At 37.2% G+C, this 72,089-nt stretch overlaps 2 protein-coding genes and 1 non-coding gene across 3 annotated transcripts; all 3 read left to right on the top strand.

The window, feature by feature from the left end:
* Positions 1-2,412: 2,412 nt before the first annotated feature.
* Positions 2,413-26,292, top strand: LOC121418460 (double zinc ribbon and ankyrin repeat-containing protein 1-like). The gene is made up of 18 exons (XM_041612349.1): positions 2,413-2,461; positions 4,381-4,546; positions 5,007-5,154; positions 6,027-6,156; positions 7,442-7,624; positions 8,201-8,304; positions 10,028-10,145; positions 10,896-11,009; positions 11,847-11,948; positions 12,397-12,519; positions 12,967-13,125; positions 13,870-14,083; positions 14,579-14,682; positions 15,259-15,424; positions 16,290-16,393; positions 17,234-17,314; positions 24,179-24,306; positions 24,745-26,292. The coding sequence occupies exons 2-18, from the start codon at positions 4,438-4,440 to the stop codon at positions 24,998-25,000; spliced, it is 2,343 nt and encodes a 780-aa protein (XP_041468283.1). The 5' UTR covers positions 2,413-2,461; positions 4,381-4,437; the 3' UTR covers positions 25,001-26,292.
* A 22,431-nt stretch (positions 26,293-48,723) lies between these two features.
* On the top strand, positions 48,724-58,298 carry LOC121418459 (isthmin-like). The gene is made up of 5 exons (XM_041612348.1): positions 48,724-49,141; positions 50,235-51,144; positions 54,300-54,449; positions 54,746-54,895; positions 57,759-58,298. The coding sequence occupies exons 1-5, from the start codon at positions 49,037-49,039 to the stop codon at positions 58,250-58,252; spliced, it is 1,809 nt and encodes a 602-aa protein (XP_041468282.1). The 5' UTR covers positions 48,724-49,036; the 3' UTR covers positions 58,253-58,298.
* Positions 58,299-64,139: 5,841 nt separating this feature from the next.
* TRNAT-UGU lies at positions 64,140-64,212 on the top strand. The gene has a single exon. It is a non-coding gene; the product is annotated as a tRNA-Thr (tRNA).
* The last annotated feature ends 7,877 nt before the right edge of the window (positions 64,213-72,089 follow it).

Below are 72,089 nucleotides of genomic sequence, written 5' to 3'. Positions count from 1 at the left end.
CACAAATAAATCTGGGGCTATGTTGGTGTAACACCATTTGATGCACATGCATCTATTTGGCATTGCAATGGGACTTTACATAAATTTCTATAAGGTGTAGTAGTAGTAGTCAAGATCATGAAATGGCATTGGTGCATTACAACTACAAGATATAAAATCTAATTTAGAAATACGCATGGTGATTAAGGAGACAAATCCAGCTTGTCTCCAAAAACAATGAAGGATACTGCTCAACAAGACTTGTCAAACAGACAAGTACACTTCACTGTCACTCCTGACTCCTTGACCTAATGCTTTTCACCATTTCATCCATCCATTTCTCAAGAGTTGTTCATCGAGCACCTGCAGAGATTTATTTGCACCTTCTGATTGTTCGTCAACATTTCTGTAAGATCCATCTTCATTAATCCTCGCAATCCTACATCGGTTGTCGATGATTATGACTTTCTTGACAATTTTTCAGTCAGTCACATGTGGTGTTAGAGATCCTGGCAATCGTTGTAGCACTGATCATCAATGATTCTGATTTTCTTGACGATCTCTCTCTTCGGTCAGCCGTTTTGTAAGAGCTATCTGTCTCTCCAGCTCTTCTCTATTCTGCCGTTTTCTCTCTTGCCTTTCCAGGTCTTTGTAGATACCTTCACGTAATTTCTGAAAAGGAAAAAAATGTGGTAAAACGTCAATAAAATCAATGCTACTGATGCTCGACATGGATGGGACAGTGACCCATTTTACACAGGTGCATGTGAACTGAATGAGCACTCAATCTCGGACATAACCAATGTCAATCTTTGTTTATCCTTAAAAATTCTTAGCCTATAGAATATCAGAAATGGTATGAAATAAGACAATGACAGAATAGGGTACCCATTAAAAAGACATGATTAAAGTCGCTTGATTGCCGTCATACCTCAGCACAGCTACAGCTGAGCGTACAATCATGCCAGCCAATCCATTGGCATGTCCTTTACGCTCAGCTGTAGCTGACAGCGATCAAAGAAGAACCTGTCTAATCCTGATCTGTTTGTCATCAAAATGCGCTATTCTCCAGCATATTTTTTAGAAAGGTGGTGAGCTGATTGTATTTGATATAAATTTATCTGTATTATTTCTTCCTTTTTCCCTGTCAAAGAACAAAATTTAGGAGTAATCAAGAAGGGTGCAAAGCGCATCTTTTCTCAATATATGCTGTAGTTAAGTGGCGGTTGTTTGCTCCACCTTTGTGGACTGTTCAACGGTCAATCGTGGGGTCAAACGTATTTACGGTATGCTTTTTTTTCCAAAAGGCATTTTTTTTAAAGATTAGCCAAACGTGTTCAGGGTATGTTTTTCCCCCGAGGTCATATTTTGGCGACAACTTGTTTAGGGGCCAAAATGTGTAGGACAAAAAAAATCAGAAAATGTTAAAAAAACTCCTCCGAAACAGCGGATTTATTAGTCTACTCTCCAGTACATCACTTATTCCATGAACAAGGTAACATGATATAACAATATATACACAGGAGATAATCTCTGATATTGGGGACTTGCTTTGCTAAGTAAGTTAAGTACCTAAAATGATAAATTTTGTTTTGTGTGTGGATGATCATGAATTCATAATAATATTTTGAAGTAGATTCTTGATTTCTTCTAGGGCCTAGATCTTATTTCTGTAAACTCTGTTCTTGACGGATGCTCAAAAATTTCAGTAAATAATTGATAAAATATTGAGTGGAACCTGGACATATTCAAACGTCATTAACGACTAAGTTAGATCTCAAGACGTTAATCTCAAACTCAAACTTGTGGAGTTAGATAACTTAGCATACATACACAAAATCTCATGTATGGGACTGAGATTTTTGTAAATTTGAAACTTAGTCTCTTAATCTACCTTAATAATACAATTAAACAAGGAAATATGACATACCATTTGATCAGACTTTTTCTTGTAATGAACGCCAGCTATAATTGCACCTGCAGTAACAATAGACAAACAAAGCGTAACTTTGGAAGCTGTTGACATGTTCAATGTTATTTGAGCTGCACTGTCGACTGTCAGCTGTCTCAGGCTAAATCCCATAGATTTCGACGGTATCACCACTCGTCCTCGCTCCTGCCCGAGCTCCGGGGGACAATGATCTCAAAAGACCTACCGCAAAACAAATTTCGCAGCGTCCTTTGCAACTGGGGAAACGGCTAATGTGGGACCGTTCATTATTTAAGATAGGGTACATGTGATTTATATTTTATAAATTTATATGTTATTACATTTAAGATATAAAAAATTGAAACTACAATGAATTATATATACTTACTATAACTTATTTAAATAGTTCAATTGTATTATTAACATACAATTCACAAATTCATAAAAGTGCTGTATTATTGGAACTAAATATCTACCTACAAAAAATGGAATTTACCAGATGCGAGATTTTTTCTCCCGAAGCGGACGAGTAAAGGAAAACATTTTGATTAAGTAAGAATTTTAGTCAAAATTGTTGATATTACATTTTGAAATTAAGCGAGATTTATATTCAGTGATTTTCCAATTTAGTCCTTGTTATTTTTAGTAGCATATGCTTGTTTATTTGGAGACAACATGACTATGTTTGTGTTGTGATTACCGAGGTGAATACGGGGGTGAATATGACTGAGAGTGAGACGGTACGGTACCGAGTGAGACAGAGTTTGGCCGTTAGCCGGCGGCGTAAAGTGGCAGAGATTTCCCAGAGTGTAATCTTGTTGTAAACAACAGTAGATGCAAAAGACAGCTGGTAGCTGTCTGTTTCGAGGAGTTTTTAAACATTTTTTAAAATTTCTCCTCGTACACAGACGGCTCGCTATCGTGCAGCCACCATTAGGGGACTTGCATGCAATGCAAATCCCCCTGTCGGGGCTCTTCAATTTTTGTCTTTAATGAATAAAAATTTTGAAAATTAACAAGACCAAAATGCAAATTAACATTCCCTCTTGACATTAATTGCCAAAAAAAGGAGAAAAAGCAAGTTAAAAGGAACAAAAACAGTGACTTACTTACAAATTCACTTCCCCGTTTTATCAGATTTTAAGTACATAAACATATGGCCATCGAGTCCCCTGTACATCGCGCAGTAGAACTTTGGTCTCTGTATTTGGTGAGTGAAGCCAACGGAGTTCAGCTGAGCTGCTGAACAACCAACATAATAGAAACCGAAGCTTTCGGTCTATAGATGCAAGAGCAATGCAAAGGCAATGACCAAAGTCACCAATGCTTCTCTAATTTACCCAGACCTAAATTTAAATTTCTACTTTACAATTTTAGGGCCAATTCGACTACTAGTTCTAATTACATGTATGCACCAGTACGTGATTTTACCTGTAAATTGTAATCCCGACAGCTACACCTTGTTCATTGAATGAGTGCAGCTGACTGCTGTTGTTGCCACCTATCGGAGGAAGAAGTTCAGTGGTGTGCATGTGAATGGTGAAAGATGCATTTGTCATGTTTGTGCAGTCATTCATCTTATTTTCAACTTTGACAATGTTTCACTTTGATGATTTACAGTACGCATTTTTGAACATTTTAGATTTCTAACCTTATTCAAATATATTTGAAATTTTAGATGATTGAATTTTTGTAATTTTTAGCATTCTTTCATTTTTCCAGCATTCTTTCTGTCTTTCTTCCCCTCCCCCTTTTCATTGTGTGCACCGGTCCCCTACAAAGCAGATGAAAATACATGTAGATATATGAATCATAGGCATGTTAAAGGAAATTAATCAAATAGTATTTACCATATTTTTAGTTTAAAATGCTGGAGAAGATAAAATCATTTGTGTTTTGCATTTTATAAATAACCAATAGGTACTGTTTCTACAATTTTATGGAAATAAATAATAAATTGAGCTCAAAAAGCACAAGAGAGTGATTTTATGGAGCTCAATTGAGCTCCTCGCAAAAATAAGGAATATGATTTGTAGAGCTCCATCAAAATCTAAGTTTGAAGGCATGTATGCTGTAAGATCGGTGTCATGAATAATCAATTCAAATTCAGGTTTTTTTTTATCAAGTACTCTATGATCAAAGGCATTTCATTGAGGATGAAGACTTGAGTCTTTCTGTGAAAAGATACTAGAAATGTTTTTTTTTAATGGAAATCAACTTCACTTTTATCAAATGTTCCTCTGTCTTTTTATATCCATAGTTGTATTTGAATTTGATTCAGTTTACATTTGTTCTGTAAGTGAATATAAACTGAAAACTGTGAATTCATCTATGTGAGGATTTTAAGTAGGTTGAGCAGTGTAGATTTAAGATGAGAAGATACTTCTATTTTGATGTTTAGAATAAAATAACCTCATCATTATTTTTTCTCATCTTTCTTCATTAATTATACCCATTGTACTTTCAAATAGATATATCTAGTCCTCGGACTAGTTTTTCATTCAGCTGGGCCTCCAAGAAAGATCAAGATGGCTGCTGGAGCAGTAGTCGTTCCTTCCATTATCCCACTTAGGATTCCAGTCCAGGGCAAGAGCAAGACAGACATTGACACCAACACATACATCGAGCTCAAAAGTAGTAAGTTTTTTTTTTTTTTACTTGTGTATCCAAGTCTTCTTGAAGCACATAGAGACATTTTATCATAGTGTTTGTTTAGTGCAGAATCTATTTGCATGTTCTTCTGCACTGTTATTAAGAGCTCCTGAAGAAATGCTTGAAAAGAAGAAGAAGTAGTAGTAGTAGTAGTAGTAATAGTAATAGTAGCAGTAGTAGAAGTAGTAGTAGTAGTAGTAGTAGTAGTAGTAGTAGTAGTAATAGTAGTGGTAGTAGTAGTAGGAAGAAGAGGAGATTTAGAATTATGTTGTAATTTGTATCATGAATGATATGAAAAATAATATACAATAAGTTGATTATGACAACAATGGAATCTTTGTGTCATTCACAGCCACTGCAGATACTGACATCTTTTATACCATTAAAAGAGCAAAACAAGATCCATTCCAGATTTTGACTCTAGAATCTGTATTTTCATTCACAGCCACTCCAGATACTGACATCTTTTATACGATTGATGGAACCAAACCAGATCCATTCCAGACAATAGGACAGAGAACAACATTCATGTACCAGAGACCTTTCAGGCTTACAGAGGGAAAGAGAACTGTCAAGGCCCTTGCAATGGCTAGGTTTGTTTCACTTTATATCATATCAAGGAAAATATTTAGCTGGGGGCTGATTCGCCTTCGAAATACCATTAAGAACCCTGAATAACTGTTTTAAATATATTCTTTGTATGGCCAGCTTTGTTTCATTCTACATCATATCAAGAAAAATGAATATGGTGGCTCAGGATTAATATGCCCTTGAAATGCCCTTAAGCACTCTAGGGAAACTAAAACAAGGAGTCCCTGAAATTCCCATAGGGTCCAATCTAAGCTGTAATACAATGTAGCAAAGTTTGGACCAAAAGCGCACTTGACTGTTATATCAACGTACTGTGTGTTTCATATTTTCATAGAAAGGATCCAAATGTGTTCCTGATAAAACATTTTATTGATTGATAATGCACATGTCTCAAAAGATTTTTTCTTTTTCAATTAGATCAATTTAATGAACAAAAATGGATGATATATTAGCATGATAAGAAAAGCATGAAGAAATTAGGAGATTTTGTCCTCATCACAACCATTATTACTCCTAATTCCCAAAATGCTGTGGGACGACCTTAATTTCTGTAGAGTCTGCTCAAGATCTGCCACAAACTGTATTTTTCAAAATGTAGGAAATGAATGTTTTACATATCAGAATGATGATGTTTGCATAAAATTACAGCATAATTGGTCAGGTAGCCCTTGCAATTATAGAAATTGCCTTCAAAATCAGCATTCATTCCTTATGTTAAAAAAAAATAGCCCCTAAGAAATAAAAATTATTTCCTACCCTGGTATACTGACACTATTGATGTTAATGATATTCTGCAACAGGACCTGTTGCCTTTTTTGTTGCTCCTTTTCATGTGGTATTATCTATCAACCTGTTATTGTACTATCTTTAATAGGGATCAGACAAGAGAAAGTTTTGTAGTGAGCAAGACTTTCTTTGTGGAGTGGGTAAGAGAAGAACCTGATGACACTGATGAGGAGAGTTTGCTGGAGGCAGAAGCTAGGAACCAAAGCCCTGGACTCAAGGTCGGAAACATGACGTTGTAATATTTGGAACCCAATAAAACACATATGAACCAAAAATAAATGGAACATGTTAACAATTATTATATTGATAAGGAAATTACAAATTTGTCTTGCAAAAAAGCTTAACTATTATTGAATCATTTCTATCAGTTTTCATTGATGTGAAGTATTGAGATTTTAATAAAGTGCTCCATTATTGTGTAATCCGCAAAAAAAACAAAATATTTGGTAATTTGTGTAATAAAATACAAAAGAAATAGACATAGTGAGTAGGGGACATCAGAGGAGACATCTGACAAGATGTCAGATCTGACAATTTTCTGTGGTTTGGATTAAAGGAGAATGAAACCTTTGGAACAAGATAGCTTGTGTGAAAACAGAAAAAGAAAAGAAACAGATCAACGAAAGTTTGAGAAAAATCGGACAAATAATGAGAAAGCTATGAACATTTGAATATTGCGATCACTAATGCTATGGAGATCCTCACATTGGCAATGTAACAAAGATGTATGATGTCACCTGTGAACAACTCTCCCTGTTACTTTAGTATATATTTCACTTAAACTGTCTCTTTTATCACATCTATCAGTAGATCATGCGTTCTTTCTATAGGAGGGTATGTAATACAGATTTTTAAAGAATACATCATGGATAAAGAGTTTGTATCACCATAAGAAAAAACAAAAAGAGACATTTTGGGGGTATGTTATAGTCCATCAAAGGGACATCACACATCCTTGTCGCATTGCTAATGGAGGATCTCCATGGCATTAGTGATTGCGATATTCAAATGCTCATAACTTTCTCATTATTTTTCTGATTTTTCTCAAACTTTCTTTGTTCTTATTCTTTTATTTATCTTTTTTGACACAAGCCTACTTGTTCCAAATGTTTCATTCCCCTTTAAGGTAATAAGCACTGTTAATGTGGTAATGGTTGGTAAAAATAGGACTTTGTCAGACAAGTTCTTTGATGAATATCTCCCATTTAGATAATATCACACATACTGTGCCTTTTACTATGGCGTGAAAACAAAACTGGGACGTTTCAAATCATTCTTATTTTACATCTGACTTTGATGAAATTTTCAGCATTGTGCTTGTTTGATATTTCTCGAATCAACTCTTTGTTGGATGAACGCCCCTTTTATAGGGAGAAATAATGCATCTTTCATTTGCACTTGCCCCTACGGAAACAGATTGTACTGATGTCATATTTGGGTAAATATATCATTTTACTGTACATTTCATAACAGTGATTAATTCATATTCTGATATACCTACAGCTTACAGCCTCCAAGACAACCACTGCTCTCCTGAAGAAAGTAGTTGAGGCTGAGACCAGAAGACCCGACTCGGTGAAGGGGTCTAACTACAGGAAACCCACTGTAGGAACCCGCTTCATGGAAAATAGGATGGGCACGAAGAAACCCAGTGTCTCTAGAGGTCAAAAGGTTGGGCAAGGAAAGGTAATTCTATTCCTTTTAAAATTTGAATATTATATTTTGTTGATTGATACATCACTCTATTTAAAAATAATATTAAAGGAATCCATGAAATCCACACAGAACAGCACAAAAAATGTAATAGTTTAACTCAAGAATGTTTACAAGGCAAAAAACAGATTATCCATACATCCAAGACTTGTCCAGATTGATGACCTATACAGGGCGGATGATATGAAAAGTGAGAAAATTAATGGCCTGATTGAAAATAAACATTTTGGCCAGTATTCTCATAAGAGGTTCCAATTGTACCATGGTACAAACCCATGGTTTATGCAAATTTCACAAGTTATGGCACTTCAACTTCACACCCTTTGTAGAAAGCATGCATTTATGACACTTTACTTAGTATATGCGATGAAATAAGCCTAATTATGTACACAAATCTGCATAGTCCATGGTTTTATACTATTGTACAGCGCAATTGAAACCTCTTTCAAGAATATGTGCCTCTATCAGCATGAGTCATTGAAAAATTGTATGTTCTATTGGTTTCTGCAAATTATTGTATATTATGAGTAATATTTTAATTTCTTACAGAAAACCCCTGATCCTGCAAGTGAGGATGACAAAAAGAAGAGTAAGAAGATACCAGAGAACTTTACTCAAGCAAACAGACTACAGAGACAAACAGATTTCTTAAAGTAAGTATAGGGTGTGTTCAATGTCGATTTTCAAATGACATCAGCAACACGAATCGTGATTGAAAACTCAATTACAAAATACAGAACACAAACCAAAACACAGAACACAAACAACAACACAGAACACAAACAACAACACATTGTTTCGTGTTGAAAATATAAAGCTGATTATGTGTCTATCTTTTTTAAATTCTCGCTTTTGTTGGCACAGTGTGATTGCGCAGTTTGGCCCGTCACAATAAAGGTCAATTTGGGCACATGCTTGTGTAGGCATCCACTGTGAGAGCAAATTTCATGACATTTCTAATACAATTGTGTTCAATGTGGCATTTGTGATGCTCAAGGTCGTAAAATATGGAGCTGATCACATTTCCAAACATATTTTTTTTCCATGAATGAATTTTCCTCCCAATCATGATCTGAAAGACATGTACTTTTACGACCAGGAATGGGGGACATTGAACGCATTATTATTCATTATATCTCTGTTTTGTAATTGAGTTTTCAGTCATAATTCATGTTGCTGTTTGAATTTGAAAATTGATATTGAACACACCTATAGACTGTAAATCTAAAAAAAATAACGGTATTCAGTTCAACTGACTTGTACATTTAACCATGAAATGTAATTATTCAAGCTTGTTCACGTCTGAATCATTTACTGAAACAGATACCACTTTCTTAATGGACAAAATTTATGAGGGTACATGCTTTCCACAGCAAAAGGGTAAAACTATGTATCTTCACCAGGTGATGCCTTTGTAATCTCAGTTTATAGCAATGCTCTTTTAACCTCAGGTTTAGTGATTTGATAAAACAAGCGCCAAAAGAAGAACCAACTTTTTCATCCCATTTGATATATAATGATTATAATAAGTCAAATTACTTAGAGCAACTACTGTTTACTCTACTACTCTTAATACAGGGTATATATGTCATCAAATGAGAATACCATTGTTGTCGCTGCTTTGGCTGAGGTTGAAACAAACAAAATCCATCAAATACATGAATTTATACATAGCTTTATCATGAATTCATGAATAGTCCTATGATTAATTTCTTATTTCATTGTTTATTAGTTGCGTTTCAATTTTACATTTATTTTCAAATTTCACACTGATGTGTTTGCTATGATTGAACTTGGAATAAGAAAGAAAGTACAAGTACAATCGCCTTATTATCATAAGGATAGCTCTTTTAAAGATAAATGCCAGTTGTGGTAACGATTTCAAAATGAGTTCGTACAGAATCCAATGAAATGACCACCAAAGTGTCTGTTTGTATGAATAAAAAAATATGTGCCAAAGGATTCTGAAAGAAATTGTGTAATTGCTGAGAAATTAGCAAATAAGCACAGGATTCAGGTCAAGCGTCTGGCTGACATTCAAAGCAATAATAATACACTGTCCCATTTTGCGCTTATCTTTGTTGGTGATCTTCAGTGTGAACATTTTTCAGCGTAGATTTCAAGATTTCTTAAAGTTCAGTTTATGTAACTGTACCAGATATAGATCCTTGGTGATATAATGACAATTGAGCATGGTTTTACAGACCTCTCATGAAATCAGTGTTTACTGCAACTACTTTCATTTATCTTTAAGAGCTTGGAAATAACTCACAATAGAATACAAACCATCTTTTTCAGGACAATCACAAATTGATATATCATAAACCCTTTGCTACAATTTCCCTGTTTCATTATTTTTGTTGTTGCTTCTTCCAGATGCATCTTTTGTTTTGCCGACCGTCCAGCCGACCCCTTTGCTCGTTTTTGTATTTCTTGTGGATCACCTGTTCCTGCCCTCCCGAATGCCAGGCTGCCCCCTCCAGAGCCTGCTCAGGTAAGGCCTGTTATCAATCAGGGTTGATATTATTTTGGTCTACACAAGTCGAAAAACATTTGGTCTACTATCCACTTCCGATCAAAGCTCCACTGATCTACACTGTTAGAAATTTATCCTTGAAATAAAATAAGTTCCTGCAGCAGAGTCTCGAGAACACCTGTGATCTTACCAGATTGCGTAATCTTACAGAAAATTGTTATTTGGTTTATGTAAGTTTACAAATTTCCTTAAATAAAACACCCTTTTTAAACAGACCTGTTCTGTTAAATTGCAGAAAATTTCCTGTTTAATGAATTTACAGAATGATTCTGTTATTGCTTTCTGTAAAAAAAAAATTTTCTGTAAAGTCACATTTTTTTTTACAGTGTAGTCATATTAACTAATAGCATACTATGCATTGCATCCCAGACAAAACAAACCAAGAATTATTGATTAGTATAATATTTTTTTTCACAAATACAATAGACAAATGACCTATCGTTGTAAAGCTTCAAAACTCCTCTTTCGCCTGGTTTAACTCATATGACTCCTTATTCACACATGAGTGAGCAAAATCATTTGATTAAAGTAGTTGTAGATAAATTTGACTTGGACAAGACTAGGATTCAATGTCTGGCTTGGCGCTTTATTCCCAAGACAAGGTAGTTAATCTACATGACTCTTTTTATCATTCATCAAAGGTATGAAAATACAATAGGTGTTATTGGTTCATCATTTTTTCTTCTCATTTTTTCCTTTATATGACAGCTTGGTATGTGCGTTGGATGTCATTCTATGATACCTCTGAATGTCTCCAAGTGTTTGGTATGTGAGATGGACGTCCCACCACAACTCGTACCACAAGCATCAGTCAAATTGCAGGTAAGAATTCTGGATATGAGAATTATTATAAAGTGATCATTTCACTCTGATCCGTTTTTATTAAAAAAATCTCATTTTGGTTCTTGGAAATATGTAAAGCTTATAGTGTATCTACACAAACTATTTTAAAACTTTGGAGATGTAAACCAAAGTTTGAAAATGAATGAGGGTTGGTTTAAATGAACTTGTATATATAGGGAGCGAATCTGTACTAAAACACATAAACACTGAATGAACCCAGCATGACCTACATACAGTGAGTATAATGTACCCTGAATGTATAGTGTAGCCAATTATAATGCATACAAGTTACATGTACATGTACACGCAACATAATGCAGTCAAAACAGCCAACAGACTCTTTCGCCCGAATTCACAAAGGTGGTTTTGAAAACCCACGGTTGAGTCCGTGGTTTATATAGATTTCCAGTATAAATTACACTTATTTAACGCGTATCGGGCGCGTGTATAAAATATGTCCAATGCTGATGGGCGCTTTTGTCACAGTGCGCTAAATTGAAACCTGTTACCGTGGTAAGATACGCCATTTTATTCATGAGTCTACTGTTTGAAGAGTGGACTCATTATTCAAAACAGTGGACTCATGAATAAAATAGCGTGGATAACCATGGCAACAGGTGTCGATTTTCCACACTTTAAAAAAAGCGCGCATCAGCATTGGACATTTTTTGATATTCGAAGTAAATCAGCATAATTTATACAGAAAATCTGCATAAGCCACGGGCCTTTGAATTTGACAAGCTCATGCAATTCACTGTTCGTGTCTGCTATGTTCAATATGTTTTCTCAATCTTGTTTTGTGAATTCTCTTGGTAGGACAAGCTCGTATGCAATGAATGCGGTACAGGTAACCCTGCTAATATGCAATACTGTGTGACATGTGAGCACCCATTGACTGGAGCTAATAAACATCTAAAGGTATGTATGATTTAAACAAATTCTAATTGTGTTAATGACAGGGTAATGATCAAATGAGTTTGAACATAATCCAATAGAGCGATCATTCAAGTATTTGTATGTAAATATGAAAAATATTTGCTTAATGATTTTTGTAGAAAATGTGTAGTTGCTGAAACAAGCATGCAATCCCAGCCAGAGGATAGGTCTTTTTCCAAGAAATAATACTACACTGTCCAATCTGAGCGTATCTGTGTTGGCAAATTTCTGTGTCATTGGTTTTTGTTTGTATTTCATTAAAAGAGGTTTATGTAGTTGTACATATTGATAAATGATATTGCTTTATTCTAATAGTAAGGTTGCCTATTGAAAGTAAAATTCTACTTACCGTAACCATTTTATATAGAAAGAAGTCTATCCCAACCCCCCAAAAAGTAAAAGTATTCTTTTAAATTCTGAACTCTTTCAGCCAACATACAGTCAATTCGCTGCACCCCCTGAGCCAGGTAAAAAGGGACGTCTTCTGTGCTGCAGCAAATGTGGGCGTGTCAACAATAGTGATGCGAGATACTGTGATTGGTGTGGTGCAAAGGTTTGTTCAATATATGATATTACGAAGTGACTTATTTAATATATATGGATGTTTATTATACAGGGACCTCAATACCTATGGATATGTGGAATGAATCTGTAGAATGATAAGATTTCCATATTCTATTCCACACATACTGAAAATGAAAACATACTGGAGAACTTCACAAAAATATAGAAAAATCAGCTTTTCTACTTATCTTCTTAATTTGTGAAAGTGGCATGATAATTGTGACATGCTCATTCAACACATGTTCTCTGATATTCAGTCCCAATTTCTGATTTACACCATTGCTCAGTACAGAAAAAAGTTATATGATTTTCACTGACTACTTTGCTCTCAGCCAATCAGATGCAAGGATTTGTAGTAGCTTATAACAATGGTTGGTGAAAGTCACTGATTCTTTGTTTCATGATATATTTATCTGATATTATTTGTTTATCACAGCCTGCTCCCACCACATCATTGATGACATGTTCTAGATGTAAGGCAGCCAATCAAGCGTACTCATCATTCTGTCATTCATGTGGAGTTTTGATAGAACCACCGATCAGGAATGATCCAAGAAACAATGGAATCACAGTTGGAGGAAAACATACTTCACAGGTATTAACAGTCTTTGGAAATAAAAATAAAAATTAATGAGTTGATCTGGGTTATCACCCACTCCCTCCACTAAATTGATTAAAGGAGGCTTGATAACCCAGATGGTAGAGTGGTGATATTGCAATCTGGTGACCTGGGTGCAGATGCCACATAATGCTCTACTACCCTTTGGTATGACATTGATACACATTACCAGAGGGGCGTTTCATGAAAATCTTCAACACTGACTAAATTTTCAGCGCTGACAAATTCGGATAAATCCTTGGTTTTATGGGCTCAGAATGTTTTGCTATGGTAACTGTCAGAGAAAGACATTTTGTCAGTGCAGACAACTTTCATGAAACAATCCCCATGTCCCTCAGAGAGAATCTTATGCTTTATGTTAGCTGGTTGCTTGCTTATGAACACTCATTTAGCAATCAGGTAAGAAAAATTGCAACCAACCAAATCAATAAAACAAGATTAAAGTCATCACAAATTTATCACAAAGATACATTAGATGGAGCTGCAACTTTATCAGCAGCACTCAGATAATTCAAGGAATTAATCTTACAGGGTATGCATGTACATCACCTGAGTCTAGTGCAGCTTAGTGTGGACTAATTTCTTGCTGAAGGAAACTTCTGCCATGGCTGGGATTTTTACCCACAACCCTCTGTTTCAAAGTCCTGGGACTAATCCACCAGGCTACAATGCTCCATCAAGTGCTATGTAAATTTTGCATATTTTTATTTATTAACCTAGGTAGTGGACCAGAATGGTGAACCATCTTGGGTTCCCATGACAGTCCCCAAGAAGGAGCCTCCTAAGGTCTCGGTCTCCACCATGACAGCAGGAATCTTCTACCCATCCAACAAGGAGCTGATCAAGAAAGACCTGGAGCAGCAGGAGGCAAAGGCCAAGCAGGATGCCATGAGTGACCGCAAGGTGACCCTTACAGCGGTCAGTCCAGGCAAAGGTAAGCATCGGTCCAATGCTTGTCTAGTAATGATTGCAATCTCGTCAGAATGATTGCAATCTCATCTAGAATGATCTTGTAATCTTGTCCAATTATTGCAATCTCGTCTAGAATGATTGCAAACTCATTTGGGATGCTTACACTTTCAACTAGAATAATTGCAATCTTGTCCAGAATGCTCGCAGTATCGTCTAGAATTACTACAATGTCGTCTAGAATGATGCAATATCATCTAGAATTAGTGCAATCTATTTTGAATGATTGCAATCTCTGTCTGGAATATGTGATGAGGTTTGAGTTTTCTTCATAGTTGTGGGAAAAGATTGAACTAAAAAAAATTGTTGTTTATCTGATTATAAGGCTGGTGTTACTGAAAATGTTAATGTCTCTATGTATACTATCCTTAATATCACCATAATTAGTATACTTCTAACTTCATTGTAATTTTGATGTTTTAATCTTGTGAGATTCATCTTTTTTCCTATTTTTTTGTAGGTTACTGGAGGCAACAAATGGACCATATATGTGGTCATCTCAAAGCACATGCACAGAATAATACAGACTTCAGAAACCAGATTGGAGAACCAAGGATGGGAAAGGTACATAAGATGGAATGATAGTTCAGTTTGTAGAGAGCGAGGGCCTGCCCTCTGATAAGGCATTGATAGTGATGATACTTTGCTTTTAGGTAGTTCTGAAGACAATAAAGACAATGTATGACTGAAAGGGCACACAACATTAATATTATGGTTTAGATGCCATGTACCTTTGTTTGAACTGTCTGCTAACAAAGAAATTACTTCGGTTTAAGTTAGCAGCTATTACACTGATTGCCTGCAGTCCTCTATCAGGAACATTCTGATGAAAAAAAACAATGTCTTATCGAAGGTTTCAAATGCATCTACTTTTATTAAGAACCATTTTTGTTGCTCTCACCCCTCTTCCATTATGTAGTGCAAATAATACAACATGTATTCCATTTTATTTGTAACATTTGTTTTAACTGTCTGCTAGGAAAGAAATTACTTCGGTTTATGTAAGCAACTATTATCCTGATTGACTGCAGCTCTCTTTCATAAACTTTCAAAAATAAAATGTTTTGTTGAAGGTTTCAAATGCATCTACTTTATTAAGAACCATTTTTGTGGCCCTAACCCCTCTTCCATTATGTACAGCTAGTGACAGCTGCTGTGCATGAAGATGGCTATGAGCTTAGTCTGACTGTATGCTTTGCACTGAGAGGATCTAAGGATGCTATGACAGGCAAACCTCTGGGAATTACCAAGTCAACACTGCTGAGTGATGTAACAGAGGGAAGGAGAAACAGTATAAATAGTCCTGGTAAGACGAAGATCCATGATATTCCATTCAAATGAAACAGTGCATTTAAGTTACATAATAGCACTATAACTCTGTACATATATTTAGAATACTTAAAACATGGTTTAAAAAGTTTTTAAAAAACATCAACACAATAGTATTTACACTAATGCCTGTCTCCTCCCTTTGCATATTAAACTGTATTGCTGTGTAAGCCGAAAACATAATATGCAGGCTTATGCATCACACTACCCAGAAAAAGAATACTTGCTTGCAAACACACTTTTGCCTCAAGCTTGTTGGAACTCCTATAGAGTTGCCTGCAGTAAAGTAAGGTGATGTGAGCTGAAGCAAGCTGAAGCGAGACAAATCTTGGTAAATGGATTAGTCTTGCTGCACGTTGGCCTGTGTAACTGCTGGTTGTAACTTTTCCGCACACATTCTTGCTCGCATTCGCATAAGTCTTCGTATTAAACATGCATGAAGTTTCAGTGCATTATGTTGTTTTTGGCTGCAATTGTCTGCGTTTAGGCAATGGGCAGCTGAACACAAGCCCAAAATACAAATGTGAGAGCAAGGCTTTAAGCAAGTAAAAGAAACACGATAATCTAATTTTAGTTTCAATTTTTGACTTATCCATTGTTACAGGATTTGCTCTATATAATTTTCATTACTATAACTTCAACCCCCCCCTTCCCTCCCTAACAGTGAATATATGAAAGGAACTTATTTGCACCCTCCCCCCAAAAAAAACATTTATAAAAAGAATGATAATAGTAATATTTTTTTAATGCACATTGTGTAATCATAGTATGTAACATTGTGTTACGTTAGAGTACTTAAGATATTTGTGTTGACTTGTGTTTTACTCCCTTTTCTCTTACAGTAACTCAAGAAAAGTTTTCAAATAACACCAAGGAATCATCGTCTAAGAAAGATTCTCCAAAGAAGAAAACAATAAAGAAGAAACCTGTCAATGATAAGCTTACAGTAAGTAGCTCCTTTCACACGTGTAGAATATGTATGTGGTAGTAGTAATATGTGTGGAAAAGTAATTGGTTCAAATAAAGCCACTGTCATGGTCTTTTTTTTGTCACAGTCTGAAATTGACTTACATTGGTAGCAAATGGTCCCCTTTATTCAACATTTAGTGACATCTAATTCTTTTGCCTTTTAGGTACATGTAGCTAGATAGCTTATTTTGATACAATTCTAAACAAATATTTTTTTTGAAAGTCAACATTCATTATGTAGTTTTTGTCTCACCTGCATAGCATTGTGAGACTATAGGCGCCGCTTTTCTGACGGCAGCTGCTGCGGCTTCGTCTTAATTGTTGAAATCTTAAGTAAGATTAAATTTTGTTAAATGTCATAACTTGGAAAGCATATGGATCTATTTCTCTGAAAGTATATGGATATAGTTTGTGAAACTTGGACATAAGGGTAATCAAGTATTAATGAACATCTTGCATGCATGACTGTCATGAAACATGATTAAGTGAGTAAAACTACAATATATTGCATATTGATGATGAGTTTGAAGTTTTTTTATACAAGCTTTTTATATTTCTGTTAAACGATAGCCAAAACATTTATTTTTTTAATATTTAGCCTCTATAATGTTGATTTGCCTATTGACTTTGATAGGGAGTAATTTAATTTCTTAACTCCAACCATATGGCAGAGAGTTGATATCATTTTTATTCAATATATATTTTTTCATATCCTGCTCAGTGAGTCCAAAACAGCTCTTTTTATTATTTTGTGCTTCCATGCTGTTGTATTTCTGGTTCACTTTAATGTTGAGGAATTTCATTTTCTATACTCCAGCCTTATGACAAAGATTTATTGCGAGAAGTTGGTCCCAAGGGGGATGGAGATGAAGAAGAAGTTCAGAGGTTGCTTGATGAGGTAAGATCTCCTTAATCTTTATTGTTAGATCCTTATAGGATAAATCGATTACCCATGGGTAAAAGATATAGAAACTGGTATTGTAAGATTGCATGATTAAAAAATAAAATTGTAGGAAAAACTTTTGCATTTTCAGGTGTTGTACGGGACATTTCCAAGATAAAAATCAGGGATGCCCTTATTATGGATCTTGAAAATGTTGTAGATATTATTGGGAACCATCAATGATACATTATTCCATTGACCTGCAATATTTTCAATCTTATGTTTTTCCAATAATGGTTTCAGGCAGTGTTTGTACTTGACTATTTAATCAGCAAAATTATTGAAAATGGAAAATTCTTTTGTTCCCCCCCCAAAAAAAAACAAAAAAAAAAAATATATCTGACTTTATTTTTGGTTTAAACTCATAGTTTCCATAAAATTTAGGTATCATAGTAAAATATTGCACTACTTATTGAAATCATGTTGAAGATTGTGATTTTTTTGAAGTTCTAGTGTGGAATCGCCCAAATGGGCAGGCTTGAAATAAAATGTTGAAAAAGCTGTGTTATTTATCATATTTTTCCTTTTGATTGATTATAGTAGAGAGATGGCTTTAATTTGTTAAAGGCTTGTCAGAAAGATGCAAGAAAATTTGAATAGAGCAACATGGACCAAGTATTCATGTTCTGAATATATTTTATAAAGAAAAGAACTAAAAATGTGACATGAATGCAAATCTGTTAGGTGTGATATTCTATTTCATGAATTTAAGGGATATCCAACCCATGTGATCGATTGTTGAGAAATTAAAGAAAAATAACAGCATATAATATGCATGATAAAAAAAGCTATTAGTTATTTTGTTTAACTTGTGGGAATTTGACTTTGACCAATTGATAATTACCTGTTGATTGACCAATTGATATTTACCTGTTGAATCACACTATGTGTTGCTGCCTCATTGAACAGCATCATAGAGAAAAATGCAATTTAATAGTTTTGAATATTCCACGAACAGAAGAGTAATCGCTGCCATTCGGTGCTATCCACCTTCCAAAGAGATAGGTATAGTTTTGGGGACCTCATGTTTCATTTATCTAGTATGATTTTATTATATTTCGTCGAATGGCATTCATTATTTCTGTTTTTTATATTGACATGTTTTGATGTAAGCCATTTCATTGCCATGAATGGATAACCTTTTTTTTTTAATTTGAGTTATGTGTCTGGTGTATTTAATCCATGAAAAAGAATCCATTTAAAGTGTAAGCATTTTTATTAATTCTATTAATTGTAAATCAAAATAATTGTGTTTTTTGCTTTTGAATGCCAATTTTTTTAGTGTGTGAGGGTGTGTTTGTGTGTTCAAGTGCTCAACTTCATTCTTTTTTACTGTTGATGTTCCTGTCATAGATATTTCTTTAAAAAAAATTGACTACATACAAGCGTGTATGGATATTAAATGAAGTATTCATTTGATTATAATGTCAATATTGCCTTAAAGTCTTAGGCCCCTATTCTGAAGTCGGGTTTAACTTAGACTCGGGTTTAAAGTTGTAGTTTAAGTATGGCGAGCCAATTGTCACATAAATCACTAACAGTAGAGACATCATACTTCAGCTCATTTGGCTCTTAAATCATTCATAATTGTCTAGGACGTATAAAAAAAATTATAGGCTTCACCATCGATGAATCAGGAAAGAGCACAGTAAACATAAGAAACATACAACTTAATAACAAATTTGATACGTTTGGCTTCCCATACTTAAACCACAACTTTAAACCCGAGTCTAAGTTAAACCTGACTTCAGAATACGGGCCTTAATGTGTAGGAGGACTTTATATCTCTTCAGTTGTATAATACGAAAAGTTATAAATTTCTTAGAGTTTCCTTTTTGAGTTGATTACTTCTAATGGATCATGGGGGTGTTTCACAGGCATTTAAGTATGACTTAGAATCACACTTAAGAGCCAAGTTGCATTTGTTATAAAAGGCATGACTGCATTGTTCAAATCATGCTAGAGGACACTCACTACTGCATATCAATCAATAAGATTGCTTGTTACATAATCATATACACATAGGCATTTAAGTGTGACTCTACTCTAAGTCATACTCAAATCTTTGTGAAACACCCCCAGGTAAAAAAAATGTATTTCACAATAAGAGAGATTATTAAGTTGATAGATGAAAACTGCTGAGAGGGTATAATTTACAGTCTTTTCTGAATAAAGTTATTTTTACACATGGCAGGACAAAACTTTGCGCAAAAACCTCGGCAATTTTTTTGTCTTCAAACTCAATGAAATATTAAAGGGCTAAAAGACATGTTGCAGGGGGTAAGGATATAACTTTCATTTTGCTATTTAGCTTTCTCTTTTTAGATGATAGTGCAGAATAATCTGTCCATAACTGTGCATTGAAATATTTGGCATCATAATGAAATTGATATTATTTTATGAGAGCTGCTGCAAGATCTGCCACACAGTTTTAGTCCAAATTGAGACTAGAAGCTTTCAATGTGCATTTATTGGCATAAGTGGTGTGGTATTTTTCAGTGTATATGAGCAATATGAAAACTGTTGATGGACTTTGTTCAGATTGTCGCGTCATATTCGAATGAGGATTTAAAGTACTACAAGAATTGCCTAATTTGATTTGTGTTTTAAGTCTGCACACAAGTATTTGTGTGATTAAGAAGACACACAATGACCACAAACTTTACAACTGCAATACAGATATTTATTAAAAATCTGAGTCAAAATAGGGAAATGATATTGAATGATCATGCATTTCATATAAGAGCCTCAAAATGCAGCCTCTCTCATCCAGATCACGTGTAGCATAAATGAGTGCTCGGAAATGCGGCACCATTGTTTTTATATTCTAAAATTGACAGGCTGTAGTTTTTTTGTCAGAAATTCATAGATTTCGATCAAATTTTTGATGATATTTTTTGCACACTTGCTCTCAAGAACATACATAATATTATAAACTGTTCAATTTTATGTGCACAGACATGAGACTCCACTCATGCATGTAGCTGAGGCTTTTCGTAGTTTGCATTAGTTATCCCTTGAGAGTATAATTTTCATACATTGTGTATGCCATTGAACCTAGATAGTTGAACTCCATCTTCCTCGGCTATCCTGCCTGTGACTTTGATGCTCCAAACATTATATAGTGCCCTCTAGGGGGCAATAAAGGCACACTTCAATCACTTGCCTGTGTCAATCACACCTGCAAGCCATCAGGCGCAGGTCGGGTCACAGGTCAAAGGTCAAGTTGTATATTGAGCATGACTGGGGCCAGAGATGGGAGGGTTAGAATCAATGAAAAATTGCATGTTAAGGGATTAAAGGGGGACTCTTTATTATGCCATAAAATTCCATTGACCAAAAACTTTATAATGAGATCAAGGTGAAATACCAGTGTGTTTCATGAAGAGGTTTTTCAGTGTTTTTTAACTGACTAAATTTGCTCTCGGCCAATCAGATGCAAGGATTTGTAGTAGCTTATAACAATATTTGTTTCATGAAATGCTCCCCAGGAGCTGCCATGGATTGTCATACGATTTCATCTTGACATTGATTGTATGGGGATAGAACCAGATGGAATTAGATGTTTTGAAGAGTTTATTAAGCAAATTTTGAACAGATCAAAAATATAAGGCTCACATGAAAGTGACCCAAAAATGTACCCATTTGGTGATATAAATTTTTCTCCTTTTTTTCCCTTTTTAATAGAAGATGATTGTACTCTTAATTTATCATTACATTAGATATTAGAAGAAAATAATTGTTGACATTGATTATAGTAGAATGAAACTGAAGGGAATGAAGTGTTTGAATAGTTGATAGAACAGATTGAACATTCGACCCAAGCATGTCCCTCATTTGGTAATTTCTTCATTAAATTTATAGTTTTATTTGTAAGTGGAAAAAATATTTGTTTCTATAATTTCCCAACATTCTAATTATTCCAGTGGATGGACATATTTTATGTTTATGGCCATGCATCCAGGAGTTTCCCCTTTTGTGTAACATCACCCAAATCTAATCATAGTTCATAGTTCGGTATTAAAATTGTCATAACTTAAGAAATATTTAATTTTACAAAATTGTACTTTTTCTGAAAGGAAATTTCATGAGGATTGCAAAAATGGCATTGGGAATGAGGTAGGGTGAACTGCTCACATCTTGATATGATTTGAAATGCAAATTTATTTAAATTTTGAATATTCAAAACAAAGTCTTTTACTTTAAATTTCTGTCAAATCTTTATTAATGATTCTACATTCATGATCTTATAGAGGTGTATTGTTATATTTAGCTGTAAAATGACATCAAAAGCCCCTTATCAACCACACTTTAATGCATGTTTGATACTAGCAAGAAAATATATTATAATGTCACATAAAAAAAATGTTTACCATTTTCACCACCTTCAATTACCCTTTTTTTGTTTACTTAGGGAAAGTAAAAAAAATTGCATCAATTAGCACTTTATCCAAATTTAATGTTGTAATATAAAGAAACATACCTCACCCCAAATAACTCGTAATAACAATGATGAGAATAATTCTGCTATAGTTACATTTGATCTCTTTGCAAATATGCGATTGAATCAACTTCAGTTTCCTGCAAAACTCTTTAAATGCATGAAGCATACTCCAGCTGCATTTGAAATTGATCTCTCTAGAGATCATCATCTCCTGTGGCAAAGAAATCAAAGTGATATGAATAGACACATAGCCACAGAAAATAGAATACCAGGGGAGCATTCCATGAAACAAATATTCACTGATTTTTGTTATAAGCCACTGAAATCCTTGCATCTGATTGGCTCAGAGCAGGTTAGTCAGTGAAAATCACTGATAAGATGCTTCATGAAACACTCTTTGGAGACAAACAAAGCTGGCCTTAGATAGCTGCATCATTCAATGAAAAGACATCAAAAGAAATATTGAATATACCGACTTGTCAATTTAGCTCTGTCTGCATTAGTTACTGGTTTTACCATCACCAGCTTTTTATAGACTCTGTTAGAGATAACGCAGATAAATGGGAGAATCGTATGAAACATCTGTCCTCCATGGAGAATAAGAAGTTTGATCGTAACATGTGAGCGTAATAATGTTTCTGTCACGCTGAAAGCCGGCGGTATCCTTTGTAGTGAGATGCATGCATTGAAATCTGTTTAGGAGGCACGGATAGAGAGAGAAGACTGTGTGTGTAGGAATGATACAAGCATGCATGTTTATGATATGAATATGATGGAATAAGCAGGCAGATGACTGCTCAGGCAACTGATCTATCATAAGATTTGGGGCTTCTGAAATATACCATGATTGTGATTTTTGTAAAGTCTACTTTTGAAGATCATTTAGTAGTAACATCCATGATTCTCCTTTATTTCTTTGATTCAGTCTCCTTGCATCATATGAATAATCAAATTTATATGGGGCCTGTTTCGTAAACGACTTGCAACTGGTGTAACTTTGCTATAATGGCAACTACCACGGTAACAGGGCTCAGCAGCCAATCATAAACAAGGTTACCATGGTAGTTGCCATAATGGCAAAGTTACAACATTTGCAGGTCCTTTATGAAACAGGCCCTTGATCTTTTATTTTGAAGTGAATAAATTATGCATTTATGTATCGTGTATGCAATCTTTAGACCAAATAAAAAAAAACATGTATTACTCAGCTTTTATTATTGAGAAACACCAAAATAACTAGCTTTAATAGCAATAGTAACTTATACAGTAAGACCTGCTCATTACTGCCCTTCTTTAAGTTCATATTTTAGGTCAAGCCATATTCAGCTCATCTCATCTGGTTTACAGTCCTTTTAAGGACTTCACTCTCTTTCAAGAAAAGAATACTTCTAATTTTATCTTTTCATCCTATCTTGTCTTTCCATTTCAATTATTCTGCCTGTATTTCCTTCCCTTCTTCATATTACACATGGTGAACCATAGACCTTCTCCACGTTATAAACTCCACCATGCAAACCTACAAAGATCATCTCATATTTTAGGTGTTGTAAAGGGAGTAGTTACCAGGTCATTTTCGCTTATTTGGAATTAAAGAAAGAAATCTAGATTAAAGTGTCTTGACCCAACTCATTATTCAAGTTTAACATAAAGGATGCTAGTTCAGTAACCAAGACTGGAGAAGTCAACCCACAAAGTGTAATCACTTTTATATTGTTAGCGTAAAAGAGATTGATGCATTAGCCCAAGGCAGTTGTATTTACGGTACAATATGCATTCTAGATCTAGAATAAATGGATCAATGGCCTTAGTGCAACTGAATAGTACAGATGTTATAACTCTTAAAAGATGTATTGGAATGAAGAAGGAGAATAATGAACTGTTATTTTTCTTAAGAAAGGTTTTTTAGTCAGTTTCTTTATTGATGTAATTCATCTTCTGGTCTCAGAATTTGAATCACGAAGAACTTAATCGATATGACCATGAACTGTTTCATTTCTTTTCTCATGTGTTTTTGCAGTGATTGTATAGGATTTTTCTATACCATAGGATCAGGGGTGTATAGTACTTTAAAATATGTAATACTTGCTCACAAGTTTCAGGTGATTTGAGAGTTGGGTACATTTTTTAAAGCTTTATCCTAGGTTATAATGATTTCTTGTTTCATTGCCTCTCATTTTTCTCCTCCTCTATACTTTCTTCTCTTATTCTCTCTCTCTACCCCTTCTCTCCCACAATCTCTCTCTCTTGCTCTGTATCTCTCTCCTCCCCTCTCTTTCTGTCCCTCCATCTCTCCCCCTGTCTCCCTGTCCTCTTGATCTTTCTGTCTCTGTCCTTCTCTGTCTCTCTCTTTCTCCCTCCATCTTTATCTACTACAGGGGGCTGATCCCAACAGTGAGAATGCTGACGGTGTCCCTGTGTTAACCATCACTGTGCTCAACAAACACTTTGAATGCATACCAGCTCTTGTGTTTCATGGTGCTGATGTGCACAAGAAAGTTGGGCAGTAAGTCTATATTAATATATGTCCTTTTATAACTACATGTATACTAAATAATTTGGAAGGGAGAGTAGAAAAATGAACATTATTTCCTTTAAACTTCAGTCAGCACATCCATAATATGCTACTTGACTTACCTCAAGATTGAACAATTTACAAAAATTTTTAATGAATAATGACCAAGTAGAACAGAAAAAAAACTCTAGGTCATTTTATGAAGGAAAAGAAAGCTCTTATTATTAAATAGATTTGCATTGATTAATCTAAAGAGCAAAACAATGTAAAAGCCTACATACCAGAGGACCCTCTAAAGAAATAAATAATATACTACAATGATAAATAGATAGAATGTTGAGGCATTCTATTCTTCTGTCATTTTAGTTGACTTTGAAAAGTTTGTAGCTGTCTACCAGCCTTCAATTATTCTCGTGATTTGATTTTCAGGAAAGGAAACACAGCCCTCCATGAAGCCGTGCAGCTGGGATACGATGGAAAGCAGGGTGTGGTCACTCTCCTTAACAACGGAGCCAGTGCAAAGGTTAAGAACAACCGTGATGAGACACCGGCAGCGATGGCTACACGGCTTGGCAACGAGAGCATCATCAACATCTTCACGTCTACTGCAGGGCAGGGCATGCTAGATAGGATCAAGAAACAAGCCTTGGGAAAGACTAAGACGTTTGGTGAGGATGATTTCTGATTAACTTGTTCAAGAATATCTGATTATTTTGATTGGTTATCAATAGATCTTTCTTGCTCGTGTAAGGAGTATGCAAGTACAATAACCTGTTGGAAGGAATACAGTGTCACACACTGTGGTTACAGTGTGTTCACATACTGGACTATGCAAACACAGTGATATGCACACTGTAAAAATGCTGAACTTTTACAGTATGGAGATAATTTCACACCTCTACAGTGTGAGCATGTACAGTGTGTTAAGTGGATTATATGAACACACCAAAAATGCTCACACTGTAGAACACACTGAAAATGCTCATATTCAATAATGTGATGCTGATTTCACACAGTGGACAACTTTACTGTGTGATGTTGACTCTGTATTCTCAAAGTTGACTATGAAAAAGAAATTGACGTTTTTTAAATATTGAAATTCAACAGTGTGGATATGATTTCACACTGTGGACACCTACAGTGTGAGTGTTCACACTGTCTTCACACAGTGGACTAAGTGAAGATGTGACTCACATTGTGAAAATGCTCAAATCTAACATTTTGGAAATAATTTCACACTGTAGACACCTCTACGGTATGAGTTTTCCCCACAGTGTTCACATATTGGACTCTACGAAGATGCCATTCCTGCTGTTAAAATGCTGAAATTTAACACAGTGTGGAGGTGATTTCACACTGTGGACACTTCTACACTGTGAGTGTCTATAGTGTGTTCTTGTAGCTTGGAGTATGTGAAAAATAACTCACACTGTTATTGTGTTTAAACTCATCGGTGTGAAGGAACTGTGTTCAACACTGTGAGACACACTGTGGAGTATTGTGTTCTTCACAGCTTGGCATGTTTAAATGTTTTTTGACTTACCAATAAGTCATTCAATTTGAATCCATCTTGACACCCCTGCCATGATACACTTCATTCACTAACATTCAACAAGTAAAGCCATGATATGATAATGACAACCAAAATAAGATGAAATACATAATGAAAATGAATAAACCACCTTTTGATATATCCCAGATATTACCCTCAGCCATTGTTTCAAGTGTTTATCAAAAGTCCCTCTAAATGTGAAATGTGAATACTTTACTTTGTTATCAGTTTTAACCCCAAACCTCTGTATTCACCCGTAACCAACCAAAGCACAGGATTTCAGTAGCAGTGAAACGGCCCGGTTATCAAGAGGCAAATAATGCCAATATACATGTATAGTACTTGTAGTTTGTGTTCTTGGTAAGATCAGTACTATTATTATTATTATTTATTTGGCATCTCAAACATTACAAAGTATGACAGAATTTCAGAAAGGACTCCAGGAGTTGCCTGGAAGAAAAGAAAAGAAATGTAAAATTCCTGTAACCCATAAGTCATCCCTTTATATGCTGAACAGTTTGAAGAAATTTGAAATAAAATATTTGACTGAAATTGCTTTTGAATAATCAATTAAATCAGTGTTTCAGACTATTGTACTGTATTGTAATGGCACATTCTGCAGTTTTCATAATTGTGCATTTCTTTGGCCATTGTATTAATTTCATAGAAACTCTTAGACTGATTTTCTTATTGAATTGACTGATAGAGATAAAAAGTGTGCTATTGAAGAATATGTAATGCAGCAATTACCCTGATTCATCTTTTCCTTTGATACACATGAAATGGTGAACAAGTATGTAGGTTATGCAGTTACTAGAGAAGTTTAATGTTGAAAGATCTTAATTGTTCAATACTTGAAGAATAAAATACAAGCTTTAATGCAATACAGTGTATTTCTACATAGAGTTGCAGTTGTTACATGGATTTTTATCAAACTGGTCGGCTTTGCATTTGGGGCTTTTGGCAAGTAATTTGTACCTTTGCAGCATGCAAACATGTATTCACTACTTGCAACTTGTGAGATGAAACAAGTTCTGCTTATTATAATTATACAGGGTGGATTTTGTGACTTGCTTACTACTATTGTGCAGATAACTATGCTTTACAATGTGATGTAAATAATGTACTTTTTTTATTTTTTAAACTGTAGCTTTGTATTCCTAAATCCAAACCTTGAATGTATTTAATCTTTATACTGTGCAATCTTACAATAGATTATAATGGCTGATGTAATTGATCACCAAAAAATTTGTAAGTCTTTTCAAAATGAAATAAATTTGAATGAAAAGAAATGTGATGTATTTGATCTTTCATTCTGAAGTGTGATTTTGTGATTGATTGCATTATGAGTTGTGGAGCGTCATGGGCCAGTGGATTAGTCTCCGGACTTTGATACAGAGGGTCGTGGGTTCAAATCCCAGCCATGACGTAATTTCCTTCAGCAAGGAATTCATCCACAGTGTGCTGCACTCGACCCAGGTGTAAGACAGGAAGTAATTCCTCAAAAAGCTGTGTGCACTGAAGAGGTAGGCTAGCTTAGACGGGTAATAATAATAGCAGGGCCCGCTGGGAGAACAGTTTTCAAAACTGAAGTGGCTAAATATACCTTTATTATTATTATTATTATCATTGTTAGTATGATCAGTCCTGAAAATTACCCACAAAATCATTTGCTAAGCTGTATGTTATGGGCTCTGATCCATGCAAGTTATCCATCACATACACTGTGGGAGGTGTGCGACTGTTCTTTCATAGTAAATGGAAAATCTGTGAGTTCACTTTTCCTAAACCATCTTATCCCTTTAACCACTCTGATCCTAGTGCCATACTGTAGACACCATCTCAGAGCGAAAAGGGTGTTAAAACTTTAACTTCGCGCAAAAGTAACGCCATTCTGGCTCTCAAAATGGGATGTTTGCATTCTTCCAAACCCATCTTGTCCCTTTTAACCATTCATGCTGAAGACATCACCTCCTGAGAGCAAGAAGGGTCTATTCATTCACTTTACATAGAAGTAACATCCTTCTGGCTGTCAAAATGGGAATGTTCCATTTCATTAACCATCTCATCCTTTACCCATTTCCTGCTCCTACCACATATTTAATACACTACCTTGAAGCAAGAAGGGCAATAACCTGTCACTTCACATAGTAATACTGTCCCTTTGTCCTCAAATGGATGAATGTTTCTATTCCTCCTAAACCATCTCGTCCCTTTAAATTCTCCACAATCTAACTGCCATACTGAAGATGTCATTTCAGAGCAAGAAGGATGTTAAACATTCACTAAACACACAAGAATATCGCCTTTCTGGCTTTCAAATGGGAATGTTTCCATTCATCCTAAACCGTTTCATCCCTTAAACCAATTTGTGATCCTACCGCCATACTGAAGACATCATCCCCTTGGAGCCAGAAGGGCCTTAACCCTTCACTCCACACAGAAGTACCGTCCTTCTGGCTCTCGAAAATGGGACGTTTTGATCTGTCTCTGAACATCTCTGTCAAGATGAAATATTTGAGATGAGTTTAGATGCAAGAGATGCAAGCCATGCATGCAGAGTTATTAGGTCAGTGTTTATATCCTGCTTCCTATGTATCCTTTAAAGGAAAAATAGTGGTTTGAAGCAGTATCACAAAACCAAATTATTTTGCTTATGATAATACATGTATTCGACTTTTAAATAGTGCTTATTGTAATTTTTCTATGTGCTGCATGATATTACCCTGATCCAGGCGCACAAGAAATCCCTAACGGGTAACACCTGGATGGGGAGTGATAATTTGCAAGTTTCAACTTGCAATTGATGTTAAATTTTCACCCAGGTACCATAAATGTTTTTTTCTAGCAATATCACTCATTTTTTATATGTAGTTGCACTATGGCATCAATCCTTTTCTCCGTGAATTAGCATGCGTCAGGAAGCATTTCTTTTACTTGCTTTTCAGAACTTATTTTATCATATCAGAATGGGAGTAGTAATGACGAAAGGAAAAGCATTTAATTATATGAGGTTCCATTCAGTACATTGATCTCGGTTGCCGTTTTCCTCCATTATAATGGTATTACAATTTATTTTACCTCATCAGGGGCCGATTGCACGAAAGGGTCTTTCCAAGGACCGTCTTTCGTGTCGCCCATCTTTTATGATACGCTATAAGCGGGGTGTTTCTGAAATTTATGATAAAGAATAAGATTTGTTAGCTTGCTTTTAATTCAAATTTTATACAATTTCATGATATGTCATATTTTATAAACAAATATTGTGTTAATTTTAAAGGACGAATGAAATATGTTTGGAGATGATTTATTTAAAATGCGTATCACATGGCGCATCGTAAAAGATGGGCGACACGAAAGACGGTCCTTGCAAAGACCCTTTCGTGCAATCGGCCCCTGAGCTCCATGAGGCGGTTTGCAATCAATCGCAAGATGGCCGTGGCCAATTGATATCATCGTTACATGTGCATTTTGTTCAAGACACTGACCAAGAACCAATCATTGTCGTTCTCTCATATTTGCTATATCTATCGTTTTATTCAAGTGGAGCTCGAATTGTCGTCCGCTTCCTTCCCCGATCGCTGTCAAATGGTATGTTTGTGGCAACGTTTCCTGACCGGTTTTCACCACATTTCCTTTAAACGTGCAAAAGGCATTTCTAGTTAGAGGCAATATTTGATTTGTGTCATGTGATGACAGCGATATGTTTTCATAACACGTTATGTTGCGTTAGAATAATGTTGACATCAGATTGAATTTAATGTTGACAATCAGTATGGACTATACCTTACAAGTCGAACCGAAGGTGACTATACGTATATACGCCAAGGTCACATCAAGATAATGCCTTTGATCAAGATCATGATGGAGGTCATTACAATTTCTTCCTAAAGCATAGAGCGAAATTGTTTTCAATCAGAATCATAAATATCTTGTATTATGTATCAAATGCATCATGAAATTTTGCTCTTTCAAGGACTTTAAAGAACAATTTGAATCACTTTACTATCTGTTTTAATGGTTTGTCGCTTTTTCTTACAAAAAAAGCCATCTTCAAAATGAAGAGCTTGTTGTAATATTCTTTTAACCACCTCATGGCCTTCTTTATGTCAGCTAACTAGAGGATACAATTATTAGCCAGTTTTCGCAATTGCAACGGGGACAGATTCTACAACATGGCAAATCTATTGGAAATGCCGTCCAATCACACTGGACACCTGAGAGATCTTTGTCGAAAATTGGTGAAAGGGGAGAACATGGGGGCGTTTCGGGGCGTTTCATCAACATTTTTGTCCGACAAGTTGTCAGGTCTGACAACTTTCCTTGATTCCCATTGGCTGAGAGGTACCGTTACTATGGTAATTGTCGGATAAAACAGGACTTGTCGGATAAAATCCTTTCATGAAACGCTTCCCTGATCGCCCTAAGATTCGGAGCTGACGAAAAATTGCAAATAGCTCGGCCATTTGTCTAGAGTCCGGGACGACGGTGCTGTTTTGATTCACTGATTTTCGACAATGGCTGCTTTGTCATGAAGGGACATTCACAATAGATTTTCTATGTTCCAGAATGCGCATATGTAGCGTTGTGAAAACTTACTGTTTGGGCTTAGAAACCGAGTTATTGTCCTGGGGCCTGTTGCAGAAAGAGTTGCAATCAATCGCAACTCTGAAAATCATGCGCAACTTGATTGTCAACCAATCAACAGCGCGCATTTGGGACTTGCGATTGATTTTTTGACTTGCGTTTAAACGCAACTCTTTCTACAACGGGCCCCAGATAACATTGTTCAGTCATAAGGAATCGGCGCTATCCGTCCATTCCTAGGCATTTTAGTATTTGATAAATTTATTCATTATTCATGTGATCAAGAATTTGTGCTAGGAATCATTCGGTTGTCGGGGGAGTATTTGATCAACATTGCTTCCGACAGGTCTTTCATTAATTAACGCTTGTTTAGTTCATATGAACTTTAGTCCGTAGGATATTGTTTAGTTCATAGGAACTTGCTATACAACTTTTGTCAATTTCATATGATTTTTACATTTTGTCATTAATCTGTTTATATGAATATGTATATAAAATATTGAAAATTCTTGGAGATCCCACCCGCCTTTTATTTTAAAAAACTTTTTTGCTTTCAATTTTACAACCAACCAAGGACGTTGCAAGGTAGGACACCTGCAGTCATAGTAAGAGGTGGGGTTAGGCTGAACTTTTTGCGATCCCGTGGTTGAAAGAGAAGAGGCATTTAGGTATGTCGGTAAAAAGTACCGTCCACATTGACCCGCCATCTCCTCAATGGGATGAAAGCTCTCCTGACTCCACTTCGAAAGGCAGTGGACAGCATGCTGCATTATCATGAAGATGTTCTTGGGAGGAGTTGCATCAAGTGGTTGTGCACCGGCTGCGCGCAACGATTCGAACCGAGCTTGCGCGCACTGTGTCAGGTCACGATAAACTACCGGCAATGCGAACGGAGTCTTCAGCCTTCCACCCACCGGCATCGTGTAGCCAACATGTATCCATTTTCGCCACTGCGATTTGGGCTTGTGTTTCAATTCCTGGCGGACCGGCAGAGAGAAACGAACTTGGGATTGAATTCCGCTCGGGTCAATTGTTGCTTGAAACGCCAGGGATATTATTAGCCCTTGATACGTTCCTCCAGCCACGTTTTTTCCCACTGTAGGGTTGCCGTCCATTTTTTATGCCCCATTTTCTCAACTTTTTTTTTTCTTCTTCATGTATCATTCTCAGTCTTCTTGATGTCACGGAGTTTGTCATATGAATAGCCTCGGGCCTATATCATGAACTTCACGTTGTATGGATACAGATCTGTTCATGAAAGAAGTGATTCAATATCAACCTTGAAATTATGCCTTTAGGGAATGAATAATGGGGTAGGGGCAAAAATAGTGTGAGGAGAAAGTAATGCGAATAAAGGAGCGTATAGGAAATGTCACTTACACCATGAATATTTTGTTTTTCTTCGTCATATAAGAAGTTTTACAATTAATTTAAGTTATAGCTAAACAAATCAATGTTATATATAAGTAATGACTCAAAGAATAGGCCTACTATTTTCCTTTCTTGCTTTGAAAATTTCCAACGGTCACGAAACAGATGCAAAGAGAGAGCAAGCAGTAAGTGTTGAACTTCTTTTAAGAGCTTGATAATTGAAAAGGGGGGTAAAGGAGATGCCTTGCTCGGACTGCGAAGGGGTCTTTTCCATCTTTGTGTTTTGCTATCGTCACTATACCAACAAAACGGGGTCCCGTTGAGACCCACCCCTTTAAAAGAACGGGTAGTCGAAGTAGAGAAATCGCAAAGTGTTCCAGAATTAACCAGAGACTGTGTATTCATATACCTACCATTATCCCTTCTCAAAATTCATTAGGGACTTGACCAAGCTCCCTCCTCCTCTCTCCGTCTCTCTCTTTCTCTCTCTCTCTCTCGCATTTTTCATCAGTTTCTATAATGTAGGTTTTTCCCGCGCCTGCTGCTCCTCTCCTTATGTACACTGCCTTTGAAAAGCCAATAGAAACTCAAAGTTCGAACACTTTTAAGGCAATAAATCGTTTAAAAGACATGTATTGGAATAAACCCCAACAGGGAAAAGGGTCATCCTCATTGCATGCTTAATATTTCGAGAGGTGCACCATGTTGAATTCAATTTACAGCTCATCTGATCTTGATAAACTTCGATGTTTTCACCCCGTTATTTTATTTTACATGGTTTAAACTGAGAATGTCGAACTGATAAGCAATATCCGTGATTTATACCCAATATTTGAACTTATGCAGGGATGTTGTTTCACCTCTGTGACATGGAGTAAAGCCTAAGAACCATGGAATGTTCTGACAATGCTACAGTGGTAAATGTGTGATCTCTTAGCATCCGTTTGTTATTGCTGACTGAAGCACTATACAGGTGCGCTCGTGGGATCAAGGAGGATTAGGGCTCCAAGCCTTACAAAACACACCGGCAATCTCAGGTAGGACGTGCCGAAAAGGCGCGAAACAAGCCACGCATAAAACATCAAAGAGGTGACCGTCTGCTTCGCGCATTCACTTTCAATGTATCAGTGACAAGGGGTATATTGCTTTGCAGATTCATTTCATTTTGTGTGTTCATGTTTATGTATGAAATTTGGTTTAGGGGAGAACTAAAGTACCAACGGATATCGGTCATTATGGTCGGTTTGTGTGGGGTTTTAACGCTCTTGAAATCCTACAAATTAAGGTTCTCGAGTTTTACTTCAATCACTGTTGGATTGATGCGCTTCAGTTGAATATATCTGTGCCACTGCCGTAACATGCGTATTACATCGCTACCGATGGAGAGTAGCTGTCAATATTTCAGGCAAGATTATCCATTCCTTGATTAGAGAAAATATTCGCTTGAAAGTTGAATTGTTGAGATTAAAAAGTCTTCTTATCACGGAAGCTAATTTTCTGTTTAAGCTATGTATAAAAATATTATCGTTATGATTGGAAAGAAATACATATATATATCATCGTTATGATTGAACCCCATATCATGGATATGTTTTTGTTTTATTATTGATATAAAAGAGACATTTACTTTTACATATCAGATATATAGCCTACATTGAAGGTACGCTTTTATAGAAAAAATTTAAGGAAGTAATTCGTCAGGTGTACCAAACAAAACGAATCCAACCTCTTTCAACTTCGAAGAAAATCGTTAAATTGAAGCAATTCATCCTAAAACCAAACCAATTTCGTTAAGTAGCTTTCCCGCGAAGAGTGTTTTCCTTTTTTGACCACGACGTACCGAAGAGGACGCGTCAATAAGAGTTCGAGTGGTAGAAGATAGTTAGTGTAGCTCTTCAGGACAATTCTTCTGAAGGTACCGCCTGGGTCATAACAGCTCTTGGAAATCACTTGAACGGTTTTTATAATAAAGCCGACCGACTGAATTGCAGTGGGCACTTGAGACGAGGAAGACTCGGCGAGGGTTAAACACGGGAATTCGTCGTACCACGAAAGGAGTAAATTGAAGCGATCGGTGTGCAGGCCCACTGCATGGCTTAGTAAGTGTAAAACTATCTTATATAGCAAATCACAAATCATATTGTGTATGAATCAGATATTGGAGGGGTGTGGTAAAATGCTTCAGACTGGGAAATGCAGAATAATGCAGCCAATCTCGACGGCATCATCGGGAGAAACTACTCTTTGGAAACTAATGGTAAGATTGATTTGCAGTGTTTCATGTGACTTTGGAGTTGGGGTTAGAAAACTGCTACACTGTATAAATCTTCGCCGAAATACTATGGTAAGATGTGAGATTTTGTTGATATTTTGGTTAATTGCCCTTTTTCTGAGGAATCACATATATTTTGTCAGACGTCATCATAATTATGTTTGTATTTTACTTTACATTAAGCGTCAGTTAATGTGCCATGATATGACCTTTACTTTTCCTCGATGCTCTTATGAAAATGGGAATATACGATTGAGTTTAATTGTGGCGATTTCGACAACCATTTTTTACGCTGACAAAAAGAAAGTGGTGGTGGTGAATATATTAGATATTCCCGACAAATGATGCTGGTGTTCATATACAGTATATACCTCATTTGAATGCTAATTTGAGGGAGGAAACTAGGTGAATGATTGGAAAATTGCCATCCCGACTGAAGGATGAAATTATTCTTTTATAATTATTTTTTAATCTTCGTCTAGAATAAGTTTACAAATCACAAATGGCCTACGTTGCACAAAACCTACAAGTGATGTCGAATTTACAATCAGTGGAAATTACCATGTTGCCATATTTTTTGTTAAACAGCCAATCCAAACAAATATAATTATTTATAAATTTAACGCTACAATTTTGTAATAATTTACCAATGTGCCCTGGTAAACATATCTCACACCAACCCATTCAATTTCACAAATCGTTTAGTTGTTAAATATCAATGTTGAATTGAATTTTGAATTCAATTGATTTGATTTTTTATTACCAAATCTAACTGTCAAACACATTTACAATTAAATGGTATATCCCGTAAAAAAACATATTTATTTTAACATAAAAACAAATGCTAATCGAGCTTGGCCAAGAATAATTATCATATTTTAAACAATAATTGATCAAATTAATCAAATTCAGAGCTCTTCCTACCTCGACTGAGAAGATTAATAAGATTAGTCACACCAAATACACGACTATAATACACGACCGAATGAAAATATATTTTCGAACATCAAAATAAATCCCAATATTCAGATATTGTTCGTTTGGCATGGTCGCAATGAATGGTTGAGATCGGATTAATGTGATGGTACAGGTTCATGGATGAACCCTAAGGCATGAACATGATAAATGTTTCTTTTATGACCACTGATGATGAGAGTGGGTGTCTCGGTGCATGGACTTCAAACTTGTTAGTGTCTATTTTGCAACTCAAGATTTTGCAAGTTTAAGAGACGTCTCTGCGACGTCTCCTTGAAATTACGGAGTATCCTAAAAGTTAGAACAGATTGGTCAAGACCGTTTGGAGATTGCTTCCAGTCTCTACAGCGACCTCCTCGGTTACGTAGATTATTATTTATGTGAGAGCGAAAATCTTGATGTTTTTTTTTTGGTCGCTGACACCTCTCAGATGTTATTTGCCGAAAAGGGCAGGCCGTTGTGGCGACGCCACCATTGCTATACGGCCTTCGCCCTAGCTATCAACCCATGGAGCAAATCAAAGCAATGGCATATAATTAAAACTCTGTAGATGTTCCTACATTATAAATCATTCTATTCATATAGAGAAGGAACGTGACTATGTTCAGATTTCTGAAGAGGGTTAATGACCTCAAGGCGTACGATCTCTCAGTACAGTAGAGGTTGCACATGTATTCACATTCCGCACTAAATCCAAAGAAAATGGAACTCCTAGCGAGCACATTGTGCAAAATATATACACTGCCAACATTTATAAACTTCAATTTTTAATTGTCATCATATTAATTTCAATGTATTACCGATGAATAATCTTATTCTTATTCCCAATTTCGACCATTCGTATGAATTTGCGGCATTTGAGGTATACAAGTAGTTTATTTGCACCAAACCGTCGTTAAACCATTACTTAACTTGGATGAATGAAAAATTCTTTCAGATATGTTCCATGCTCCATATTACGAAAGGTGAATGACACAAGCATCGAAACTCTTTGTGTTTTTGACGACACCGCCTCTCCTAATTGGGGAGTGTTTCATGAAGATATTTGTCAGTGATTTTCAGCGACAGTTGTTATAAGCTACTGGAAATCCTTGCATCTGATTGGCCAAGAGCAAATTATTTAGTGAAAATCACAGAAAACCTCCATGAAACGCTTCCCAAAGTTATTAGTCTCCTGATGGACAAACTACAATCTCTGAAATAAGTTTAAATAACTTTTATTTTAACGCCAATTTTTATTTCAAAGCAATGCCGACGAACAACGATGTTAAGTTCAGGCTTGATAGATAGATCGGTCGGTGCATAAAGCAAAAACGTAATGACTGTCGACCTGAGGCAGCTTTCAGATGTGCCGCTTCACAGACAATAATAGGGGAATCCATGTTGATGGATTCGCTTGCGGTATCTCCAAAGAAAATCATAGAAAGATTTTTATTAAACGAATATTTTTTTGGTAACAAACTCCGACCATAAATGGGGTTCTTATTCTCGAAGTATAAAACTTGAAAAGAATTATGGATGCTCTATATATTGTAGAGATAAAAATGAGAATTGGTGCTTCATTTCAGTATTGATTTGCTTTCTTCTTTATTCCTTTCTCTGGAATAAACTAAGCGTACTATTGTGCCTATTATCTTCTCTGTTCTTTTATTTACATGTTTTTGTCATCGCGAGAATAAAGGTTTATTCATGATCTACTATATGAGCTTATCAGATGCACATTGTTTCTTTTGTAGTCAGGATCGGGATAATGACCACAATTGATGAAAGGTTTGTCTGATGTCCAAATTGATTTTGCTTATATATCCAATTGTCATGATTGTGATCAGGAGGACAGAGCTTGGAGGAGAAACTCGTCATGTTCTACTTTCCGACCACAAGATGATGTGGTTTTTATAATTCAATCTTAAATAATATATGCGATGGTGTTCGGATGCCATCGTATGTGGTCTGCACGCTCAGCTCCTTTGTCCTTGCATAGCTTATCAATTTCATTTGAAAAATATGAAAGTTACTTTTATCAAAAATTCAAATTGAAATTTATAGATTTCATTTAGGTTAACTTTTCCTGTCAATCCCGTTTTAGAGAATGCCTGCAACACGGGACCCATAAACGATAATTTATCGTCCCAGGATAGAGACGGATGGACAACGTGGACAAGATCTTGGATTCTGAGGTTGCCATAAACTAACGCGTAGAGTATATTTCTCAAAGAGTTAATTGTGACATTTTTGTCATGCATTAAAGCCAAAGTGCACATGATGATTATAATCATGTAATGCACAATCTCATTTTTCTTCAGTGTGATCTGACCAATGCGGTGATACGTTAAGTGCGATTTTTTTTTTTAATTCAAACTTCAATTTGTGAAACATCCCTGTTCTTAGAAGTGAAAGGGCCATTTACGGGTCATGGGAGGTTTAGAGTGCTAAGGCAATGAGGATCAACAAGGTAAATCCTGTCGCACCTGCATGGCTTTGAGATGGGGGCATGTGCGAGTCATTAACACCTCTCCGTTACCCGCTTTAACCCCTCAATAAACCCTTGACAATCCCTGCGGTTACCCTCAAGATCTCGCCGAACCTTGACTTCTACCAGTTACACCATCGGCGAGCGGTGGCGTATCCAGAATGTTGGTTTATATAGGTGGTTCGATCGTCCGCTCTGAAGGTCTGTTTGACATGTTGCAGATTGATTCGTCGCAAGATAAAACCTTAGTTTTCGATCTGATCTGTTTGAATTGTTATACGCTTCTTCACATTAAGGCCAAGCGAGCAAACTCCCGTGACTCGTCGACGACCAATGCAACCGTTAGCCTAAGTCAACGTGACAATGGTCATAAAATTTTGACGTAAGTTTTTTTTTTATCTCTTGGGAGACCTATTTGTAGACCTGAAAGCATATTTAGACAATATTGTTTCCTTTTCAGGGGCAGATTCAAAAGTTTTATATAGGCCTACAGTTTTAAGCTGACGACCATGGGCACAACACGAGAAGGCGCCACTTATAATCATGATAATGAAGTTGCAGTAGGATCTCGGTTACTGTATACCAGGAAACTATGTAGCAGTCTATGTTTAGAATAGGAACTGGGATGTATTCTGAGATCCATTTTATCTCAAATAAAATTTAAGACAAAATGTACCTCAGAATACTGCCCCTTGTGGATTTTTTTTAAAGGAGAAACATTCTGTATTTTGATGGAGGGGACTGCAGAGCAAGAAGAAAGGGGGTGACTGACTGGGTTGTGTGTTGACGCGCGGCTTTAATCCGTAAGGCAAAGTGAACGTTTATTTCTCGATGCGACGTACGCCAGAGCGGTGCCCCGCTCAAGAGCTCCCACGAGCCCCTCGCTGCTGTTATTCTCTTCGTAGCAGAGGCAATTAGTCAGTGTGCGTGGACGGTCTTGGTCACCAGGTTGCTCCTCAAGTCTTTTCATGGACTAACCCAACACGGTCTCTCAAGTAAACGAGAACGGGGCAAAATCAATGACAGGAATACGAGATGTAATAGTTTGAGGTATCAAGTACCGTAACAGGAGACATTCCGCTTTGGATAACGAGTTTTGCATTTATTGTATTTTTTTTCTTCAACCCAACATGCCATTAATTTTTCACCATCATTCAATTCTTAATCGGTTTACTACCACCATCACTCTCTAGGATTCTATAACATGGTGACAGCGCTTGTCAAGGATCCATGCACCTCATCAGTGGGTAAGTTTGTCATACGTGACGCCGAAATCTTACAACTTCCACGTAATGAATATAAAATGCGTGAACGATCGAGTTGAGTGCCTCAGGGTTGTGGCGCCTCGACGTGGTAATTTCATCGGCTTGACTTTCAAAACGTCAACCGAAAGAATAATCTTTTCAGAATTCGTAAATACGGATTTGAAACCTTTTCCCCTCACCAATTCATGACGCGTTGGAATGTTGGTAATATACCGGTGAGTGCTATGAATGAATCCCTCATCTTCCAAATAGCACATGCTTCATTTTTTTCCTTACAAACCATCAGTTGAAACAGGGCTAAACGTTCCGGCAATCTATCTGATCCCATAGCTTGCCTTGGTCCTGCCGCATCCATCGTCGACAAGCCACACTTGAGAATCGCATGGAATGAGAAAATAACTTCACATCGTCACCAACACGCTTCAATACTCTTTCTGGAGTCACCAAATAATTTGGATTCAATACTCTTGGAATATTGGTCATCATCATCATCACCGAGTCAGAGTTTCGTTGGTGACTTGAAATTCGAGCAAAGCTGTCCCTCCAGGTTTGAATCTCACTGATGGCCAATCTGTTTCGGTTGAGCTGGATAGATGAACGTAGGTATGTGATGCTCAGTCACACCGGCAAAATTGACTCCAGACAGACCAAAGCGATATTACATTATTCCAGTGGCATACTATCTGTCGGTTTGGAGTTGTTTTTCGTGATGTGACTGCAGCAACTCTCCAAACCGATATTCACTCGTCACGCCCAAAATAAAATTTATATTATAGGGGTGATGAACGCAAGAGAAAATACGTCTATTTGTTCTTGAGTAATAAGAATAGACGGATGGTATTATCTTTTGTGTGTGTGTTAAATATTTCTTATTGTTTGTAAAATTACAAATCGAATTTTAACAAATAAGGTAAGTAATGACGGCTGGTATATAACCCATAAATATAAGAACTACCAAAGGGAGAAAGGAAATGTTATTTATTTTTTCAATTCGTATTTTGCTTTAATTGTCACCATGCAAGACGACATTAATCGCATTATTTGACAATTTTAAACCGTATGTCAAATGGGTTCTCATCTAGCAATGTCTTGGCGGTTCTGGTTTTTAAACGTTTCTGTTCATTTTAAGTGTCTTATTTTGTCTTTTGATTAAGGGCTTAATTTGAACATCTTTAATGGGTTCCCATCTCGACGCGTCAACTTCCCAAAGGTTTCTGTGCTTTATTTTACGTTGTTGACTCCATGGATGGGAGACGTCCATTGAGGAAAGAGTTTCTTTTGGTTTTAATGAAGCTCAAATTTACTCGAAACGTGTTAATCCACCCCTAACAAAGGCTTTAATACTGTATCAGTTACACTTAAAAGGTTATTGAATCCATATAAGTTGAAGGAAAACTTGTGTTGGTTTTTGTTCCCGTTTTCTAAAGGAGGACGGCGTCAACTCTTTGATGTACGAACTTTCATTTAAGAAGGAGTGTCGGCTGTTTTTTTTTTACTGTTTTAGTTTGATTCCATGATCCTATGCAGTATCTGAGTCCTTTACGGTTTACAAATAAACTTTCAAAGAAATTTGTAAAAAAGAGGGAATTAGACGTTGGATTAACTTAAAAAAATACACGTATATAACAACTTTATGATCCTCAATGTGGCAATTTACCAAAACATATTTAGTAGTAAATGGCTGGTTACTTGATTTTCTGTATTCTTCCCAATCTATTTATCCATCATAAAAAATAGACCTTTTCTCTGTTCTTTAGCGGTATATTTTCTTTTCAGCATTTCATCTGGATTTATTAGAACATTTTGATTAAAAACACAGATCGCCTATGTGAACTAACTGGAGATGTTTAAACGAATATTTTTCAAGAGTAATCTAATGAATCTCATCTGGGTCCCCACTCCCCAGTAATGTCTCCAGCATGCAAAGCAGAGGTGTCAAGACAGGTGATATCTATACCGACGATGTTCGATTTACACAGCCTTCCTGATATTGACCGTTCCATTGTACTCATCTCGCCACGGTCCTTTATAAAACCTCAATCACATGCAGTTGTGATACCCATCTTTTGTTCTTTGTGTGCCCTCTTCTATTTCTGACAGACCGGGTCCACCACAGGTCGATGATATCCAATACAAATATACGAGTACGTTTGGAGGGAAATTAGAACGAGTAAAGATACAGTACAAGCTTAATCTCATCTATTTCTGCAGAGCAAAGGCAAGGAGAATATAAGCGCTGTATGAAATGCATTATTTTCTTGGACTACTCCAACCAAATTTAGGTAAATTATGAATGAAACTCCTTCAATGACAGCTAAAGTACGCTACAAGTTAAAGGAAACAAAAACCCAAGAAGAGAAGCAATCTTATTGGAAAGAGTAAAATGAGAGGAACAATTTAAAAAAAGTTTCATCAAAATCGGTTATGAAATAAGCAAGTTATGGACGATTAAAAAGTCTTGTTGTACTTACTATGTGGATCCTCAAATTGGCAAACGTGCTTCAAAATGGCTGATTTGTGGACAACTTTCCATTTGTTTTGTACACATATTTTCAGATTATCCCCTTTATTTTACATATTTCATATTATCTCCTACTGACCTTGACATATATGGTGTGGATTATATTTTCCCATGACATATGTTGTACTCAGAAGGAGGCAAGATGCAATTTGAAAGATAATGAGGAAAATTTGTGTACAAATTTAAGATGTGAAGGTGTATCGCTTTTCTTGGCCACCTCATCTTCTCTTTTGTTTTGACAAATCTATAGTAGAATTAATGTTCATTATTTTGTGCGATATGTATCGTGTAATGTTACTAAAGAGGATAGATTAATACTAAATAGTATATGTCTGTGTGAGTTTAAGCATGGACCTAGTAGGTCCATGGCTTAAGCAATATGATAGGGAATATAATTATCTAAAAAGGAAATGTGCTATTGATTAGGTCTATGTGAATTGTACGGTATGCGGACAGGGCCGTCTTGGGACGCAGTTTTGCGACTGACAATACCATACCCTGTGTAAATAAAAACTACAAATAAGTAAACATAAGGAAAGGGGCTCTCCTTTCTGATAAATGAATCATATAACAATATGACCATGGACCTCGATGTAATATGCTTTGTAATCTCTGTGGAGTATTTTAGTCCTTATTTTTAAAGTCTACAAGGCGGTTTCCCCGTTGAGCCATTCCCTTTTTTTTTCTTTCAACCCCCCGAAGACACCAACACCTCGGAAAAACTCCGCCTGTTGTCACAAGTTGTTCCTATTATAGGATTTGAAGACGAGGACAAAGGCGAAGTGTGAACTCTCAAAAGTCGAAGCAGCTAGCAAGTTACATGGTCCGTTGAGCCTGGACAATACTCCTACAATCTGCAGCTCACAAGCGACCCTACGCTTCTCGTCCCCACCATGCATGGAATAATTCAAAGAAAAAAATAGGAAAATCTTCCATTCGGTGCATTATTTCTATTCCTCACTTTTCTTTCTCTCCAGCATTCATCCGCGCGTCAGAAGTTTTTCCTGTCCGAATTTAAACACACGACGACTCAGGAGCATGTTCCTTTTCTGTTCCCTTTCTCAGTCAGTAGTTTTTCTTGTGCAAACGCCACCGGGCGCGACTAATTTCTGCTTTTCAAAGCACTGGGATTATGAAGCTGTCACAACATTTGATGCTTATTATCAAAGGGAGTGCTCCGCGGGCACAAGAAACAGGACCGAACAGAAACGGACCATGTCATGCTGAAAATATTCTCTAGAAAAGAAAAGTTAGTCCGAACTTGACATTTCTTTCCTCTGTCTCCACATCTGAGCAGAGAATACTGTAGTTGGAATTGTTTACTTTCTACACCTGGTAATCGTGATACACTGATTCACTGAACTGAAGGGCCATTTCACTGATGAACGTGACGCATACCCTTTTAATATTACCCAGTGCATGGTCATTATTTAATATCAAGGTAGTTCCAATGGTGAATAATTTATATTTTTAGACATAATAATGGTAATAACAATGATGATTTAAAAACATTATTCCATGTTCAACTTTTATTATGAATTTGGATTTGGATGGCTGGAACCTTGGGGCACTGGTACCCCCCCCCCCCCCCCCGAAGTTCCAGGACCAAGAAAAGGATAGGGTAAGGAAATGGCAGAAAGGGTAGTAGAAGGGGCTGAAATTGTGTCAAAATTAGATTTTCATTTTAAAAGGGCCAGTTTTTTTTCGCTCGCTCGCCACTTTTTAAAAATGTATTTTGCCCCTAGCTTACACCAATATGTGCCCCTTAACAAATTTAGTTCACTACGTCGTTTATTTGAAATCCCTTCTTTTTTTGTTCTCCTTAATCAGAGGTCCCAAACGAGATCTTTCAGAGGGGAATGATCACTGCAAAAAATATAAAATGTGCGTGTAATTTAGGAGATCTAGGCTCAGTCACAGTGACCCTTCTCCCCGCTGTGTGAGTAAACCATATGGATTCAACTAACTGAACAAGAAACTGTTGCAACATATTCCCTGCATCTTATTGGGAACACCTGTTGAATAATTAGTGTAATTATAATACAAAATTTATAGCCAACTACAGTAATACTTTAGAATTGAGTGTGAATTAGACAAAATTGAAACACAGCGTGTAATAAGGGCGATCATAATCACGATTGAATGTTTTATGGTTTACTCTATGCCAATTTAAACCATATGTATAATTTTGAAATAAAATATAGGCCTATATATATATATATATAACTTCATTCATAAAGGTATAATTAATGACTTTACTTATTATGGCCATCTTTTCGCCAAACTGTTCTATTTTTTGTGTTTCAAAGTTTGTCTTTTATAGTATGGAACTCGAAAATGAGATTGTAATCACACTATATGTTTTTATTCATTTATTTATTTGCATTACTAAATTAGGACTTCGTATCTGGCACGCTATCTTGGTTGTCATTCATATGATTTTATACGTCGGCTCTATATCTTCTGATTTCAAATTTATTTCAATGTTAGTGAAAATTATTATGCTCTAAATAATGAAAAATAGTCATGATAATGTAGGCACGACTTCACTGCGTCATTTATATTAATATATAGGCATTTATACAATACGTGACTTTATCTTTCAAATAAATCATAATGACAATTTTATCCCTTCTCTCATCAAAACAATTGCTTGTCATACTCAGAGACATTACTATGAAGTATATAAAACTGGAGATAATAATGGGATGGGTTCATTATATGCAAAATTCACGCACGTGATGGAATATACACGTGTCATATGGGCCTACCCATAATGTGTCACTTATGAATTTGTAATAGACTTATTTCATATATAAAAGGTATTTCCAATAATTTTTTTCCTCAATATATCACAAACTGTCTAATAGTGCTTGCGTACACCCCCCTATGATCAAAGAATAAAAATGGTATTAAACATTGAAAAGATGATGACGTATACAAAGGGCATATCAGGGGCAGATTTTGAAATATATGTTGATTTATTGACGAGATATCTTCAAGAGATTTAACTTGTTTGTGAATAGATAACAATATAGTTGGTTTTTCATTATTATTTTTGTCCATTTATACACCCATTGGGTGCTTTCTGTGAATAGTGAGGCACATGTACTATTTATTATGTACCATTTACTATGCCCTATGTGCATATACTATCGTGGATCACTCACCTGGGACAACACGATATATACAGATTGTACTGAGAGAATATACAGTACAACCAAGACAAAATAAGAAACTGAAAATTATTGATATTGTATCAAAGAGTTTGCTCCTCTTCATGCCACTCCTTATTCATTTTCACCCACGGCTCGGTGGCTCAACTTCCGTGCTTGTGTCTCGTGGCGCCTTCATTTTCTTCCGGACCAACAACACGCCATTAAGTGGTGATCACGTGACATTTATTCTTGAATGACAGTGCAACCAATTAACAGAAGTTGTGGAATGTAGATTTTATTTATTACTTTACTAATTTGTACAACGTGTTTTTTATGATTTATTTTTGTATCTTGGTGGACCTGGGCATACGTGTTAGGGGTAAATCTTTTGTTCTCTCCCATCGTTCAAAATTCTCCTAACGTAGATTCAGTTTTAACGCTACACTTCCCTGTTGTTTTACGGAATAAATCGGTGTTCTCCCCAACGTCGATTCACCTTTGGTATACATGGAACTATTAGGCAGATATAGAGAATGAATATGTCATAGCTTTATTGTCCTACGTATAGGCCTATATACATGTATATATTGTTATCTTTATTGGTATAAATTATATGGTTTTCATTAGATTTTGGACACATGATTGGTCCTATTATGAATCGTAAGTTATCCCCTACTTTTGATTTTCCTGACTGGTCGAATATTATTCATCTAGCCATACTTTGCAATTTCGCATCATATTCCACATTAATCTGTGGAGGTCAGACTCGAATAAAATTTTGTGAATTTTGGTGGTCACCAGTATAGAGTAAGTTAAGCAATTCAGAACAAATTATCGAAGGAGAAGGCCATAATTTTAACATTAAAGAAAACACACAATATTGACTAGCCGCGTTCCACTGCCACTGGAAAACATTGCATGAGCTTTAAATGCACCGTTGATGTACCCCTTTAAGAAGAAAAATGATTGACATAGAACGCCACAGTCAAGGCTGGCATCCATCAAACCGAGGCACAGTAATTTCAAATTTTCCTGTCGCCCCTACTCCATTATCTGTATGGAATCCATCCATTGTATACAAACATACTCGCTAATGGGCACCTCAAAGAAGGGAACCCTTAGAAAATCAAAATTAATAGTGAGCGATCGGTGGCGTCGCGTCGGAGAGCACGTTCAATTCTCATCGCGCGATGCCGATCCGTCGGTCAACAGATATGGCGGCACCCCGGCGGTCGGGCAGGGCGGCATTCATGCATTCGATGACAAAAAACAATTGGTGCGAGAGTGTGGCAAATGAATGAAGTCGTTTTTTTTTTAATTCCCAATTGGTCTAAGTCGTCCTTGATTTTAAACATTTCACTCGTTTGTGTTTCCACATTTCACGTTTTTGTGTTCTCTCGAAGTTTAACGGTTTATAATCGATATGCGCCAATAATGCTCTTATTCTGCTTTCAAATAAATGGAAATGCTATATATTTCAAATGAATGGAAATGCTATATGCATTATTGGTAACTTGGTTTGCACCTGTGTTTAAAAAATGGAGAGAAAAAAAGTCATTCAAAATTGTGAGGTAGCTGAGACAATACAAATGCAAGGTAAAATTTGTTCGGTAGGCATTATCATTACTGGTTTAAAAAGCCCACTTTTTGTTGAGACATTGTGATTGCCTTCTAAACGGTCGTACTTGGGGTTACGTTTGTAAAAGTATTCTCGCCCGAAATATTTAATTTCACTTATACATCCTAATTACCCTCATCTATCTCGTCTCCCACATTCTGACAATAGATATTAAATCTTATCTTATTTGATTAAGATCAATAATTTAGTTACATTTCAAAAGAACACAATACAGTTTTGATATTTCAAGGAAGAGGTAGAAAGTTCCTGAAAAGCAAGAACGCATTTGGACTGTTTATACTACTTCCTGCGAAAACGCCCGGACTACTTCCTGCGAAATTTTAGTCACATCCGAAAGGTCGTTTATTAAGAATAATATATACGTTTAGCCACGATCCCATACCCCCCCCCCCTTTAAGAGATACTTAAGTACATCAACTTCCCATCTCTATTATTGCATGACGAGTGGGATAAATATTTACTTGTAGGACATGATAACACCGTTTACTTTCGCCATTCACTGTTCCAATATTATCAAGAGCTTATATTGATGGTCAATGTCATCTTGATAACGCCCATATTTTATATGTCAAGTGCTCGTAAAAGCTTACTTGATTCACCATTCATGGGGGTATTTGAGTATAGTACAAAGATTTACAACTATAATAACTTTGCTATTATGACAACGACCGTGAGGGCTCAAAATCCAACGCATACATTCGTAATTCCGAAGGTTCGTTAATCCGAAAGCGAAATAAGGTTCGTTGTTCCGGAGGTTCGAAAATCCGAAAACGAAATGAGGTTCGTTCCCGTTGTTCCAAAATCCAATTACTATCAACCCCCCTCACTTCCCTGGTCTTGGAATTCTTTTATTTATTTTTTTCGGGGGGGGTGTTAAATGTCCCTAAGCCAGCCTATATACGACATGTATAGTATAGTATAGTATAGGAGTATAGTATAGTAGGGTCTATACAAACGTATACTTGAACATTGATGATGAACATTTTCGTTTTGAAACACAGCTGCAAACGATGCATGATCTCGCGCCCTCTTTAGATGTAATGCAAGACAACTTTTAAATATTGCAGATATGCTTTCTTCATGTCTACTTCCAGCATGGACCTGAGTAATAGGTCCTTGCTCCCAGGATAGAAACCTTTCCAGTATTTAAAACAAAATGATCATGTACGATCCACAAAGATAAATTCCAGAACAAAATAATACGTTCATAGCGCATTTCAATTGTCTCCGATCGTTGAAATGCCATTACTGACGATTATTTTAGTGTAATGATGATACATATTTTGTTTGTTGTATTGGCTTAATTTTTTGAGACCAAACTGTACTTATGATAAGTATTTTGTTGGAAATGAATTAAATGGAATTTAATGAAATGAAATATTGGCCTGTTAGAATGAAAATGCGTAAGTAAAAAATGTTGTTGACAACATGAAATGACAGGCACGTGTTAAGTTTGTGCCTTTGTGCAGAACTCGAATGTAAAAAATGGCAAAAAAGTTGCTCCAAACATAAATAGGCATGTAGATTTTAAAGAGTCCTGGAAACGGTTTGGAAGCAAATTCAACGTTGTAAAAATTATCTGCAACATTTCCAAATCCTAAAGAAACATTAATTTTATGAATTTCTGATGTAAATGTAAGATCTGGGGGGGGGGTTCGCATTGCCATCCGTCCAACATGTTCGCATGGTCGTGAAAACTCACTTTTAAAGTTGTTGGATGTATCACACGCTAATTAGTCACAACAACGAAATCGACTACAACCCGACCAAATATACGTCATTCGAAATAATGTACTAGCTTTGATCGGTTTGAAGTTGGTTTTGTTGATGTGACCGTCCGTCACCAAATCGCCTCCGAGAACTCAACACCATAATTTAGGTCAAGCGTCGCAAAAGCATGCGTGTAATCTGCGCTATTTAACACCGCATAACGAGTATGGGGCGTGTCGGGGAAAATGAGCACTTGAACCGACATCAAAAGGGTCCGCCGTGGAGTACGACACGGCCAACGAGGAGGTCGCCATGGTGTCACAGTGTCATTGGCGAAACCGACTCCAAACCGACCAATGGTATGCCATTTGAAATAACGTAAATGCTTTGGTCGGCCTGGATTCGATATTTGCCTGTTTGACTGTAGCATGAAGAGCAATTCCATTCCAAATAATTATCTTCCAGTTTGGTAATAAGGGTCGGTTCAGTGAGTGACTAGGCAATTAAACTGATTCACCTTTTCTCGGGTACTGCTAAGTACCCAGGCTGTCATTATCCCGGTATATAAGATTCGAACTTCTGATAGATAATTGCATTTATGTCCATGGTGATATTTTATTCAATGTTGCATTTTTGTTTACAGAATCAAACTCCAATGAAACATGCTTTTTCACCAAGGCAATTGCATGTTTAAAAAAAATATTATGCTTTTCATACAACAATGATCATTTTTCGAAGTAATATTTTGTTCTTTTCTCTTTCAGGTTCTTCTGAAGAGTTCAGTTCTTCTTAAGAGTTCACTTTGGTCATCCCTTTTTGCTGGCAATTGGCGCGGTGTCTCCATGTAAAGGAAAGCAGACGGTTCGCCGTGTAGGAACATCCTAGTGATTTTGACGAATATTTTCCTTCTTTGCGCACAACAAGGATCTTCGTCGGGATTACAGAGGAAAGGAAAATAAACCACATTTTCAACTTGTCACTGTTTGCTATATAGAAATAAAATATTACGACAAAGGATTCCTCATTCGCTGCCACAAGGATTTATAATCCAGCATAGCATATAACTTTGAAAGTTAATCATATTTTTTGAATAAGTTATCGGAATAACTTCCCCAGTGGCCGTGGGCGATTGTACGACACGCATTGTATGGAGAATGGTGGTGATTACATCAAACTGTGATGCAACGTCGGGCAAGTGATTATGGCGATGAACATTACGTCCTCATGGCCGTACCTACTCCCTCTAGCCATCTTTGTAATGACCTGCTGGGCCATAGTGATCCCGGGACTAGTCGCTCCTTTGCAGGTAAGATGAACCATGATAGTGAATATTCAAAAAAGAAGGCGAAAAGGGCCTTTCAAAAATTTAAGGCCATAAAAATAGTCTGCATTATCTCAGAGACTACAGTTGCGGAGACATCTCTGCGACATCTCAGAGAGTCTCCGAATGCTTTATACAAGGTGACAATCCCTTTGCCAGACGTCGCGGGGATGTTGCTGTAAATTCTCCACGTAGTCGCTGCGACGTCCCGGAAACATCTCTGAGACGTCGATGCAACTAAGAAAAGTTCCCGAGGCGTCACAGAGACTGAACATCACCGCGACTGTCGGGTAAAGTCCTTGTCACCTTGTCTTGAGAAGTGGAGATGCCGCAGAGACGTCTCCTTTGTTCAGACCGAATAAACTTATATGTAGAAGACGTCTCCGCGATTGTAGACTCTGGCGACGTATCCTTTTGTGAGATAGGGCCTTGAAGAAGAAGAAATCAGAAAAAGATTATGGTAATAACAACCATCACTTTGGAGGCTTCGCGATACATTTTTTGTGGGAAATAATTGTTTGGTCATGAAAAGACGATCTAAACTCGACGTCTCTGCAAGTATCAACGGTTCTTGCCTTTTTCAGGAGAGTGATAACAATAAGAACCTCTTGCATGTCTTGTGGATTTTATTATTCTGTATTTATGGTCTTCAAAAGGGCCTTACATTAAAAAATGAGATGTTATGTTCTTTATTCGGGAGTCGAACACGGAAGATTCCGTTTCGTCTTTGTTGTTACTTGTTCAATCTGAGTCTTGTCGATGCTTTAGGCGCTCAAACAACTCGGCCAAGAATAAAAATTAATTCTATCAGGAACGATAGGGCCTATATGAGAACGTTATGTTAAAGATTTTGTAAGAAACGCTTAATTACGTCAGGTATAATTTGTCTCCATTAACGCATACGTGTCGGCGATTATAAATATATTTTGTACATAGAGTTAGTATCAAAAGGAAGAGAGCTATGAAATTATCATTTCCTTAAATTATGATTTCCATTTTGTTATTCTATTTTTTGTGAAATATGATTTTAATTTCGTGGGTAAAATTTCAAATAAAATCTTTTCTTTTCGTTTTCAAGATTCATCTTCAGAGGAGAGCTGTTCCAGAGAGCACCACAGACTCGCATTTAAACGTTCGAGACAAAAACCGCGATGCCCAACCCCAAAAGCCCAGGTTAGGTAGCACAGAACGTACGAGAATGGCCACGACAGTCAGTGATAACTTTTTGTCGAACCAAAACGACAGAACTTCAGGGAAAACCAGTAGAAAATTAAATAGTCAAATCGAAAGGACGAGCACCGTGAAAAATTTAGTTTTATCTAAACCTGTGAATGACAAAGAGACGAACCGCGAAGCCATTGTGACGCAATCGTACGCGGAAGGGTTCGTGGGATGGGATGACGGGATAAGAACAGACGTGACGTCACAATCAGATCTTTCTATTGATATGGATGAATATTATACATATGATTACGATGATTATCCTATGGATGATGACGAGGAGGAGGAGGAGGAGGAGGAAGACATAGATTTAGTTATGGAGATGCGGAGCAAGAAAGACGCAAATACCATGAGGACAGAAGAGTTGAGATCTCTCCAAAGATTAGCTGAGCTTGCGACCCTCTCAAATCCAGACTTGGGATTTGTTAATCTTATCACGCCTAATCCGGACCTCGATATCACCATTGAGGTGGTGACTGATGACGACGATGACGAAGCGGCGGCTGAGATCGATAACCGGTTGCCGGGTGACGATCGCCCATCGAGACCACGGCCACCTCCTCCTTCGCCCCAGTCTGAGCATCGAGGGAGGGACTCAGGGAGAAGGAAGGGCAAGGGGCGAAAAAATCACCAAAATCGGAACAATAACCGTGGAAATCAGAAGCCGTCACGTCCATCGGAAAATACCAATAGCAATACCTCAAGTTCCTTTGATATGACGCTCTTTCACCTTATCAGACACACCGGATATCTGGACGGCGAAAATGGTATGATTTTTGTTTCAGATTGAAACCTTGAGAGAAAACAGATATTTTGTTTAATTGACAATCTTAAAGTAAAGTGGAAAAACGTTGGGAATAAAAGATGGTTTAGCAGAAATTCGTTAAAGAATAAATGGGTTATGATTTTTTTTTGTATTTTGAATTCTTTACGCCAAAATTCTTAGAAAATTACTTAAACGCGTACCAACTCATAAATCAATACTTGTTTCAATGATAAAGTTATTTTCAGTCATCTTTTTCAGGTTTCGGAGCGACATTTCTTTATAAAAATCGACTTCTTTTATTGTCCTCTCCAGCATAATTTTTGTTTTATCCTGCAGACTGGACAAGCGATGTTTTTTTAAGCAGGTTCCCTCATATTTCACCTTATTTTAAATTGCCTTTGAATTCAAATCGCAGTATTATTTGATTTAGATGAATGATGCCATGTCTGATTTATATACCGGCCATGTTGAATCTTCTGATGTTTCATTGTTTTTGCATTATGTTTCCATGTGAAATACGTAAAATAAAGTCAAATTCAAATAAAACACGGGGGTTTATGTTATTCACGTTGAACAGCGTATCACATGCGACGTTGCAAATTCATAATTCTCGTATTCTTTGACGGAATTTTATCAAGCGTTCACCTTAATTTTTTCTCACTTTTTCTGATTTTATCAAAACGAATTGTCATAAGGATAGACAACTCTTTCAACGGTATACTCATGTTTTAACAATTTTCATGCGTATGATATGGATTCGGTTAAAGAAATATTTCCCAAAATGTCTGATTTTTTTCATGCGACTGATTTTACAAAAGGAATTGTACTGAATCCAAAATCATAGCGGTAGCAAACTTGGTAAATTGGATACTTTGAAATTAATGATATATGATACATCTGTGACATATCAAGGACGTGTTTCTAACCACCGATTGAAATAGTAATCAATAAAATCTTTTAATGAAAGTTTTGCACATTCGCTACATCATGAACAAGAACACACAGGACACAGTTGTTAGAATGACCTTTTTCCCCTTCTGTCAAAGTAAAATTTTAGAGTTTTTTTCTGGTTTCCTCTGCCAAACAGCAACTTCCGACAAGACAAGCTTCTCCCGTTTGCTGTACTACTTATTTTCATTATAATCAATTTTTTGTTTAGTGTGTAAACAGCCTTACTGTTCTCTGTGGTTTTGGCATTGAATTGAGGCGTCATTTTTACATTCCTTCGTCACCCAACGTTTCCTGTCTGAAATTTCAAAGTAGAGCACATGCGTCTAATTTTGAGTATAAGTTGAGCAAATGTTATGTCGAAAATTGTTTGATTTTGTTTCCGAGCGGATTTGCCTTTTTAGCAGAAGAAAATTCTCGTAGTTTAGACCAGAAACAAGTTTCCTTTTCATCCGAAAATTTCTTTATTTGCTAATGCTAGTTAACTCCGAGTAGAAATGCCACTCCCACCTACATACTCCTAAAAAGAGCACGTGATTGTATTTTTTAATTACACATCAGTTTCGTTGCTTTATAAGTCCTTTTCTGTCGGATAATTTCCAAGTTTCATTATACAACTATTTTGATATACATGTAATTCAATTTTACAAAATGATTTGACAAAAGAAAACAGGACATTTGATTCAAGATTACACTCTTCTATCAAGATAAGAACGGGGTAGAAAATATCATGCCCTGAAGACAAATTGATATTTGATTGAAAAAAAACAGAATACCAAAAATATGGTTCAACTTTGCACTTATAAGCAACGTCACACTGGGAGCACCTTCAGGTGTATTTGATCTTTCTTGTCTTAAAGGTGCAAGGTTGCACCTATAAAGGTGCGAACTAGAACTTTCTAAACCACTAGAATATAGCCGATTTTTAAATGTGGTAGAAGAGGCCGTGTGGGTGCCCAGTGAAAATATGTGTAATATTCACGAAATTCTATGTATCTTTTAGTATAATGAACTTCAAAGTGTGTCAGTTGGTGTCGCGGTCATTTGAGGTGGAATTCTTGACATAGCAATAGTTTACTTGAAGCCTTGGGCGCATCAGTGGTAACGATATCTTTCACTGTGACCTGATAAGGACATGCATACTTTGGCGATATTTTTAGTACCTTCAGAGGGTATTTTACATTTTGTCAGATAAAAAATTGTTCAATTTACTTCACATCATCTAATGATATGAACGACGCGGGGTTGGTCCAAATTTATATTTGATAAAAATGGAGTAATGGGGAAATAAGACAAAATGGGACATGGGTTAAATAGCAATTATTCTTAATTGTTAGTACAAGAACTAGGGTTAGACCATGTGCGATGAGACCAAACGGAAGGTTATATTATATAGAGATATCTAACTGGTTCTTCGACCTCTAACATCGCTTGCATTATCTTCATGATTGAATTAAAATGGTCCAGCTATCTGATTTACGTCACATATTTAATACACATTTTATATTCATCTTTGACCAACACCCCGGACCAACACATACTAAGGTATCCTATCCATTTTATAATCTAAAATCTAAAGGTGGTAGCTGTCGATTTTTTTTTCTCAGTCGCCGATTCTTTCTTTAAAAATGTAAATCTTGACTTCTAAAATATACAGCGCCATCTCTTTGTATTTGTTTCTTTAAAAAGTGTCCCTTCTTTGTATTTATTTCTTAAAAGGTGCTACTCGAGCACTTATCTCACAAATTAAGGAATAGGAAATCAGAGAGTTACATATCTAATCTTGAATTTCAATGATGACATGCAATTTCGGGGGCTCTACCATCAAGGCTACATACTCGTCGCGTGCAAACACATTCTGTATCTTAGGATTACTGGAAATATTTTTTTACTTTGCTTTGAACCCAACAAAATCTCAGGGGCCTCTTTTTAAAACAACGAGGGTGACCCATTAAAAAAGATAAAGGCACAGTTGTCCATTTATTTTCCCTACTCCTCTGCATACTTTTCACGAGCACTTTAATGAAATGAGTTGGGGTACGACAACTACAGCCCACTGACGAATACACCAACACCTTTGTTTTATGACCTTCATGTACCACCTGTACCTACATCATTCCTTCACCCTTGATTCTTGATAAGGTCAATTCATCATCTAAAATCACTCCATTATAATTTCTTTGGTATTTCCCGTTACCATGGTTACAGATGAGTCTTCAGCAGCTGGGTTCGGTGGGTGGAGCTCGTGGTCATCGTGCTCCTCACCATGCGGCGGAGGAAAACGAGAACGAACTCGACCTTGTGGGTTGCAGTGCCGTACTACAGAAAGACAGGAGTGCAATAAACACATATGCTCTGGTAGGTTGATGGGTATTCAATTCGTAGTGGTGTGATTGGGAAGCCGCCCCCCCCCCCCCCCCATACACACGTACAAAAAGTTAGATTTTTATACTATTATTAGGGGGTTTATATTTATCTAGATGATTTTTTATTATTAAAATGAAATACATGTAAATTTTGTATCAATCAATCAATAAATCTTACGCTCGTCTGCAATTTGTGCAGTATTGGCTCTAACTCGTGTAATATTCCTGGTATCCCATTCTGAGCCATCCAGTGTTTAAATCACATTTTGATTTTTGTTCACTTTGCAGGGTCCTCCCTGACGTCAGAATCAGAGAACGATTTCGACGCTAGCGAACTTCCCAGTGCAACAAGGTCCAATCAGGGATTCGTCATCAACCAGGGTTTCACCATCGATGTCGTTGACGAGATCGCCGACACCATCGACAGTTCTGACTTCGGTAAGCTTACAAAAATAATTTCCATTTGCGGATATAAGTATAATTCTTCTTATCTTGCATTTCCACCGGCATATTTGTTCTTCTTTCAACCCGTTTGTACCCTTTTCTTTCCACAAATAACCAAAAAAATCTTGAAAAATCTGCAAATTAAAGTCTTGCAAATACATTCGAACACGTAATATTGTCTGCTTGTCACTGTGAACGCAAGGATTACCCACATTGCGCCACGATGTCGAGAAGCTCGAGCCGTTGTATATTCCAATTCGTGTAAAATAAAACTTATTTCTACAAAGGGTGAAATTTAATAAAACAAAAAGAAAATACTCATTTTAGAAAAACGGGGTCCATCCTTGCATGAGTTTTTCTTACTACTGCACATAAGGTCCGATTACGAGTTGAGTCCCTTAATAATGATATCTAAAGTTTTACGAATTGTTCGAGTTCAATTTACATCCGCCTCGCTTATTTTTCTTCGAATCTGTCCTCGGTCGAGCCATGTCTGAACATGGTAATGAGTTTTAATCGGCTGTAATACATTTCCCCTGAGTTCATTGCTTCATTTGAGCGAGAGCAGCCGAAATATATCAAGGGGTTGCTGGTCGCCCGAAGGAATCATAAATAAACCGTCGAATTTGGGTCAAAAGAAATACAAACGGATGTTTTTGTTGCGAGGGAAATTGGGCTAAGGACCGCGGGTAGCGAAAAATATGTCGAGGGGAGATTTGAAGTTCAATGACTGAGACTGCTTTAATATTAAACGGGATTAATTTTGGTTCTACCTCGTGTACTTGGTATTGATTTCAGTCTACTGCGCAATGAGGTATAAGTATAACTGAAAGTGTTCATTGACCTTTCAAAATGACGGTATAGGCCTGCACTGATACAGGCCTATCACCTTAGCCCATTCTATTTGATCTTTGATTATGCAATGTTCTCTTGTCTAAAATGGTTTATTTTTAGAACGGTAATTATTGTACCTCAAATTTCAAATAGGTACGTGTGTGGGTTGGGTGTGTGTAGTTTGGCATTTTACAGATTATCACGAATCAGGCACGTACGCCTTTAGGAGCGACCCTTAACTTTATACCTTAATTCCGAAAGTTTGGGAATATGCCTAAGTCTAAGTGCTGTTGCCGAGGATCGAACCCTTGACTCTAAATAGTCGGCACCTCTTTATAGTCCGGCGCAGGGGCGGAAATCTGTCCCAAAGGTAGGGGGATAAGGGCTGGAAAATTTAACAAGCAAAAAACAACAAAAAAAGTTATCACCCCAAATTTAAGTTCGACGAAAATAAATTTGACAAGCAAAAAAAAGGTTATCCAAAAAGTAAGGTCATCTCGTCCTAAAATACACGTTTTATTTCAATTTTGAATGATGTATTTCTTACCATCAAAAAGACAACAAATAGTAGGGGGACATTCGAAATTGTATCCCCCCCTATTATTTTGAGTATGGGGAACACGTCCCCCATCCCCCCTGGGATTTCCGCCCATGCAAGGTCCGGCGGTGAAGTGTGAGTTAGACCACTCTACGGCGGCACCTCTATCTTAAAAAAGATTGGTCAGAGTATCCAATCTATTGGTGAATATGTGTCTGACCGATAAAAGTGGTCAATATCAACAGCAATTCTGCTGGGTGTTTCATAAAGCTGTTCGTAAGTTAAGGGCGACTTTAAGAACGACTGGTGATCCTTTCTTGTGGTGAATGGTTTACACCAAATGTTCATGGACCATGGTATAGCGCGTAAGAAAGGATCACCAGTCGTCGTAAAATCGCTCTTAACTTACGAACAGCTTTATGAAACGGGCACCAGGGGCCCGTTTCATCAACATTTTGTTTGTCTGACAAGTTGTCAGATCTGACATCTTTCCTTGATTCTGATTGGCTGAGAGGCACTGTTACTATAGTAACTGTCGGATAAAATAGGACTTGTCGGACAAAACGTCTGACAAGTCCTTTCATGAAACGCTCCCCTGGTAGACTTTAACCAATAAATTAGTCAATTTTGAACCTTTTTTTGTAGATCTGGCACGTAGGTCCTATATTCACCAAACACATGGGTTATTATGACCAATCCTTTTTAAGAGTGCACATGTCAAATAAGCTGTTATGTATGAGGCTACTAACCTCATACATGGACTTTGCTCTGTTTCCCTCTTGATATCTGACAGAATGCATGGTCAATGTCCGAACCGATATCCCCATGATCTTGTATTGGATTTCCTGATTAGCTACAACTCCACAATCCCGTGTTATGGTAATCGGTAGTGAATAGGGATTTTCACTCAGCGACCTACGGAGGATTCAAGAACGGAGTCAAAGTAAATGTCTTGCATATTATGCCCGCCAAATGGCACAGAACACGTGGGACTCGAGTCTACATCGGACATTGGAGAACCGGAATAGCAGTTTCGTCTAATGACTCTAAAGAGCTGACTAAAAATCGCAAATAAAAATTATGTCGTTTTTCCAGACTCAAGGACTAAACTGCTCTTCCCGGCTGCTCTTTTAATTCCTCAATTTTCGACAAAGACTTCGTGCTTATTCTTTGTCATGACTGGCATTTTACAATCAATTAGTACATTGATATTGAATCGTCCGAGCGTCGCTTTGCAAAACTGCGTAATGACCGACTCCAAGGATGTTCTGGAGCAGGTAGCCTATAGAATTTTCGTAATACTACTATTCACACCGGCAAAACCGTCTCCAGACCGGATGTCATCATTGCCATTAACAAACCTTCGGAGTCGGTTTCTTTGGTGTGACTGTAGCATATAAGGCCATGACATAGGCTACTGCTAATGAAGATCTAGTCTTTCTGCAATTGGTGATAGTTGGTTTTCTTTATCTTTGCTTATTTCAGATAGCTGCGAAGAATGGATGCAGTGTCGCAGTGAGAAGCTGGTGTCCTACCTGTCCCGTCTGGATGACCTTCCGAGTTGTCCCTGCCACTTCCCGACCAACAACGCCATCGTGGATCCTCAGCAAGGCCGGGAGTTCCATTGGATTCAACAAGACCCTGAGGCAGCCCGACTGGATATCTACAAGCCGACCGCCAGTAGCTGTATCCAATCGGTACGTTCCTACCGCAGTACGTCGCTAGCCTCACAGCAGTGCTGCTACGACGCCAATCAGAGGTTGATCACCAGAGGCCAAGGGGCTGGTACGCCTCAGCTCATCACGGCACAGATCTCCCGGGAGCTGCATTACAAGATCGACATCTTGCCCTGGATCATATGCAAAGGAGACTGGACCAAGTACAATCGGATCAGGCAGCCTAATAACGGCAGAGAATGCGAAGAGATTCCAGATTTGCAAACATTTCTTTCTCAGGTTGAAGAAGCGCGGGACTTCTGAACAAGGAAGTTATTTTGTCCTCAATACATTCTCTTTGGGAGAGAAACATAAATCAGATGTTGTTTGAAGGTTTGCATGGTGGCATGTACAATTGCTGATGTGGTTTACGGTACACCATGTGGAGTGTTATAGAAGCAGTGGATAGAAGAAGAGAAGGAAGTGGATAGGCGAGAAAGTGGAGATTTGAGAATAGAGTATTCTTTCTTGAGAATAGTCCTGAAAAGGACTGTAAACCAGAAGGAATGTTGAGTGAGAACAGCTTGAGTAGTAGAGCTGATGAGGAGATGCTGGCTTGCGTCATCTCTACTCGCCGACGCAAGCCAGCATCTCCTCATCAGCTCTACTACTCAAGCTGTTCTCACTCAACATTCCTTCTGGTTTACAGTCCTTTTCAGGACTATTCTCAAGAAAGAATACTCTATTCTCAAATCTCCACTTTCTCGCCTATCCACTTCCTTCTCTTCTTCTATCCACTGCTTCTATAACACTCCACATGGTGTACCGTAAACCACATCAGCAAGAAACATAAATGGGACCAAGAAATTCGTAAGAAATTCTTCGGCCTGGATAAACTTTCTGTTTGGTGATTCAATATGCAATGCCAGGTAACGAACGCGGTGTGTGTCGCCTGTAAAACAAATGGGGGCTGTTTTTTCTGGGGGGGGGGGGGCTCGGTTGAAATCTCCTTTTCATTGATTTGCCTTTCCTTTCGCGGAATGGTTTTGAAGTGTGGGTGGATTGGGCGGGGCTGACCTTGTAAAAATCTTAATCCGATGGTAATTATTAAGTTTTTGTACACATTTATTGATAAAAGGGGAGTCAAACCCCCCCCCCCCCGGTTTGGGGATCATGTTTCTCTTCGTCTTTCAGGTTCTTTCTCCATTTTCTTGTCTCTTTTTGTCATTCCCTGATAACACTTAAAGGACAAGTCCACCCCAACAAAAACTTCATTTGAATAAAAAGAGAAAAATTCAACATGCATAACACTGAAAATTTCATCGAAATCGGATATAAAATAAGAAAGTTACATTTTAAAGTTTCGCTTCATTTCACAAAACAGTTATATGCACATCTCGGTCGGTATGCAAATGAGGGAACTGATGACATCACTCACTATTTCTTTTGTATTTTATTATATGAAATATGAAATTTTTGATTTTCTCGTCATTAACACGTGAAATGAAGTTTCATTCCTCCCTGAACACGTGGAATTCCATTATTTTAACATTTTATGCTTCGGGCAAGGAGGTCCTAATCATCAAATTTGTAAAAATTGAAATATTGTATAATTCAAACAATAAAAAAAAATAGTGAGTGAGTGACATCATCGACTATCTCATTTAGATGTAAATGGCTCGTTCATATAACTATTTTGTTAAAATGAGCGGATTTTACATCCGATTTTGATGAAATTTTCAGCATTGTGCTTGTCTGATTTTTCTCTATTGATTCAAATCAACATTTTTTTGAGGTGGACTTGACCTTTAAACACATTTCAACATTTTCCCTTCAATGCTTAAAATGAGCAGGTTGATTTATGTTACCAAAATACATGTATTATGTTCGTTTGAAGCAATCTGAATTTTGTTTTAGAGTGTCATATCAATTGTTATTAAGAAAAATGATTTGTTGTAACCAGTTATCATTTTTTGTCCAGTTACGATAAAATATGGCCATATACTCCTTTGTATATCTGACCATATATATTTCATCAAAATGAACGCAAAACCAATTTGATATTGGTTGAAAAAATAGAATAAAGTTTGTTTTTTTTAATTGGTGAGTTATATGATGATAATTGGGTGTGAATTTGGAATTTTTTCCTGTCTGGAGTTTATATAATGATGCTCTTAACGATTTTCACTTTTTGAATATGATAACTACCTCGAATGATGATGTCATTGTTTGTATTATATACCTGTGAGTATATAGGCTATATTAGGCTTCAGTCACACAATGAAACCGATAGCTAACCGATCGCTGAGTACTGTACGTCATTGCTTTGGCCGGTCTTGTTTTGGTTTCGCTGATGTGGCTGTGACATTAGTCTACACATTGACAATCGATAGAGGCGTATACCTGTTAAGGTCTGCTTCGAAATTATTTTTGTACTGAAATAGTCACGGGTTTGTACTGTATATATACTTATTGCTAAAATTGTGATTCAAGTATTTAAAACAGAACAGAATAGGCTCACCATTATCTCCTAATTGATCGGATTTGTGTTTGTACAACCATCTCAACTTGATATTTCAATCGCATGAATTTGATTTTTTTGCTTATGGAGGTAGATTTCAAAATGCGATTAAATATCAATTTAACAGAAGAAACCATAGAATCTGCAGTGAACGGCGTGTTCTTAATAACATTCAGAACATTCTCGCATTTCAAATTCTGTTTGGTTAAAAACACCGATAATAACAGTATCGTTTCATGTTTGCAGTAAAGTCAATAAATTCCTGCAAATACTTCATTTATTATATTTTAAAAATCTCTATGGCAATCAAAAATAACATTAACTTTTTTTTAATTCACCGGATTATTCTTTTAATTATAATGTTTCTACTGTATATAATATCCAATAGTCCTTTATAAATAAAACTGCATGTAAGAGATTATAGAGACATAATGTGTTTCTCAGGGAATTTGTATAATATATATGATGGTATGCATAATTACGTTGCTGAAAATAGTGTTTTTTATAAATATTTTAAGAAATCACCTAGCCAACCTTAATGTGTTGTGAACGAGGATGGTTCGATGTTTGCCATTATTTTGAATGAATGTTTTCTGAAAGAACGTATATATCAACGTTCGAACTTTAACGTATCGATAAATTACATTTCCCTTTATTTCTTTGATATTTTTAGCTTGTTTGTTGTTATTTTTCATTCGCCATTTTTATCACATTATTTATTAATTGATTAACTAATTAATTAATTAATTGATTAATTAATGACTAATTTATTTATTTTTTCTGGGGGCCGAAGGTAATGTATGACAGCGAAGGTGTGATTAAAAAGGGTCATTTCAACGAAATTCATTTTTTTTTCAATTGGAACTTGTCTTGCCATTGTTCTTGAAAAAAAAACTATTCATATTCAAAATACGAATTTCCACATGGTAAGAATAAGAGGCTGAATTATGTTATATATTATTAAACTTTGTATTTCGATATCAGTGTTGAAGGATATACTGGGCCCACACGTAATTATTATGTTCCATGTATATTTTTTTATCAATATTAAATTGCATTGAAGGTTATTAGTTCCGATCTAAATGTGTTTTCTGGTAACCAGGGCGGCGTGACGCCGTGCTTTTTTTGAAAAGATCGAGGGAATAATTACCTATTTTATATTGCCCGGGAATGAATTCATACATACAGAGATAATGAAAGGTTCAACGACCCATACGTCTCTTTTTTATGCTCTTCTCTTTGCATCCCCCCCCTTTCTCTGTTTCCCCCACAGGTGTGGTCGCCCCCTCCCCCGTAGGGCTGCCCCTATTGATATTAGTTAATCGTTTGCATATTAACATTTGTCGCGCCATTCTTCAATTGGCTTTATATAATAATGTTTAAAATGATTTAGAATTCCTGATGTCATCGATAATGATGAGTCATGGGTTTAACGTACATATTTTTGTTTCCATGTACTCTATTTATTTCATCAGATGATAAAATGCATAAATATTGTATATGATTTTATGTTTAGTTCCATGTCGAAAAACACTTGTCTGGATTAAAACAGATGGAAATAAAAATTTGTGTTTTAATTTCTGTATAATTTGTTTTTTTGGTATGAATATAATTTTGAAAGAATATGTCGTTTAAAACGTAAAAGGTATTCTATTATTTAGTTCGATGTGTGGTTCATTCAATAAAAATCAGTACATTATTGAAAAATAATAGTGTTGTTTCCGAAACAAATCGATAACAAATACAATTAACCATGTATAGTGGAGCAAAATGTGAAATGAGTGGATCATAGATAATGCTCTTTGTAGAGCATGATTTCTATTCATCTGACTAAAATCATTCCTGTGTTTTACAAGAAGAGTATTTAATATCTTAATCCAGGGCGGCGTTTCATCAATATTTTCGTCCGACAAGTTGTCAGATCTGACAACTTTCCTGGATTCTGATTGGTTGAGAAGCACTCTTACTATAGCAACTGTCGGATAAAACAGGACTTGTCGGATAAAACGTCTGACAAGTCCTTTCATGAAACGCTCCCCTGATCTATATTAATATGACTTGGTTGATTAAACGTGTCTGACTGAGAATATCTTTTCAAGGTTAGCTCATACCTGGAAAATATATATTAAATATATATTGTCCTTGGAGATAGAATTCAAGTTGTATTGAAAATCATTCAAATTCTCTCTACTATAATCATAATCAGATAATACTGAACCCGTCTTACGAAGAGAGATAGATTCAAATAAAACTATTACGATTGAGCTCAATTTGCGAATGCATTTTAGATCGGCGCAAAACTGAGTTTAATTTGAAACTTGCAACTGTCGTAGGAAGAGGGCCAAGAATCACATTCACTGAAAAGAGTGATTTGTAAGAGGTGAAAAATTGAAAAGCTCAGTTGTGAAACAAAACTAAGAGAAAGAGAGAAAGAGGGGGGGGGGGTATAAATCTCATAATTTATCGTTGCTCCATTGTTCTCAATTTCATCTTTCTTATTTCGGTGAGAAAGTCGCTCAAACCTCAATAAATATTAGGTTGTCATTTCTTCAGATTGAAATTCCTTTTCAAGGTCTAAAGCCTTAAAATAATTACTTATCTAAAGTGTGGATATTTCATCGATAAGTTATTCATTTTTGATAGGATAGGACCTGTACAGTGATTTACTTTTTTTTTTTTGGGGGGGGGCAAGTTCAAGTTGTTATAAATTAAGGGGCACAGAATGTGATTGTTCATGATACCTATCCCCCCCCCCCCGAAAAGGGGTGATCACAATTTTTGCATTGCCTCCTGGATCAGGATCTGTCCTTGAATATGTCACGCTAAAGCGAAAAATTACTTTTCCTGCTCTAAGAGCGGAAGATCAAATTCCAGGGGTGGCCAGGGGTGGTTCCAAGGGGGGGGGGGCAGGGGACGAATATCTCCTCTACCGTCAAAAAGGAATAAAGAGGGAGAAAGGAGCAAGAAAATTATAAAAGGACATATGGACAGACAGTGCAACTATACAATACCCATTGATTTTTAAACGGATCAGTAATTATAATACCCCTTTAGTTCAATAGAGAACATAAGATGATTAACTTTTGTTATCTCCCCCCCCCCCATCTAAATACCCCGCTGCCGCCCCTGATCTATGTAATACTGTATACCTGTTTGCAAAAAGGGGCGTCAGTCATGATCCAGGGGGCAGCGGTGCGGTGCCTTCTCTTGTATAAAGTGCATATGCTGATCATTTACAGAGGTGAGGACTGGGATGGGGAAGAGCCCCTTGGCCCCCTGGATTTGCCAAAGATCTTACATAGAAACAAAACTCTATCTATCTATTTTATTCATCTTAACATCGTTTATGAGTGCAAGTATCGGATTTATTTTTAAATCAGAGCAAAATAATATTCAATATTTCTATTCCTGTATTAAAAAAACATTAAAAATATGGAAATTGTCAATATGAATATTATTTATAATAATAATCTCTTATCTCTAAATCGGCAGCAGTTGGCTAATATTTGATCACTCGTCTGGTTTATTGGAACAAAGCGGAAAACCCAAACTTCACACTCTCATCAAATACAACCCATGCAATACTAATTGGTTGGAAGTAATCAATCAATAATATCCTTGATAGTCACAGCTGACGGATGAGTGCTCTGTACGCATTAGGGAGATACGGGACACATTCGTGGCATGAAAGCCACCTTAGCTCAGGGGTTAGAGCACTGGTCTTGTAAACCAGGGGTCGAGAGTTCAAATCTCTCAGGTGGCTGGGGTGCGGTACCTCTTTTTTTTTCTTATTATAATGAAATAGATTTATGAAGAAATATCGTACTAGGGATTGTTTTTGAAGAATTAATTGAAAATAAGTCACTAATTCACGTTTCGAGAGATTTCATTTTTAGAAAATTGTTACTCTATCAATTTCCTGCCAACCCCCCCCCCCCCTCCACACAAAGACAAGTTCAACATTTAGCACAATTCAAATGCAAAACAAATCGATTCATAAAAATGCAATACCATATCAATATTGCATACACATAATAAATTGATATTTATATTCATGATTCCAGGCTTGAAATCATGATAAATATTATTTTTATATTATTATTGATCATGAATCCAACTTTGTTTCAATTTAAATTCTCTTGATGATTTTATCTATTCTTAAATTCCATGGCCCGTATTCTGATAGCAGGTTTAACTTTAATTTAGGTTTAAAGTTGCGGTTTAAGTATGGATAGCCAATTGTTACATAAATCACTCACGGTAGAGATATAATATTTCAGCTCATTTGGCTCTCAAGTCTCAAATCATTCATTATTGTCTAGGAAGTATAAATAGATTATCGTCTTTACAATCGATGACTCAGGAAAGAGCACAGTAAAGATAAAAAACGTTCTACTTAATAAAAAAAACCTGACTTCAGAATACGAGCCTATCTATTCATATTTTCATTCATCGAATCATTGCCAATGGCATATAAGAATCACTTTTCAAAATTACTTTTGAGAAATGAAGTTATATGTACACTTTATTTTTATTTCATCATTTCTTACTTGAAGTTCATGCTAGTTTATAGCCTCAATAATGAATTCTTTATTTATATTTTTATGGAGGTGAAACGTTTTAAACATTCTCATTTCATTATTTCAGCAGCCAATAATGTACAAATTTTGTTACACACGAACTATACGCAAAATCATTAACTGATATAAATTAAACAAATATAAATCATGAAATATCTTTCCCATGTTCACTTGAGATATCCAATTAATCTGTTATTTACAAATAGGCCCGTTTACTATTTAACATGTCATAAGTGTATGCATACTTTTTTTTTAAATAAATGATGTTCTTGACATTCTGAAAACATCAAATATCAATAAAAGTATGCAAATATATAATTCACTTCAACGAATACATGCAAGAAAGAAATACATTAGTCATTTCGTATTTGTAAGCTTATCAAAATGAAATCATCAGAATCAAATAGCTAATTATTACTTGTTGTTATTGTTGGCAACCCTCTATCTAGGGAGGTTTGAGAATTAATGGACAAGGAGAAATCTTCTGGGACCCTATAATTACGGTCTTTGATGAAAAGGGCCCCATGAAAGCAAGCGAAATGGTCATGTTCTTGAAAATGACATAGAAAAAGATAACACGTCATGCATCATTACATACACTGTAAAAACTGTGGTGTTAAAACTGACACCAATTGGTGTTAGTAGAGGATCACACCCTGAGGTGTTAAAATTACACCCTAGATATTAAACATAACACCAAAGAGTGTAAATGTAACAACAAAATGTGATGTAATAACAGCTTTAGGTGTAAAACTAACACCGCCAATTTGACACCGGTGTAAAATAACTGGTGTGGTCCTCTATGTACACCGTTAACACCACCGTTTTTGCTGTCAAAATCAAATAGCTAATTATTACTGTGCATTCAGTGTAACTCATGACGATGGACATAATGGGAGGTGGTGTGTGTGTGTGTGTGTGTGGGGGGGGGCTTTGAATAAAGAACAAAAGATCTTTCAATTGATTGTGCTCAATGGATTATGCAAGGTTCGAGTAAGGTGCTATGGTATTTGGACCCTATACTGATGATTAGGGTCTTTGGTAGAAAAGAGTTATCATCCCCATGTAAGCAAGTAAAATGGTGAATGCTGCATTCGTCAATGAAGTTATTCGATGAAGACAGATTTAAATGGCGTGAAAAAAGACTGAGAGCTGATCTCCGTCCCCCCCCCCAAATGTCTATCCTCTGCTGTGAAAATGGAGACACGGGACAGATGATATCGTGGCAGTTCAGGTAAAAGAGGTAAGGTACAATCATGACAATTGTAAAACATTTGTAATAATATTTGTAATAATGTTTAACATGATCAATGATGCATATAATTAAGATACGAAGCGATTTTACTCCAATTGTTATGCGTTTGATAAATAGGCGTTTTTTTTTCTCTAGATCATCATACTGTATCATTCAGTGTTCTTTGGCTAATTTACAGAAGAAGCATTTGTGGGGTAAAGAAATAGAAAATTCTCCAGTGATTAGGTTTGCTTTCATGGTTGGTGAATGTTTGATTATATAATAGTACCGCAATAGTCAGAATGTTAAGCCGGGCAAGCGGAACGGAACCGAAATCTGTTTATTCGAAAGAATGTTATTTGAATATGAAAAGACACATTCATTAGTTTATATTCATTTGGTCAAATGCCAATTCGTCCAATTTCAATTCAATTTCAATTTATTATTTACCATCTTTAAAATAAGTGTACATAAAAATATGACATAAAATACAGATACATATTGTTTAAAAATGGAGGGATACCCTTAATACACAGTGCTTGTAAGCAGGGTCCCAACATAAAAAAATTACGTAAACATAATACAGATTATACATTAAAAATACATATGTAACAATAAAAAACACATACATATGCATACACATAAATCAGAGAGAGAAACAGAAAGAGAGGGAGACAGTGAAGGTGGAAGAGGTAGAAAGGAAAAGTCAAGATAAGTACCATTCACAATTAAAGAAAAGAGAAAGAGAATTTAACACCATATAGATAACACATTGTAACTCAATAGCCATGTAGTCCATGTGAAATTTGGTCTAGTAAGACGAAGTGTTTAACTTTGACAAAATGAATGAAAATAAAGCGAATATTAGACCAACTGGTTATTAGACCAAATTATTAGACTGAAGGAGGTAGATGAGTGGACGAGTTGGTAATTTACCCATTCATTGAGTACAGTGTAATCAATAATAATTCTACCATTGGCCTTTGCGTAAAGACTTTATAGTGCTGAGCACATGCTGTAAACCAATAACCGGGGGGGGGGGGGGGGGCTTCCAAAATGGGCAAAATAATCTTTTTCCAAAATTACCCCCGAAACCCATCCCAGAGCAGCCGTCTTCACTCCCTGGGATGTTTTGGCATCCTAACCGATCATTATAGCGAGAATCAAGAAGATCCAAGGAGTTTGAATTTTCGACCCTCTCGCCCCACCCGCTACATGGAAAATTGGCCAAAATTGGGCAAAATATTTTTTTCCAAAATTGCCCCCGAAACCCCCCCCCCCCAGAGAAGCCGTCTTTGCTCCCTGGGATGTTTTGGCATTCTAACCGATCATTATAGCGAGAATCAAGAAGATCCAAGGAGTTTGAATTTTTGACCCTCTCGCCCCACCCGCGACATGGAAAATTGGCCAAAATTGGGCAAAATATTTTTTTTCCAAAATTACCCCCGAAACCCCCCAGAGGAGCCGTCTTCGCTCCCTGGGATGTTTTAGCATCCTAACCGATCATTATAGCGAGAATCAAGAAGATCCAAGGAGTTTGAATTTTCGACCCTCTTGCCCCACCCGCGACATGGAAAATTGGGCAAAATAATTTTTTTCCAAAAATGCCCCCAAAACCCCCCAGAGCAGCCGTCTTCGCTCCCTGGGATGTTTTGGCATCCTAACCGATCATTATAGCGAGAATCGAGAAGATCCAAGGAGTTTGAATTTTCGACCCTCTCGCCCCACCCGCGACATGGAAAATTGGCCAAAATTGGGCAAAATATTTTTTTCCAAAATTGCCCCCGAAACCCCCCAGAGCAGCCGTCTTCGCTCCCAGGGATGTTTTGGCATCCTAACCGATCATTATAGCGAGAATCAAGAAGATCCAAGGAGTTTGAATTTTCGACCCCTCGCCCCACCCGCGACATGGAAAATTGGCCATAATTGGGCAAAATATTTTTTTTCCAAAATTGCCCCCGAAACCCCCCCCCCAGAGCAGCCGTCTTCGCTCCCTGGGATGTTTTGGCATCCTAACCGATCATTATAGCGAGAATCAACAAGATCCAAGGAGTTTGAATTTTCGACCCCTCGCCCCACCCGCGACATGGAAAATTGGCCAAAATTGGCCATAATTGGGCAAAATATTTTTTTTCCAAAATTGCCCCCGAACCCCCCCAGAGCAGCCGTCTTCGCTCCCTGGGATGTTTTGGCATCCTAACCGATCATTATAGCGAGAATCGACAAGATCCAAGGAGTTTGAATTTTCGACCCCTCGCCCCACCCGCGACATGGAAAATTGGCCATAATTGGGCAAAATATTTTTTTTCCAAAATTGCCCCCGAAACCCCCGAGAGCAGTCCGTCTTCGCTCCCTGGGATGTTTTGGCATCCTAACCGATCATTATAGCGAGAATCGACAAGATCCAAGGAGTTTGAATTTTCGACCCCTCGCCCCACCCGCGACATGGAAAATTGGCCATAATTGGGCAAAATATTTTTTTTCCAAAATTCCCCCGAAACCCCCCCAGAGCAGCCGTCTTCGCTCCCTGGGATGTTTTGGCATCCTAACCGATCATTATAGCGAGAATCAACAAGATCCAAGGAGTTTGAATTTTCGACCCCTCGCCCCACCCGCGACATGGAAAATTGGCCAAAATTGGCCATAATTGGTTAAAAATATTTTTTTCCAAAATTGCCCCCGAAACCCCCCCAGAGCAGCCGTCTTCGCTCCCTGGGATGTTTTGGCATCCTAACCGATCATTATAGCGAGAATCGACAAGATCCAAGGAGTTTGAATTTTCGACCCCTCGCCCCACCCGCGACATGGAAAATTGGCCAAAATTGGCCATAATTGGTTAAAATATTTTTTTTCCAAAATTGCCCCCGAAACCCTCCCCAGAGCAGCCGTCTTCGCTCCCTGGGATGTTTTGGCATCCTAACCGATCATTATAGCGAGAATCGACAAGATCCAAGGAGTTTGTTTTCGAATTTTCGACCCCTCGCCCCACCCGCGACATGGAAAATTGGCCAAATTGGCCATAATTGGTTAAAATATTTTTTTTCCAAAATTGCCCCCGAAACCCCCCAGAGCAGCCGTCTTCGCTCCCTGGGATGTTTTGGCATCCTAACCGATCATTATAGCGAGAATCGACAAGATCCAAGGAGTTTGAATTTTCGACCCCTCGCCCCACCCGCGACATGGAAAATTGGCCATAATTGGTTAAAATATTTTTTTCCAAAATTGCCCCCGAAACCCCCCAGAGCAGCCGTCTTCGCTCCCTGGGATGTTTTGGCATCCTAACCGATCATTATAGCGAGAATCGACAAGATCCAAGGAGTTTGAATTTTCGACCCCTCGCCCCACCCGCGACATGGAAAATTGGCCAAAATTGGCCATAATTGGTTAAAATATTTTTTTTCCAAAATTGCCCCCGAAACCCCCCCAGAGCAGCCGTCTTCGCTCCCTGGGATGTTTTGGCATCCTAACCGATCATTATAGCGAGAATCGACAAGATCCAAGGAGTTTGAATTTTCGACCCCTCGCCCCACCCGCGACATGGAAAATTGGCCAAAATTGGCCATAATTGGTTAAAATATTTTTTTTCCAAAATTGCCCCCGAAACCCCCCCAGAGCAGCCGTCTTCGCTCCCTGGGATGTTTTGGCATCCTAACCGATCATTATAGCGAGAATCGACAAGATCCAAGGAGTTTGAATTTTCGACCCCTCGCCCCACCCGCGACATGGAAAATTGGCCAAAATTGGCCATAATTGGTTAAAATATTTTTTTTCCCAAATTGCCCCCGAAACCCTCCCAGAGCAGCCGTCTTCGCTCCCTGGGATGTTTTGGCATCCTAACCGATCATTATAGCGAGAATCGACAAGATCCAAGGAGTTTGAATTTTCGACCCCTCGCCCCACCCGCGACATGGAAAATTGGCCAAAATTGGCCATAATTGGTTAAAATATTTTTTTTCCAAAATTGCCCCCGAAACCCCCCCAGAGCAGCCGTCTTCGCTCCCTGGGATGTTTTGGCATCCTAACCGATCATTATAGCGAGAATCGACAAGATCCAAGGAGTTTGAATTTTCGACCCCTCGCCCCACCCGCGACATGGAAAATTGGCCAAAATTGGCCATAATTGGTTAAAATATTTTTTTTCCAAAATTGCCCCCGAAACCCCCCCCAGAGCAGCCGTCTTCGCTCCCTGGGATGTTTTGGCATCCTAACCGATCATTATAGCGAGAATCGACAAGATCCAAGGAGTTTGAATTTTCGACCCCTCGCCCCACCCGCGACATGGAAAATTGGCCAAAATTGGCCATAATTGGTTAAAATATTTTTTTTCCAAAATTGCCCCCGAAACCCCCCAGAGCAGCCGTCTTCGCTCCCTGGGATGTTTTGGCATCCTAACCGATCATTATAGCGAGAATCGACAAGATCCAAGGAGTTTGAATTTTCGACCCCTCGCCCCACCCGCGACATGGAAAATTGGCCAAAATTGGCCATAATTGGTTAAAATATTTTTTTTCCAAAATTGCCCCGAAACCCCCCCCAGAGCAGCCGTCTTCGCTCCCTGGGATGTTTTGGCATCCTAACCGATCATTATAGCGAGAATCGACAAGATCCAAGGAGTTTGAATTTTCGACCCCTCGCCCCACCCGCGACATGGAAAATTGGCCATAATTGGTTAAAATATTTTTTTTCCAAAATTGCCCCCGAAACCCCCCCAGAGCAGCCGTCTTCGCTCCCTGGGATGTTTTGGCATCCTAACCGATCATTATAGCGAGAATCGACAAGATCCAAGGAGTTTGAATTTTCGACCCCTCGCCCCACCCCGCGACATGGAAAATTGGCCATAATTGGTTAAAATATTTTTTTTCCAAAATTGCCCCCGAAACCCCCCCAGAGCAGCCGTCTTCGCTCCCTGGGATGTTTTGGCATCCTAACCGATCATTATAGCGAGAATCGACAAGATCCAAGGAGTTTGAATTTTCGACCCCTCGCCCCACCCGCGACATGGAAAATTGGCCAAAATTGGCCATAATTGGTTAAAATATTTTTTTTCCAAAATTGCCCCCGAAACCCCCCCAGAGCAGCCGTCTTCGCTCCCTGGGATGTTTTTGCATCCTAACCGATCATTATAGCGAGAATCGACAAGATCCAAGGAGTTTGAATTTTCGACCCCTCGCCCCACCCGCGACATGGAAAATTGGCCAAAATTGGCCATAATTGGTTAAAATATTTTTTTTCCAAAATTGCCCCCGAAACCCCCCAAGAGCAGCCGTCTTCGCTCCCTGGGATGTTTTGGCATCCTAACCGATCATTATAGCGAGAATCGACAAGATCCAAGGAGTTTGAATTTTCGACCCCTCGCCCCACCCGCGACATGGAAAATTGGCCAAAATTGGCCATAATTGGTTAAAATATTTTTTTTCCAAAATTGCCCCCAAACCCCTCCCAGAGCAGCCGTCTTCGCTCCCTGGGAATGTTTTGCATCGATGAAAATTGGCCATAATTGGCAAAATATTTTTTTTTTCCAAAATTGCCCCCGAAACCCCCCCAGAGCAGCCGTCTTCGCTCCCTGGGATGTTTTGGCATCCTAACCGATCATTATAGCGAGAATCGACAAGATCCAAGGAGTTTGAATTTTCGACCCCTCGCCCCACCCGCGACATGGAAAATTGGCCAAAATTGGCCATAATTGGTTAAAATATTTTTTTTCCAAAATTGCCCCGAAACCCCCCCAGAGCAGCCGTCTTCGCTCCCTGGGATGTTTTGGCATCCTAACCGATCATTATAGCGAGAATCGACAAGATCCAAGGAGTTTGAATTTTTGACCCCTCG

This window comes from Lytechinus variegatus, chromosome 7 (assembly GCF_018143015.1).
Source record: "Lytechinus variegatus isolate NC3 chromosome 7, Lvar_3.0, whole genome shotgun sequence".
Classification (NCBI taxonomy): domain Eukaryota; kingdom Metazoa; phylum Echinodermata; class Echinoidea; order Temnopleuroida; family Toxopneustidae; genus Lytechinus; species Lytechinus variegatus.
This window is presented reverse-complemented; position numbering and strand designations above follow the sequence as displayed.

Bases quoted from the DNA above. Each gene is read 5' to 3' on its own strand.
- LOC121418459 (XM_041612348.1), top strand. From the start codon at position 49,037: ATGGCGATGAACATTACGTCCTCATGGCCGTACCTACTCCCTCTAGCC. The intron at 54,450-54,745 runs GTAGGTTGATGG...TTCACTTTGCAG, and splicing joins CAATAAACACATATGCTCTG to GGTCCTCCCTGACGTCAGAA. The intron at 54,896-57,758 runs GTAAGCTTACAA...TGCTTATTTCAG, and splicing joins CATCGACAGTTCTGACTTCG to ATAGCTGCGAAGAATGGATG.
- LOC121418460 (XM_041612349.1), top strand. From the start codon at position 4,438: ATGGCTGCTGGAGCAGTAGTCGTTCCTTCCATTATCCCACTTAGGATT. The intron at 14,683-15,258 runs GTACATAAGATG...CATTATGTACAG, and splicing joins GAGAACCAAGGATGGGAAAG to CTAGTGACAGCTGCTGTGCA. The intron at 15,425-16,289 runs GTAAGACGAAGA...TTTCTCTTACAG, and splicing joins AAACAGTATAAATAGTCCTG to TAACTCAAGAAAAGTTTTCA.